The 71,183-nt window shown below is 47.1% G+C and overlaps 5 protein-coding genes across 5 annotated transcripts; 2 read left to right on the top strand and 3 right to left on the bottom strand.

The window, feature by feature from the left end:
- Positions 1 to 12,614: 12,614 nt before the first annotated feature.
- On the top strand, positions 12,615 to 23,508 carry hpca (hippocalcin; the record flags this gene model as incomplete). Its single annotated transcript, XM_084455362.1, has 4 exons — positions 12,615 to 12,710; positions 17,622 to 17,903; positions 22,850 to 22,955; positions 23,411 to 23,508. The coding sequence occupies 4 exons, from the start codon at positions 12,615 to 12,617 to the stop codon at positions 23,506 to 23,508; spliced, it is 582 nt and encodes a 193-aa protein (XP_084311488.1).
- Positions 23,509 to 26,053: 2,545 nt separating this feature from the next.
- On the bottom strand, positions 26,054 to 30,656 carry tmem54b (transmembrane protein 54b). The gene is made up of 6 exons (XM_084454878.1): positions 30,513 to 30,656; positions 28,945 to 29,141; positions 28,686 to 28,745; positions 27,987 to 28,178; positions 26,825 to 26,968; positions 26,054 to 26,721 (listed from the first exon to the last, which is right to left on the bottom strand). Exons 1-6 carry the CDS (start codon positions 30,523 to 30,525, stop codon positions 26,494 to 26,496), a joined length of 834 nt encoding a protein of 277 aa, XP_084311004.1. The 5' UTR covers positions 30,526 to 30,656; the 3' UTR covers positions 26,054 to 26,493.
- Positions 30,657 to 32,621: 1,965 nt separating this feature from the next.
- Positions 32,622 to 33,323, bottom strand: LOC311322830 (gap junction beta-3 protein-like; the record flags this gene model as incomplete). Its single annotated transcript, XM_084454948.1, has 1 exon — positions 32,622 to 33,323. One exon carries the CDS (start codon positions 33,321 to 33,323, stop codon positions 32,622 to 32,624), a length of 702 nt encoding a protein of 233 aa, XP_084311074.1.
- Positions 33,324 to 39,849: 6,526 nt separating this feature from the next.
- LOC311322829 (gap junction beta-4 protein-like) lies at positions 39,850 to 40,798 on the bottom strand (the record flags this gene model as incomplete). Its single annotated transcript, XM_084454947.1, has 2 exons — positions 39,850 to 40,114; positions 40,263 to 40,798. 2 exons carry the CDS (start codon positions 40,796 to 40,798, stop codon positions 39,850 to 39,852), a joined length of 801 nt encoding a protein of 266 aa, XP_084311073.1.
- Positions 40,799 to 42,784: 1,986 nt separating this feature from the next.
- Positions 42,785 to 53,626, top strand: LOC311322746 (homeobox-containing protein 1). The gene is made up of 11 exons (XM_084454844.1): positions 42,785 to 42,953; positions 43,261 to 43,367; positions 44,319 to 44,778; positions 45,551 to 45,636; positions 46,018 to 46,128; positions 47,489 to 47,752; positions 48,230 to 48,386; positions 50,864 to 50,946; positions 51,091 to 51,186; positions 51,327 to 51,445; positions 51,602 to 53,626. Exons 2-11 carry the CDS (start codon positions 43,283 to 43,285, stop codon positions 51,746 to 51,748), a joined length of 1,608 nt encoding a protein of 535 aa, XP_084310970.1. The 5' UTR covers positions 42,785 to 42,953; positions 43,261 to 43,282; the 3' UTR covers positions 51,749 to 53,626.
- Positions 53,627 to 71,183: the final 17,557 nt, after the last annotated feature.

Raw genomic sequence — 71,183 nt, 5'->3', positions numbered from 1 at the left:
GATGTAGGCCAGGGATAGCCAGGCCTGATTGGGACACAGGGGCTGAAGGGGGGCGTGGCTCGGGTCCTCTTTAACTGGGCCAGTGAACCTGTGTGGCATCAGTGTCTGGGGGCAGCCATCTTTTGGGACAAAGATAGACGTGGCTACCAGCGGCCAACGAGACGGAACGCGCTCTTTTGGGAAGTAACCTAAATTTGAACAAAACTGCTCCGACGCCGGGCTGGGCTGGCCGAGAGATCCACCACGCCGCGTCAAGGACGGGCGGAGAGCGAGCTGCTCGACGGCGACCACACCCCACTGCAAGGCCCCCAGGTGAGCCCTCTCCTTCCATGCCCCTAGGTCAGGGAGAGGGACACTCACCGAGGGACACGTTAGGCCTACGGCCACGCCGAACGCACACACTGAGGTAGGGTCTGAGGCTACCTGTGGGTATACGGTCATCACGCTCCGCCAGGCAAGACGAGCCAGGCAAGCTTGGGTAGCGGGTGGTCGTAACCAAAGCGTCTTACAATAATTGGATTTAACATAGGTAGTCGGTGTACTACTACTCGCTAGAACTCACAAGTGCATCTCATTTCATCAGAGACTAAGAGCATCATCTAGTGCTAAAGGCAAAGTGCATGAGTGTTGGCAACACTATTTAAAACTTGCACAGATCTCGACTTCAAATTCATTCATCACATTTTAGAATTTCCTCAGCGAGACTAAGGCATCCAATTTAAAAGGCTTCTCATTCCATCTTCCAGGAGCACAATAGCTAAAGTTTTTTCTCAACTTGGTGATGACTCAACTCCCCTCAAGAACCAACCAATCCAGTCTGCTAATGACTAGAACGCCAGTTGATAAAGGATGTCAGGCACAGTAAATGGGTAGCTTTTGTAGGATAAGTTTATAAACATACAGGAGCAAGTGTTGCGTTCGCTTAGCGGCCAGGGATGGCCGGCCCTGACTGATGCAGATTACAGTGATGCATTCTAAAATGATCACCAGTAATAAAACGAAGTGCTGGAGTATAAACAGTGTCAAGGTGGTAGAGGTGCTTATAAATATTGTCACTTTAATAAAGTACTGACAGGAACGTAGATGGCCCTAAAAGCTTCCTGTCATCAAGCGGAAAAGGTTTCACTCTTAACGTTGTTAGCCCGTCAATGTGCACTTTAGACCACAACTTAACGTGTACATGTAGGAGGACCCTCTCAATTTGAGAGCCATCCAAGGTGTGACGCGTGTGTATGTGTGTGTGTGACGCGTGTGTGTGTGTTTGTGTGACGTGTGTGTGTGTGTTTGCATGTTTGCACATGTATGCCTAAGATACGTGCACGTGTGACAAGGGGGAATTCGGGGGGGGGGGTGAGAACTTTTTGGATTGAGAGATTTTTTTGGGGGGGGGGGACATTAGAATTAGAGGGATGACACAACGGAGGAAGAGAGAGTCACGGGCGAGGTTCTGAGGTCGGAGGAGAGATGAGGGGAGGGCCAGGGAGGGGGGTAACCTTGTAATTGTTTCCTGTGCCAGAGAGCACATGCGGGGGGAGGGTGGGGGGAGGCAGGAACAGCCTGCTCTGCCCTTCACCCCCCCCATCGCCTCTGTCCTCCACCAGCACAGTAGCAGCCTGACAGCCCTCTGCAGCTATCGCCCTCCGTCTCTCTCTCTTTTCCTCTCTACTACCCTCTCTCTCTCTTCCTCTCTACTACCCTCTCTCTCTCTTCCTCTCTACTACCCTCTCTCTCTCTTCCTCTCTACTACCCTCTCTCTCTCTTCCTCTCTACTACCCTCTCTCTCTCTTCCTCTCTACTACCCTCTCTCTCTCTTCCTCTCTACTACTCTCTCTCTCTTCCTCTCTACTACCCTCTCTCTCTCTTCCTCTCTACTACCCTCTCTCTCTCTTCCTCTCTACTATCCTCTCTCTCTCTTCCTCTCTACTATCCTCTCTCTTTGGCCTCTACCAATTTGGCCTCTACCAAATTTTTCAGTTCCTGCCTAAACCTTTCTTTCTTTCTTTCTTTCTTTCTTTCTTTCTTTCTTTCTTTCTTTCTTTCTTTCTTTCTTTCTTTCTTTCTTTTTCTTATCTCTCTTCACACTGTCAGGAGGCAGTAGCTACTGTACATTCTCCTTGACCTGAATAACTCCCATTGCCCCCAGCAACGAAGGATGGAAGTTGATGCTGGGAGAATAATTACCATCTTCATCTGGGGACGTGTGCGACTGTGAGTGTGAATGTGTGTGTGTGTGTGTGTGTTACCACTGCGTCGCTGTGGTCTGACGCCATGGGGCAGGATCCAAAATACACCAGTGTGCTTCGAAAGCCAGCTTGCCCCACAGACCTCTCACAGTACGGGATGTTCTCTTTTTAGACTCCGCCCAGTTCCACGCTCAGCCCCCGAAACAGACCGCGTGGCGCGTTGATTGATAAACAGTTAGAAGCTCGAACCCTTTCTTTCCATTCCCTCTGTGCTCAATATGTCCACCATACTAACGGCGTCTTTACAAACCTCCGTGTGACCAAACGGCAGACGTGCGGCACGCCGCGACCGCGGGAGGGTTGGGCTGAGGGTTGGGATGAGGGTTGGGATGAGGGTTGGGCTGAGGGTTGGGTGGAGGGTTGGGTGGAGGGTTGGGCTGAGGGTTGGGATGAGGGTTGGGTTGAGGGTTGGGTTGAGGGTTGGGATGAGGGTTGGGTTGAGGGTTGGGCTGAGCGTTGGGCTAAGGGTTGGTTGACACGTGCGCTAGCGAGCGATGAGCTACAGAGTGACGGAGCTTGATGGGACGTCCGCTCCCTCCCACGCTGGCGGCCCACAGGGGCAGGACCACGCCGCACGGGACGTCATGATGACCGTCTGTTCCCACTCTCTCTTTCTCTCTCTCTCTCTATCTCTCTCTCTCTCTATCTCTCTCCCTCTTTCCCTCTCTCTCTCTCTCCCTCTCTCTCTCTCCCTCTCTCTCTCCCTTTCTCTCTCCCTCTCTCCCTCTCTCCCTCTCTCTCCCCCTCTCTCTCTCTCCCTTTCTCTCTCTCTCTCCCTCTCCCTCTCTCTCTCTCTCCCTCCCTCTCTCTCCCCTCTCAGCAGGTCAGAGTAGATGTTGAGGCTGGAGGTAGAGAGAGAGGGATAGAGGGAGTGAGAGAGAGAGAGGGATGGAGGGAGGGAGAGGGATGGAGTGAGGGAGGGAGGTAGAGGGATGGAGGGAGAGAGAGATAGGGATAGAGGGAGGTAGAGAGAGAGAAAGGGGAGGGAGGTAGAGGGATAGGGGTGGATGGAGGGAGAGGGAGGGAGAGTATGAGGGATGGAGGGAGAGAGAGAGAGAGGGAGGGAGGGAGGGAGAGAGAGAGAGAGGGAGGGAGGGAGAGAGGGAGGGAGGGAGAGAGGGAGGGAGAGAGAGAGGGATGGAGCGAGGGAGAGAGAGAGAGGGATGGAGGGAGGGTTGTTATTTGGTTCCGTCCGAGGCCGAGCCAGGACGCGTGGATACCGGTCGAAAAAATCCCAAATCCCACGCTGTGGGTGGGCGGAGCGGAGCTCAGGAGAGAGCAGGAGGTGACTGCAGTAGGAGGAGCAGTGCCATGGTGTGGAGGGGGGGGGGGGGCAGCCAGCCTTGCCAGCGAGTTCTGGGGGACTAAAGAGGCGTGTAGAGAGGGGGGCAGAGCAGGGTACTGTGTACTAGCCAAGGAGGACCAGAGCACAGAGATCCAGCAGCGGTTGAAACGACAAGCAGACACTTGAGACAGGAGGACAGGAGGAGAGGGAGGAGGGAGGGAGGGAGGGAGGGAGGGAGGGAGGGAGGGAGGAAGAGGGGAGTCTACAGGACATGACGAGGAAGAGTGGTTTTGTATTACTGCAGATGGATTACAGCTAAAGATGGAACCACTGTACTCCCTCATAGCAGAGCCATTATGTGCAATTATCTGGATGTTTACCACGAAGCCGATAATAGTCAGATGGTAATGAAAATGGGATCGTTGCAATTTTTTTTCCTCCCCAGCCTTGTGTTCACTATGTGCAAGGCTGTCATGTTTTTAGTGAGAAGTGGTCTAATAATCTGTGTTTAATCCTTGCTCATTCCAGGGATTAGGATGCAACGCGGTACGAACTCATTAAATGACCCCTGGCGTTAAGGTCAGCCTTACCGGGTCGGAGAGCAACCCTGCTCCAAACCCGCTTCACGTTAGCCAGACACAAACGCCCAACCGCCTCCCCACGTCACCGCGGCACGACCCTTGACCTCGGCGGTGCAGAAAATGCTTTTCAGGGCGTTCTTTATTCGTTCCATTCTTCGCTTTGTCAGAGCCATTCGCTGAACATTTCACTAAATGTCAGCTTATGGTGTTTAAGGTTGAGCTGTCAGAGGAGCGAACGCGGCGGTTTCGTCCCTGAAGACAGGCGCCTGTAAAGATGAAAGCGAGCGCAGCGGTTGGTCTACGTCCGCCAGGACAAAAAAGATCTCCGGGGGGCCTCTGGCATCCTGTGCGAAAGGGTCGACGATTTGGAAGAAACGCCGCACGGAGGAGGAGGACAACTGCACTCCGACCGGGGCGTGCCCCTCCGTCCGGGCGGCGTGGGCGAAGCGGAGGCGCTGGGGGGGCCGGCGGATATGAGCGGTCGGTCCCGTGCGCCCGTACGGCAGCCAGACGTTATGGATTTTTAATCTATATTATTACTGTACGCCCAGGCCTGGGCTAGAATTACACCGGCCTGTAAAGGTCAGCGTTCTGCAGAGAGCAGACACAGAGGGGGAGGGAGGGAGGGAGGGAGGGAGGGAGGGAGGAGGAGAGGGAAGAGTAGAGGGGCATTATTTTCTTTCTTCCTCTCTTTCTCTGGTCTCCTTTTTCTTTCTCTCTCTCTCTCTCTCTATCCTCTCTTTCTCCATCTCGCCTTCTCTCTCCCGATCTCCAGTGGTGCCTTTTTCTCTGTCGTTCTCTCCGCGTTCTCAAACTTGAGATGGACCAGTGAATACACACACACACACAGTAAAGAACGGTATGGACAGAATGCAGTGCTGACCCGGGCGGTATGGACAGAATGCAGTGCTGACCCGGGCGGTATGGACAGAATGCAGTGCTGACCCGGGCGGTATGGACCGGACCAGACGGCCGGCAGCTCCCACGCACTGAGGGAACGTTGAGACAGGCGCCCCAAATACCCGGCGTGTTCCCAGATCAGTTCCCACCATCTCAAACCCTGCTTGTTTTTGAAGTGTCAGCCAAATGACAGAGAGAGAGAGACAGAGAGAGAAAGAGAGAGAGAGAGAGACAGAAAGAGAGACAGAGAGAGAGACAGAGAGAGAGAGAGCGAGAGAGAGAGACACACACACAAAGAGAGGCAGAGACAGAGGCTGTATCCCAAACGGTAGGCAGCTGTCTGCTGCCTTGCTGTCTAGCGAGGTCGGTCAATCATCACTAAAATATCATTCTGGAAAAAGGGTTTCCTGTGTAACAGAACGTATCAATTGTCAAAACGAAAAGCCAACAAACTGGTCCTTATGCTGGCCAACTAACGTGCTCCCAAATAAATGCTTGTCTAATACGTTAGCCTAGTATTTGACTACCTGTAGCCATCCAGTCACGAATGGTCTTAGCTTCAGATGAAGGAACAAGCCCGTTGTTTGTATCCTGTTCTTCTAACAACTGCTAAGACAACAATATAATAAGCTAGTTACTTTAGCTACGTAACTTAGCTAGCTAAAAACTGTTTGTTCCCCAAATCATTTTACAACTTGTTTAGCCGTGTTTCAACGTTTCTGTCAAACCCTGCAGGTATCTAGCTAACGTTATGTAACTAACGTAGCCTAGCTAACTAACGTAGCCTAGCTAACAGAACAGGAAAATAAATGTCAGATCAGACATATAAACGAGATATTTTGATAAACTGGCCACATTTTGGGAATCTACACGGTTACTTTCTCGACTGAAAACATACTCAAACTTCAGAAAGTGCCATATTAACAGTCATGGAGACAAAATTGCTCTTTTGGTCGGAGCAGTGGAGCAGGCGCATGGGATTGTGGGATATCTTAACCAACGAAGGATACATCTGTGCTGCCTTCAAAATCTGCCCAGTCGGAGACAGGCAGCATATTTGTAAATATTCAATTGAGACATGACTTGATGCCTCCCTGTCTCCGAATGCTGCCTAAATAGGCAGCATTTCTGTGGTTTGATACACAGCCAGAGAGAGAGAAACAGACAGAGAAACAGAGAGAGATGGAGAGACAGAAACAGAGAGAGAGAGAGAGAGGAGAGAGAGAAAGAGAGAGAAAGGGGGATGATATTGTTGCAGCTGTCCTTCTCCTTTATGTCTGCCTCAACCACTGATGAATTAGCAGCGTGCAGTCATGGAAATGGAGTGTGCCTGTGTGTTCTGTGTTCACTCCGTGCACACTGTGTGTCCATTCTCAATTAACACAGCCATGCTAGTCATTCTATGAAAATATGTGTGCATAAAACGCAGCACAGGCACGACGAAGAACCGAATGGCAGCTGGTGAGTTCTGTTCTCTGGCTGCCAGGTTGATTGAGAGGATGAATATTTCATGGCGCTCTTTTGAAGAGACCTTTTTCCCAGTGTCTCTCATCTCGCACTTTTCTGAACGTCTGGTTTCTGTGGAGAAAAGGTGAGACTCTCATCGACACCCCTTGAGTCAGCCTCATACTGTATGAAAGGAAGAGAGAGAGTGTGTGTGTGTGTGTGTGTGAGTGTGCGCATGCACGCTTGCGTACAGCATGCTTCTGTAGGGTGAATCCAGGCATTTTTCGGTCTGACATCCAGTCAGTAGAGAAGATTTCCTGTGGAGAAGATTTCTTTTCAGTTGCCATTGTGTGAGGTTCAGGGAACAGTCACTTCTGTCTGGAGACGACATCGTATTCCCCGTCTCTGTGACCCAGATTGAAATAGCATGGACTCTTTACAATGGCTTTGTTCCTCGAATGAAGTCTTTGCTCTACAGTAGGACGCCCCCAAACACCTGGCTTCGTGACTATCGTGTGTGTGTGTGTGTGCGTGTGTGTGTGTGTGTGTTTGCGTTGTACGAGTGTTGGTGCAAATAATGATGTTGTTTTCCTGTCAAGAACCAAGGCCACGCAGGTACCAGCACACGAATGCACCGTATGAATAATCTCACTCTGAATAATCTCACTCTGAATAATCTCATTCTTGATAATCTGTTGAACATTGCTGCTGTGTTCATTCATATTATCACCCCCTCTCTCTCTCTCTCTCTCTCTCTCTCTCTCTCTCTCTCATTACCACTCAGATTAAACCTCTGAGTCCACAGACCTGGTCAAGCCTGTCTGAGAGGGCGAGCCAGAGAGAGACGGGGTCAGACCAGACCTGGGCCTTGCTCTAGTGCAAGATCATTTGTGTGTGTGTGGTCCCGCGTGTGTGTGCGTGGGCGTGTGTGTGTGTGTGTGCGCGTGTGTGTGCGCGTGTGTGCGTGTGTGTGCTGCTTTCTATTCTGAAGACAGCCGGAGACAGGAGTCACACCAGGACCAGACCCCATTCTGATTTTAAACAGCTCTATTAACTCCTCCTCGCTTCTCCTCTCCTCTTTTTTCTCTCCCGTTCCTTCGCTACGCTCATCCTTCGCTCTCTCTCCCGCCTCTCCTCCCTCTCTCCGTTTCGGGTCACCGGAGAAAGAGATGGAGGGATGAGAGACGGAGAAAAGAGAGGTAGAAGGAAATAACAAGGAAGAGAGGGAGGAGATAAAGAGAGAGAAGGAAAGAGAGAGGAGAGAAAAAGAGAGAACGAGAGAGAGGGAGAGAGATATAGAGAGAAAGATAGAGGGACAGAAAGTTAGAGAATTGGTGCTAAATAAGTACAAAAATGTCTCAACTTGAGAACAACTAATAATATACCAACCGGAATAATTAGTTTATTGTTTTTATTGCTTTAATTTATACACATATATTTTGTTAAATGATATTGTAATGGATTGTATGTTCCTTTAGAATGCACAATTTCTGAATATTAAATGTATAGGAAGTATAAACATGTGCTTGAGAGAGAAAGAGAGACAGAGAGAGAGAGAAAGAGAGAGAGACAGAGAGATAGAGAGACAGATAGAGTGAGAGAGACAGAATACTACTAGGAAAAAAGTAAGAAGAAAGTGAAACGGTAGAAGAAAGAGAGAAATACAACGTCTGGCGGCTTCTCAGATGTCTGGTGCTCCATGATGGAGGGAGGAGATGGAGGGATGAACAGACTTGATGGAGGGATGAACAGACTTGAAGGAGGGAGGAGATGGAGGGATGAAGGAGGGAGGAGATGGAGGGATGATGACGGAGTCGTCTTTCTCATCTGTACCTCCATGCGCATTGACGCAGCTCTCACCTCGTCTTCTGTTCCAACTCCATCCCACTCCCTTCCCTATTCTCTCTCTCTCCCTCTCTCTCCATCTCTCTCTCTCTCTCCATCTCTCTCTCTCTCCCCATCTCTCAGTCTCTGTCTCTCTGTCTCTTATAATGACGAGTACTAGATGAGAGGGTTCTCTCCCTAATTGGAATGTCTTAAGGGTTCCACTCTCTCTCTCCTCTCTCTCGCTCCCCCTCTCTCTCAATCACTCTCTCTTAAACTCTCTCTCTCTCTCTCCCTCCCTCCCTCCCCCCTCCAGTGTGAGGATCATAAGGCCAGATGTTGGTGACCCAGTTAGGGGGTCTGGAACAGCTGTTCAGAGGGCAGAGTGTGTTTGTATGTATACTTCAACTTTATACAGTGTGTGTGTGTGTGTGTGTGTGTGTGTGTTTATGTGTGTGTGTGTGTGTGTGTGTGTTTATGTGTGTGTGTGCGCTGGTGTGTGTTCTTATATTGCCCTCTGACAAGGCTGGGAGGAATAAACCAATCAGGGCGGAGAGATTACTGCTCAGCAGCCCCACGATGGACGGATGAGTGGCTGGGAGAGACGGAGGGGTGGAGGGATGGACGGATGAGGGGCTGGGAGAGACGGAGGGGTGGAGGGATGGACGGATGAGGGTCTGGGAGAGACGGAGGGGTGGAGGAATGGACAGATGAGGGGCTGGGAGAGACGGAGGGGTGGAGGGATGGACGGATGAAGGGCTTGTAGGGGTGGAGGGATTGGAGCTGGAGTCTGGGGGAATTAAAGCCAGTGGGTGTCTGTAGGGGACAGCGGGTGTCTGTAGGGGACAGCGGGTGTCTGTAGGGGACAGCGGGTGTCTGTAGGGGACAGCGGGTGTCTGTAGGGGACAGCGGGTGTCTGTAGGGGACAGCGGGTGTCTGTAGGGGACAGTGGGTGTCTGTAGGGGACAGCGGGTGTCTGTAGGGGACAGCGGGTGTCTGTAGGGGACAGCGGGTGGCTGTAGGGGACAGCTGAGTGGCGTTTCCAATTCTGCCGGGGCGGTGTGGTGAGCAGCTCTCTCTGTCAGGGCGGTGTGGTGAGCAGCTCTCTCTGTCCAGGCGTTGTGGGGAGCAGCTCTCTGTCCAGGGGGGTGTGGTGAGCAGCTCTCTGTCCAGGGGGGTGTGGTGAGCAGCTCTCTGTCCTGTGGGGAGCAGCTCTCTGTCCTGTGGGGAGCAGCTCTCTGTCCTGTGGGGAGCAGCTCTCTGTCCTGTGGGGAGCAGCTCTCTGTCCTGTGGGGAGCAGCTCTCTGTCCTGTGGGGAGCAGCTCTCCGTCCTGTGGGGAGCAGCTCTCTGCCCTGTGGGGAGCAGCTCTCTGTCCTGTGGGGAGCAGCTCTCTGTCCTGTGGGGAGCAGCTCTCTGTCCTGTGGGGAGCAGCTCTCTGTCCTGTAGGGAGCAGCTCTCTGTCCTGTAGGGAGCAGCTCTCCGTCCTGTGGGGAGCAGCTCTCTCTCCGGGGCTCTGGGCGCAGACGCAGGGAACAGGGGACCGGACTGGAAAGGTCAGTTCCCATGATGTTGACAAATTGGAGGTTTCAGGAGATTTGCTTCAGTGATCGCTCTGCGCGTGTGTGTGTGTGTGTGTGTGTGTGTGTGTGTGTGTATGTGTGTGTGTGTGTGTGTGTGTGTGTGTATGTGTGTGTGTGTGTGTGTGTGTGTGAGAGAGAGAGAGAGAATTATGCTTCTTAGTCCAGGAGGGGTGTGTTTACTTACAGCACACACACACACACACACACACACACACACACACACACACAGTGTTTGTTTTGTGGCTGAGCTTGCTTGCCAACAGTCAGACAGCGTGGGCGGGAGTTATTAATTAGTGCAGGTACTGTACTGAGCCTGTGTGTGTGTGTGTGTGTGTGTGTTTGTGCGCGTGTGTGTGCGTGTGTGTGTGTGTGTGTGTGTGTGCTCCCCAAGCAGTCTATGGTGGCTTTGCTTAGAAATAACTCTTTCACCTGAAACAAATAAATTAGAGGTTTGTACAGAGAGCTTTTGATGCTCGTTGCTTCTTGTTAGCATTTCTGAAATCTGTGCAAAGCTCAGATGAGGCAACTCAGCACAGCTATGGTACGTTTCCTTTGTGCCGAGACCCAGAGCGATTTGTGTGATTATTCACCCAGACGGTTCCCAGACCCATGCCAGCTTAGAGGGATTTACAAGTTGAAAATCACTTTTCCTGCTAACAGAAAAAGGCGTGAATATGAATACCTTTGGATGTGAATGTGGTGCATTGTCATGAAGAACAATCATTGTTGGAGCTAGTTTTTAAAGAGCAGCGTTGGGTTCTGCGTACGGTTCTCCTTTCTCCCGCGCCTGTAAGCCTCCCACCGTTGTCCTCTAAGCGCTTATTCTCCGGGTCGTCTCTGCCCAGGGGACTGAATAGAGAGATAACATGGTTATCAGAGCTTAGTCACTTACTGTCAGGCTTTTTGAGTGCATCAGTCCCCTGTTCTACAGTTATGATGACCGATGAGTCACTCAGCTGGGAATGTTTTGAGCAACTGGACTCGACAGGGACACACACGCACACACACGCACACACAAACCCATGCGTAGGTACATTTAAAACATTGGATGAGTAGATGCATAGTACGATGTGGCAAACACACGGCCTACACGCTCTTAAATGACCCTCCCCCCTCGTTGAACTTGATCTTGGCGACTGGTCTTTTGTTCTCGGCCATCACGACCTCCAGACCGGAGACTGTGTCACTGCCACACCTATGACGTGTTTTGAGATCAGGTCAGTTGGGATGATGAGGAGATTAGTGGTCGTCTCCAGCCCTGACACACACAAACACAGCTGGGAGATAAGCCATCTAAATGTGATCAGCTGATGGCCGCCTGACGTCATACGTCTGCATTCAGGATGATTGACTGATTTGGAATGGCCTTGGTAATGGTCAAGTTTATTTTTATATAGCACATTTCATACTACAGGCGTAGACTCAATGTTCTTCACGAGTACGCAAAGACCGTAAAAAAGTCAAAGATCATACCGCTCGGAGTGCTGTAATGCTCTCAACACAGCAGAGAAGCAGATATTTGATGATCGTAATAATAGGGACACTAGCCAAGCCTAGCCGACTGTAGGCTGTGAAGCTGGACTCTGGAAAATTGAATTTTTGAAAGGTATTGTGTGTGTGTGGGGGGGGGGGGGTACCTTGTATCAGCTCCCCTTGGTGAGACTACAGTAAGAGTAGATGGTCTGGTATTGGTTACTGGCCTGCTGATAACTGCGACTGATACCCAAGACTTTGAAAAAGGCCGCTAGGCTGAAATGTGTGAATAAATCCCCTAGCACCGAGAGCTTCAGAGTGCGCTTTCTTTTCTTTTTCTAGTATATTTCACCCGTTACCGGCGCCTCTCCAGGACTACGGTGTGCGTTTTCTCCTTTTCCTCAACTCTTCCTGATGTAACCGTTACTGTTACTGATGCTCATACACACACTGGTCTGTCATTGGTCACGCCTTCTCTGATCTATGATTGGTCACTGACCCTTCTCTGATCTATCATTGGTTTAATGACTTGACTGAACTGTTGCTATTTTCCTGTTTAAGCCACCACGCTGGTTCTCGCCTTCAAATAGGCACAAGTAGTGCCACAAATAGTACAAGATTCAGCTGCCAGCTAGTAGCTCTTTGCACTGGCTTCCAATTACTTTTAGAATGGACTTCAAGATGCTGCCATTTACATTTAAGGCAATGCAGGGTCTTGCTCCCAAGTATATTAGTGATCTTATAACTCCTGATATTAGATCCAGCAATAAAGACACTGGAATCCAAAGGAGACCGAGCCTTTTCAGTAAAGGCCCCAAGACTCTGGAAGAAGCTTCCTTTAGAAATTAGAACAGATAAAACAGTCTCTTCTTTCAAATCTCTGCTGAATACCTATTTCCTAAAACTCACCTAAAACCTAAAATGTTTGTTTGATTTTCTTTTATGTTGTGTAGTGTTGTTACTATTATTAATTCTATATTCCTTATTATATTTTATTTGTATATACTACATGTTATATCTTGTTGTTATATCTTGTTATCCTTGTTGTAACATGGATTTTGTTCATGGTTAAGATTATTGTTATGAGGCGCCTTGTGTAATTCATGCTTGAAATTTTGCTATGCAAATAAAGCTTCATCTTTCTCACCTCTCTCATCTGCGATTGGTCACTGACACTCTGTCTCTTGCCTGGTTGCCAGGTTTGAGAAGCGGCCTGGCTGTCGTAGCTCCTGCTGTAGTCACTGCCGTTGTCGAGGAGACTGGGAGTCTTGTCGCGTTGCCATGGGGAAACAGAACAGCAAGCTGCGTCCGGAGATGCTGCAGGACCTGAGAGAGAATACAGAGTTCTCTGACCACGAACTGCAGGAGTGGTACAAGGTACACACACACACACACACACACTATGCATGTGTGTGTGTGTGTATATACATATATATATATATATATCACACACACATACAGTATACTGTATACACGCACGCGTACACACATACAGTACACACACACACACACTTACACATACAGTATACTGTATACACACACACACACACACACACACACACTCGCCTCAGTTTCATTCCAGAGTAAGGGCTGAATCCAACTAGTCTTGCTGGGCAACACATCAGTAGGAATAATCAATAAATAAAAACTTTTCATGATCAATACTATAAACTATTATAGATGAAGTCTCCGACGTATTTCAGGCGAGGCACGGATGTCAACGCCGGGCTAATCGGCAGAGGCCAATCAGTCACACCCCGTATGACGCAACCCACCAGCTGACTGTCAGCTGTCATAGCATTGGTTCAGCTCGCTAGAGCGCATGTATTTAAGCTGTCAAAACGCGTCATTGCTCGCTCCTGCCATTACTGCTGATCGCTCGTATCTGCGCGTTCGCTGCTTCCGCGTTCTCTGCTCTGTGTCCGCTCTGCCATTACTGCTGATCGCTCGTATCTGCGCGCTCGCCCCACCTCCTCCCCTGCTCCGCCTGTGTTCTGTCGATGTCGTCTCTGTTGTCGTCGTGCTCTCTGTTCCGGGGGTATTGCTGCTTCTTTTGGTATTCCACTATGCGTCGTCTAGTGGAAGTCGGGGAATTACACTAGCTTAGTCTCTGTGGCGCTCCGTGGTGATCGTGGACCGAAACATCTCCGAAGGGCCATCCAGCGGTCCCTCCGGTCACCATGGAGGCAGAGACACTAGGCTGTATCTCCTTCGGACTCCACGAAGCGTCGGCCCGTGGAGGCCAGGGACTATAATGTACAGCAGTCCTCCTGTGGCGCTCTTTGACGGTGTTAGTGGGCTGAGTTACCTCTGAGCGTCTTCCCGATCGCGGCCCACTCGTCATAGAGGCAGGGGGCTAGATGCCGTTCCCTCTTCCGGCCCGGCACTCTGGGCCAAGCGGCCCAGAGGGGAGGAACATCTAGATTGCCGCTTTCCACATGCGTGGAAGGCAGGGGGCCCCCCGAACAGATCACACCGCCAAAATTCATATGCGTAAAAAATTAATATGCTGTATATATTATTGCATGCTAATAAATGGGTCAATTTTGACTAAAGTGATCTCGACTGAATTATTATATGTTATAATCAATACTTAAAACTGGGAATAATAATAGAAAGTAGTTAGAATGGGAATAATAATAGAATGAGCTAGAAAACCAGTTGAAGTAACAGAGGATTGGTGAGCTGTCAGAACAGAACTGTGCTGTTGAGTCATTTCTTGTTTATACTGTATCTCTGTCTGTACTCTCACTGACCTCAACAGACTCCCACGCACGCACGCACGCACGCACACACACACACACACACACACACACACACACACACACACACATGCACACAGGTACACTCACACTTATACAAATACATGTGCACACACACACACACAAGCATACATACAAACACTCTGGGGCGAATTCACTAAAGCAAATTGCGCCCGCTAATTGCACCATTACATTGCGCGTCAGTTGCGCCAGCTATGTGCTCCGTTTTAAAAACCTATTCACTAAAGACATTGCGCTAATAATATCCCAGCGCAAACACGCCCATTCGGTGTTTGCGGCTGAGTGCAATTTGCTGCTGATATAGGAAATGACTATAAATACAGCGCATACAGCGCATACAACTCGTATGCATATCATTGGACGATGGCAGACAGAAAAAGAAAGATACGATTTTCAGACAGCGAACTTGAAGGCCTCACGGACGAGGTTCAAAAACATGCCTCACAGCTTTCCGCAAAAAATATCACGACTACAGCAAAAAATCATATTTGGGGTTTAATTTCCCAATCAGTCAGTGCCATTTGTGTGTGTAAACGCGGAAGACTGCAAACGGAGGTGGAATGATTTGAAAAGACGAACAAAGGAAAAATTGTCATTTTCTGTTATGCAAGTTGCAGCACGATGATCTGGCATACTTTTGGGGGAGTGTATAACATTGCCCCACCGGTACGATCTAGGCATCTAAACGGCTTTTCAGGATTCTAAATGTGCACTCAATCACACCGCGCGTCCTGATGTGAGCCCAGTTGTACGCCGCCTCTCCAACGTTGGAAGGATTACGCACGGGAGTCATCATCCATGGCTGAAGATGATACCTGCCGGCACCTATGATACAAAAGCAAAATATTTTCAAGACCATTCAAATAAAAAAAATATTGTGTAGGCTATGTTTTTATTTATTTATACCTATATCGGCCCCCAGCCGTTCAATGAACAGCTATAGGGAATGCGCAGTTTCGCGTATAGACTATTATACGCACAGTTTCGTGCTATGTAGGCTATTATAAGTATTATTCATTGGGGGAGCTTGGACTCGCTGGGGACGGGTGGAGAGACGCATAGTCAACTGAGCCTCCCCAGACGCGACTTCATCCTCCAGTTGGCTGAAGAGCTGCGCGCTCTGGTGTCCAAACAGCTACCACGGTGGTTCTAGTGTTAAATCAAAAAGTGACCTTCTTCTAAATATTCTCTCACGAACAACATGCCTGGCATTGCGATGCCGAATTCGCCTCGCAACAATCACTGCTGCCATGATCAGCGGAAAGGCTGGCCATGACACCCCTTGCGCTTAAATACCACCACGTCTCTGAAAACGGAATTAATTTCACTTTAACTGCGTGAGGCAATTTGCGCCGATCTTTGTGAATTGGGCGGGTTTTGCAATAATGTTCATTTGCATAGAAAGGGGAACATTCTCCTCCCATATTACCTAATTTAAATATCAGCTAATAACACCGGCGCAGAGAAACGCAATGACGAACGCAACGCAGTTAACACCGTATTTCACCCTTTGCGAGGGCTTTGTGAATAGCAAACATAATTTTTGACTTATTTGCACAGGCTTTGCGTCAGGAAAAGCTGCGCAATCCTTTAGTGAATTCGCCCCTAAGTTTATAGGAGGAGTTTACTGTACGTTAACACTAATATCTGGCAGAGTTATCAGAGAGCTGATTTCTGTGTGAGGTCGTCAGAGCTGTCAAAAGTGCCGTGAAATTGAATTTCAATATATTTGAACTAATTTGTTAGGGTTCACATTTATTTCACATTTTCAATGTTTGTTATGACTGAGTAAGTTAGCGCACTTGAATTGAACTTTGCATGCATGAATATGATCCCCATGAAATTAAGGCTTGTAACGGTATATTTATGTTAATGACAAAAACACTCAATCAAAAACAGGGAACCCTAATCTAATATTTGAATGCTCAGATGTAGGTTATTTTTCTATAAAAAAGATATTAGAATATTTTTCAAACTTCACACTTTTTTGGGACTGCCCTAGAGGTAGCAGGAGCGTTACCACTCCCAGTCTGTAGTGCGGAGAAGGCTGGATGGCTCGATGCTGGCCTGCCGCTGGCTCGATGCTGGCCCGCCGCTGGATCGATGCCAGCCCGCTGCTGGCTCGATGCTGGCCCGCCGCTGGCTCGATGCCGGCCCACTGCTGGCTCGATGCTGGCCCGCCACTGGCTCGATGTCGGCCCACTGCTGGCTCGATGCCGGCCCGCCACTGGCTCGATGTCGGCCCACTGCTGGCTCGATGCCGGCCTGCCGCTGCCACACCGCTGTGTGCCATCTGTTACCCAGCAGCTGGGAGGTGTTTCTTCTTCATAAGAGGATTTCTAGAGCAGATCTCACTGCGATGCAGGGCCATTGTGTCAACCCGTGAGCTCAGCTGTGCAATGAATTATTGTGTGTGTGTGTGTGTGAACCTCTCCCTGACTTGGATTTTAACCCCTGACCCCTGCGTTTTGGAGTCAAGGCTTTACACAGTGAGAGTGGTGGTGATGGCACCCACTCTGCCAGGCTTACACTGGGAGGAGGTGAAGGTTGATGTCATAGACATGATGTCACTGAATGAATAGTAAACAGACAGATGTGTATAATCAGACTGACCTATTTCTCTGGTCAGATGTCTCTGAAAAGGCACTTAACCACACCACACATCTCCTAGCATCAACACTGTCAGGTGAAAATTTTTAATATAGATAATTTTTTATGTATTTATTTTTTTCACATGAAGTGAAAGTTGGACTACGATTTACAGCCTCCCAATGCCTCAGGTCCTGGGACCAATGAAATGTATTCAAGATAGCTTATCATTTATGATTTTATGCTCCAAAATGTATCAATTGGAATGTTCTTTTTAATATCCCGAAAACGACATTTCTTCAGGGTTGAATAGTTTCAATTATGTCTGAAATATCAATCGTTTTCTCATCAGATACCAGACAGAAACAGAGCTCTAATGGCCGTTTATTCTCTATCAAAGTGCCTCCCTACACAGAGGAGGTGAGGGAAGTCAAGCTTCAAATCATGACACAGTCACGCTGACCTTCTCACCTCTCCTCCGCTATCAAAGGCTTTTAGGAAAGAAACTATTGAAATTTGGAGACGCTCCATGTAACTTGACTTTCTCCTCTCACTCCACTTCTGTATCTCAAGAGAAAAATAAATCCCAAACCTTTTCAATCTGGACATATTGGACTTGGTCCCCAGTCTGGGGGAGACCAGTAAAGCCAGGCTGGAAACGCTCCCCCTCTCCTGGCCTCTCTGGCAGGGCTTCCTGGAGGACTGTCCCAGCCAGTGGCAGCCGGACCGTGGGTAAAAACCCTGGGTTAAGCCCCGGGGATCTGATCTGGCTTACGGAAGTAACGTTGAGTTATTAACATGGCCAGAGGGAGGCTGCTAAAATAGAGAGGAGAAAAGAAGACATTCAGATGAGTTCAAGAAGATCCATGCCAACACTACACTACCCATAACCCCCCACTCTTTTCCTCTCTGGCAGGGCTTCCTGAAGGACTGTCCCAGCGGCAACCTCAACGTGGAGGAGTTCAAGAAGATCTACGCCAACTTCTTCCCCTACGGCGACGCCTCCAAGTTTGCTGAGCACGTCTTCCGCACCTTCGACACCAACAACGACGGCACCATCGACTTCCGGGAGTTCATCATCGCGCTGAGCGTGACGTCGCGGGGCAAGCTGGAGCAGAAGCTCAAATGGGCCTTCAGCATGTACGACCTGGATGGCAACGGCTACATCAGCCGAGATGAGATGCTGGAGATCGTACAGGTGAGAGGGGGGTTATGGGTAGTGTAGTCTATGGTGTAGTAGAGGTGGAGGTTGCTGTAGGCAGTGGACTCATCTGAATGTACAGTATACAAATATGCATTACATATTTAATTGAAAGAAACATATGGAAGCAGATTTGTATTGGGAAACCGTATTGTCCATCTAATTCACAAGAGACAGGAACCTGATTTTGCTCATTGCTCACTTCGGCGTTGCTGGGTGCGTTCCGAATCGCATACTTCTACTTTTTACTATTCCAAGTTTTTTTTCGTCTTTCATTCGAGAAAGTAACCATGTAGATTTCCAGTTGCATAAGAAGAAAACCGGACTTGTGTGCTCATCTGAAGCTACTGTATAAACTGGGACTGTCATTTACGTGTCTGAATGGTGACAGGCAGGCAAATAACATTTAACAAGTTGAACTGTTAGACCCAGGCACACAGCGATGGAGGAGGCGGATGAACAGGTTCAAGCACAGAGGGGCATTTTAATAGAACGACAAAGGGGAGCCACAAAAAGGTTTGCCACAAAATAATAAGGGATGAAAAAATTGGTGCCACAAAAAAGCCACTAAATATGTGCTGGTGGGAGGTGGAGAGGGTTGGAGGGGGAGCAGGATGAGGGCTCTGCAGGCCAGCACCACTCAGCAGAGGAGGTCCAGACTGCTGGAGAGACCAGGAGGAGGGATAATGATCACAGGCGAAAAGGTAACGAGCAAAAAGTCTGGCGCTGCAACTGTGTAAAGTTTGCAGGCGATAGAAAAGCACTACAAATTACGAATGGCAGAAGTTAGGCTAGGGCTTTACTTTACCATACGTATAGGCTGGTAAGATCTGGCGAGGAACGAAGTGCAGACCAGGACCTTGTAGGGGCGGCAGGCGATTGCAGACGGGGATCAGGTGTGGTGATGAGGGACTAGGAACAGCTGAGTGGAGCCGTGCCACGGAGGCGCCGCTCCTGCCGTTGGGCTCGCGCTGACGTGCTGGGAACATCGGGGTCCGACTCCAGGCCAGAGAGGGAGGGGCTTCGCCAAGAGGGCGGAGACGGCAGGAGATGGAGAACGGGAGCGGCCCGTAGCCGGGGGGGAACTCCGGGGAACGGGAACGCCGTAGGCGGCGAGCAGATGAGCGCGTAGCGGGAGAGGAGAGAAACGGACGTGGAGGCGAAGAGGGCGAGCCGTAATACTGAACCATTGTGTTCCTGACCATAGAGCACCTTCATTACACCTGTCTGAACCTCTGAGCACTCCTACTCTTTTCTTTTTGAAGCTCAACATTTATTTTGGAAACACATTACAGTACAGTAGCTGGCTGGCATAACCAGCATGTTGGCCTTTCGTTTTGACAACTGATAAATTGACAATGATGGCAATGGATACAGATAGAAACACTCATGTTATGTTATGCTAGTACATCATCATTCCTCTGTCAGTGCGCTGTCATGTCTCTGTGCCATCTCATCTGGCAGCTGTGACAAATCTTCCGTTGCGCAGAGGATTGTGGGTCAGAATAGCCAGAAAAGCATGCTGGCATGCATACTGCCATACATCACATCCGTCACACGTTCCTGCAGATTCATGCTCTACAACATCAGGAGGATTCGCCCTTTCCTCACTAATGAAACGGCGCAGGTACTCATCCAGGCCCTGGTCATCTCCCGCCTGGACTACTGCAACTCCCTCCTCGCGGGGGCACCGGCGTCAGCCATTAAACCTCTGGAACTTGTCCAGAAAGCTGCTGCTCGCCTGGTGTTCAACCACCCCAAATTCTCCCACACAACTTCCCTCCTCCGTTCCCTACACTGGCTCCCTGTAGCGGCTCGCATCCAGTTTAAAACTCTGGCGCTAACCTACAGGGCAATGAAAGGAACAGCCCCCTCCTACCTCCAGGCCATGGTCAAACCCTACATCCCCTCCCGACCACTACGCTCTGCTACCTCAGGGCGACTGGTTGCCCCGTCACTCCGAGGCTCCTGCGGTCGATCGACACGGTCACGGCTCTTCTCTGTCCTGGCCCCGCAGTGGTGGAATGAGCTGCCCACTGATGTCAGGACAGCAGAGTCGCTGCCCATCTTTCGTCGCAGGCTCAAAACTCATCTCTTCAAGAAGTACTACAACAATCCTCCCACCTAAGCACTTATTATATTATATTGCACTGTACTTTAGATTGTGATTCTTGCACTTTGCCTTCAGCACTAGATTATGCTCTTAGTCACTTGTTTGTTTTAGAAAGAAAATGCACTTGTGAGTTCTGGCAAGTAGTAGTACATTGGCTCTTCCTACGTTAAATGCAATTATTGTTAGTCGCTTTGGATAAAAGCGTCTGCTAAATGACTGTAATGTAATGTAATGTAATGTACTGCAAAAAGCAACCGGATGTAGTAGGTTATTCTGGTATTTTTGGCATATTGCATTTGACATACTGTTTTGCGACACACAAAATATTTTTTGGCATACTATATACAGTAGTATGGAAGTATGTGATTCGGAATGGAATCAACTGAATGGAATGAACTATTTTAATCACGGATATTTTAATTCGCTACTTGCTGTAGAATAAATGAACGCGTTCAACAACTGTACATGCTGACGACATGCATCATGGGTGGGGGACGACAGGTGAGTCTCCATGGTAATGGGTTGAGTTCTGGTGTTGCTGAAGATGGTGAGAAGGTGTTTGCCGTGAGGTGAGAGGAATCGCCGGCTGTCGCAGGATCGGAGGAGTGTGGTAGTAGCACTTCACTTCTTGGGAGGGTGTGGTATAGTATGGTGGCAATGAGCAAAATGCGCTGATTAGATAATAGAGTAGCAGGGCTGTCTCCCACAGGGACAGATGGTCCATCTTAAGTGCCATCTCCCACAGTTGATATCACATTCTTATCTGTGAGTATTATACAGGCCTGCTGTACCCAACACTTCAGTGTTTTTTTCTGAAAGATCGACAGATTGCATTTTTAAAACGGCATCCAAAAAGAACTCACAGTTTAAAGGCCCTATTTTCAGAATGTCAGAAATGTTTCATTTGTTATTACAGATACAGCTAGTGGTAGATGGAAGAATATATTTATTTTTAGCATTTTCCAAAGCTCCACTTCCGTTTGACCTTTTTTTCCTGCTATTACAAAACCAAATGTACACATTCCTTGGTTGGAGAGGTTTCATTTTAGAAATCAAAATATCCTGTGACCGCAAGGTTAATGATGCAAATAGCTTGTTGTCATGTGGGTGAATGGCTAAAATGAAAGGGCCAATTTAATTCCGCCAAAGCCCACATGAATCATAGCTGGACACGACAAGGTCAGCCAATTACACGGGCGGTGTCTTGCAATCAGGAAGCAAAAACTCACTAGTTCTCACTGGTTCAACAAGCGGTCAACCAATTCTCTGTGAGGACAGAGGAAGAATGTACACATTATTGACTATTTATGAGGCTTGTGTACTGTGGGTGGAGGTGACGATGGTGCAAAGTCACCACTAGGAGATTGGTTAGTGCTATGATGCTAAACCACTTCTACCACTCACCGCCATGTCTGTTCCTATTGGCAGCAGTGTCGGTGTGGGGGGAGCCTGGGGGGGGGGGGTTGGTCTGGACTGGGGGGGGGGTTGGTCTGGACTGGGGGGTGCAGCCAATCCTCAGATTAAATGAGAGATTAGAGAAAACAAAGTGAGAAAGCTGCTCCCAGGTGGGAAAAAGTCAAACTCAGTCTGATGGAGGACGGACGGACGGACGTTGCTTGATTGAATAATGTCTAGTATGCTGCTGGAATATTTTCTAGTTGACTAAAAGCCTTTTTTGGCAAACTGCTAGAATGTTTTCCTTTTAGCAGGCTGGCAGACAACACTTTAGGATAGGATCATAGGTGGTCCATACGGAGAGAGGGGTAAAGATAACTACAAAGATTCAGAGAGACCAACAGAATGTGAACAACGGGGAACCGCTTAAAAAAAGACTAAGGGGAGTATGAAGAACTGAGTATGAAGAACTGAGTATGAAGAACTGAGTATGAAGAACTGAGTATGAAGAACTGAGTATGAAGAACTGAGTATGAAGAACTGAGTATGAAGAACTGAGCAACGTCTGCTGCGGGACAAACTGGAGAGCTACAGACGTGTGAGAGACGCCAGATACGGCCATGGGGAGAGAGGCTGGTGCTGGGGAGAGAGAGAGGCTGGTGCTGGGGAGGGAGAGAGGCTGGTGCTGGGGAGAGAGAGAGGCTGGTGCTGGGGAGAGAGAGAGGCTGGTGCTGGGGAGAGAGAGAGGCTGGTGCTGGGGAGAGAGAGAGGCTGGTGCTGGGGAGAGAGAGAGGCTGGTGCTGGGGAGAGAGAGAGGTTGGTGCTGGGTAGAGAGGCTGGTGCTGGGGAGAGAGGCTGGTGCTGGGGAGAGAGAGAGGCTGGTGCTGGGGAGGGAGGCTGGAGGCTGTGTGTCCGTCCGTCAGTCAGACAGCCTGTCTGCAGTGTGCCGTCGCGGATTAGAGAGTTAAATTTAACCAGAGTTTATCTCTTGAGGGTGCACAATACCTGGATTATCCACAGACTCAACAGGGTTACAAGCCATTGGATGAGATTTCTGATCAGAGCGAGAGTAGAGGGGGAGAGAGAGACAGAGAGAGGGGGGTAGGGGGGTACCACTATTGCTGGAAGGCCCCTGGTCCCCACGTTCCTCCTGTGTCAGATGGCCAGAGGTGAGGCCTCCTCCTGAGACTAGGAGGAAGTGGGGGTGGTCTTATCATGCCCAGATAGAAAGATGAAGCAGATCAATACTGTAAGCCCTGTGCGCACATTGATCGAGCTCCCTGCCTCTCAATGTGTTTTCTTAGCCGTTTCCCAATGACCAATTTGTTCAATCTTGTTTTGGTCAATCTTTTCTTTCTCCTCTTCCCTACCCCTACTCCCTCCCTCCCTCCCTCTCTCCCTCTCTCCATCCGTCTCTCCCTCCCCCCCTACGCAGGCCATCTACAAGATGGTGTCGTCAGTGATGAAGATGCCCGAGGACGAGTCCACACCGGAGAAGAGGACAGATAAGATCTTCAGGCAGATGGACCTCAACAACGACGGTGAGAGGCTGCAGGAAGAGAGGAAATGGAAACAGAGGGAGGAGAGAGGGAAGAGGAGAGAGGGAGGAGAGGAGAGGGGGAGGAGAGGAGAGGGAGGAGAGGAGAGGGGGAGGAGGAGAGAGGGAGGAGAGGGGGAGGAGGAGAGAGGGAGGAGAGGAGAGGGGGAGGAGGAGAGAGGGAGGAGAGGGGGGAGGAGGAGAGAGGGAGGAGATGAGAGGGGGAGGAGAGGAGAGGGGGGAGGAGGAGAGGGAGGAGGGAGGGAGAGGGGGGAGGGAGGGAGAGGAGGGAAAGGCATAAGAAGAGCACTACTGAGATAAAACGTATATCATACCCCTCTTTGTCGTTTACTTACTGTCATCTCTTCTGTCACCCCTCTCTCTCTCTCTCTCTCTCTCTCTCTTTCTCTCTCTCTCCATCCCTCCCTCCATCCCTCTCTCTCTCTCTCCATCCCTCAGGCAAACTGTCTCTGGAGGAATTCATCAAAGGTGCCAAAAGTGACCCCTCCATCGTGCGGCTACTCCAGTGCGACCCAAGCTCCGCCTCCCAGTTCTGAACCCCCAACCCCCCCCCCTCCCCCCCACACACACACATACACACACACCAGTCCCTTGTTGCTATGGAAACAGCCACTCAAATCAATGCATGATGGTTCTGGTCTCTCATATCTTTTTTTTTTTGGTCTACAAGATGAGTCGGAAAAGACGAACGCTTAGGAGAAAAGAAAGCAAAAAACAAACAAACGGAAAAAAAAGCGTTATCATTTTACTGAACATTTTTAAAGAAACAACAACAACAAAAAACAACGAAAGGACATGCCTATTACTAAAGCTGAGAACAACAAACAAACCGCGGGGTGTTCCGCCGTCCACTACCGTTTCCACGCATCGCTCTCGGGAACGAGGGATTCCACCCGACCGCGCCCGCCACGCCCGCCGCCGTCCCCCCCCGTTCTGAGGGAAGTCTGGAGGGTTTTTTCGTGAGGAGAGCAAAGGAACATTCCACCCTGAGAACCATGCATGGCCCCATAGGTGTTCTGTATATTCCTGTCTTCTCCGTTCTCTCTCTGCCCCCTTTTATATCCGTGTCTATGTGTATATACAATGCATATATATATATATATATGTGTATGATACCATAAGATGAATAGGCAAGCGTATTAAGTCTTTATAGACAGTCCCAACCGTTCGCTCCCTCCTGCGTTGGAAGGCAGTATTATGTAGCGTAGCTTAGCTCTTTCCAGTCACTGTGTGGGTGTGTAGCCTGCCGGGGGGGACGCAGACCAGGCCGCATGATCTTTCACCTGACCAAACGATGGCTGGCGGACATCCCAGTGGGTGGATCTACGTCGATTGATATTTTATTGATTGGTTTTTATGTACTTTTTTTTCCCTCATGTTTTGCTTTATTTATTTTTTTGTCATTCATGTGGTTTTGATTTTATGTACTGCATCACTGAAGGAGACCATATCCCAGGTTTTGGAGGGGTGTGTGTATGAAGGAGCCCATATCCCAGGTTATGGAGGGGTGTGTGTATGAAGGAGCCCATATCCCAGGTTATGGAGGGGTGTGTGTATGAAGGAGCCCATATCCCAGGTTTTGGAGGGGTGTGTGTATGAAGGAGACCATATCCCAGGTTATGGAGGGGTGTGTGTATGAAGGAGCCCATATCCCAGGTTTTGGAGGGGTGTGTGTACGCGAGTGAAAGATTTATCCAATCGTCTTAGATGGAAGAATTCCAAGATTCCACATGTGCAGGGAATGAAGTGTTGGAGAGAAATGTTGTTTTCTTAATCCGTAATACAGTAAGACATATCATTTGAGCCGCCATGTCTATGTGTGTGTGGATGAGTGTGTGTACTGTGTGTTTCTGCATGAGTGTGTACCGTGTGTGTGCGTGTGCATGGGTGTGTGTACTGTATGTGTGTGTGTGCGCATGAGTGAGTGCACTGTACTGTAGCTGTGAGTCCAGACTAACTTTTCAGTATTATAATTTCATTGATCCATGCTGTTTTCTTAATATGTATGTTTTAAAGTTCTTCATTTTATTCTGAATACATCCCGGAGCAGCAGAGCCAGTCACAGACCGTCACGTCACACTGCATGGTAAACAACCACAGACAACTAAACAAAACAACAAAAAACACCTCTGTGTAACCCTTTTGCTCCGATCAACACTTAACTATACCAGAAAAGACGCCACCAGAAGTAGTCTGTCTGTGTGTGCGTGCATGTCACACACGCGCACACACTTTGGGACAGAACCCTGTCCCCTCTCTCATCTGACAGAGAACACACTTAAGGGCTTATTCGTCTCTATTCCCTATTTGAATGCTTTTCTAACTCTCATTTGGTGTAGTTTATGACCAGTAGAGTAGAGTCCCTTTGTCAGTAGAAGCTGCCTCCAGACTTATTGTGTTGTTCCTCCACTGATTTAAATCAGGGCTTGGATGGTAAAATAAAGGCTAACTGCAGCTTACTACTCCCTTCCACAAGGTAGAAGTTGCTCCTGAAACCACAGACCTGAGGTCAGATTAGCCGAGCCTCAATCTGCACTCCCACCATTAGGGGACGAAACATGATCTGAGATCTGTGGACCTCACAGGGTAACTTCTACCAGGAGCTTTCTGCAGCTGTACTGCACATGTGCTTTCACTGCCCTCTGGTGGTTGTATAAGGAACTGTCACTGACCCACGGCTTCTATTCGTACTGCCTCTGATACTGGTTGACCTTAGTTGGATAAATAAATACTCCTTTTCTTCCTTTTTCTGTTGCATGAAAACCTCAAGCAAGGATGTCATGTTTGTTCTGTTGGACCTGAATTCGATGACAAAATATACCTTCTGTGTTTCAAACTGTCTGTGGTGGTCTTTACATCTTTACATACATTTTTGCAGAATTGTGCTGACTGAAATGCATGGGGTGCATGAAATGCATGCACAGTTCTCTGTTACTGTGTGTAAAGCCTCGCTGAAGAGGCCACTAGGAAGAGGTGTGCGGTGTGTGGTAACCAGTCAGTCCTGTCCGGCCTCAGAACTGTGCCCCTCCTCCGCACAGACAAGACTAGCATAGAAGACTTGACATAATATCAATGTTTATTTAAGAAAAATATAAATGTTTATTTAGGAAAAATAAATACAAAGTACTACCACCCCTGTGCCAAAGTTATAGCAGTTTCACAGGCTTTGCTAGATCTTTAGACATGCAAACACACACACACACACAACTTGTTTACCCATGGATCTATTCAGTCGTGTTAAAATCACAAAGACCTATGGGCTGGCCTAGCTCATTCTCACAGGCAGGCATGAGGACATAGTTCACCGGCGAGGGGGGAGGGGTTACTGTTTGAAAAGTTATTTCTTACCTGAAAAAAAGGTTTGATATAGAACCCTTTGCAAAGAGTTTAATGTGGATTTATGTTTTTTCCTTTTCTATTCTTACAAACGGTTCTGTATGGCCCCCCTTTGTGCAGTAGAGTGTTGTAGAGGCAGCCAGGGATGTAGCTCGTGACCAGCTAGCAGCCCTTCTGGGTCATGGTCATATCCAGAAGCTGGATCTGTTGAGGTTCCCTCTGGACAGGAGCTCGTGCTGCTCCCGGGGCCCCGCCTCCCCCGGGGCCCCCCGCTGGTCTGGGGGCCGCTGCTGCTGGGGCCGAAGAGGTTGCCGCCCGGACCGAGGATGAGGAGGATGATGATGACGATGATGCTGTTGCTGGGGTATGGTGTGAGGGAGAGTGGCTACCTCCGTAGGCAGCACTTTGTTGATCTGTAACACACACACACACACACACAAAGAGTGAGATCCATTCCACGCTACTGATGTGCGTCTGACAAGGCGGCGTGCAGCCGACAAGGGGTCCGAAGCCCACCGTCGGTCCTTGGGAGCTCCTCTGGCACGGGCAGCAGCAGGGCAGCCCCAGGAAGGACACGCACGCGGTCAGGACCTGCGCCGAGAACACCAGCTGGACCAGGCAGGTGGCGATGAGAGGGACCCACAGGATCAGAGTGGTACTCTGGGGAGGGAGACACAGACAGGGGGGAGGGACGGGGTGGAGGAGGTGAGTGGGTTTGGGTTTGTTTGTTTGTTTTTGTTTGTGTAGCTTGTAAAGGAACGATGCAGAGGAATGGGGAATACTGCTTTGAAGAGCGCGGCGTTACACTATTTATTCACACGGGAGAACAGCGGTAGCTCAGAGGAACTAGTCACAAAGACACAAAGTTTCTCGAGAAACTTCAAATAAACAGTTGGGGAGGGGAGGTGGGGGATTAATGCCATCTGGAAGGGGAAAAAGTTTGGGCTTTTAGCTCTGGAACATTCACTGGCTCCCATGATTAAATCCATGAGTGAAATCTTGCACACACTGCCAACGCTCCACTTCAACACCAGCGTCTGCCTCTGCATTCAATTCTCAGTCTGCATTCATTTAAGACTTGTCGATTTTGTACCACAATGGTCAGACTACGCAACTCTTGCACAGCACTACAGTGTCAACTAACAGCATCAATGTTGATACAAGCGACAGTGCTGCTCAACTCCCATCTTTAGTCAGACTGTCAGAGCAGACAGCTTGAAGCCCAGGGGTTCAGTCGGTGATTGCTACTGCGTCCGAGCACAGCTGACTGCCTGTCCTGTCGTCCACGGTTACAGAGCGTGAGGATGCCAGGTCACTGACTGTCTCTGGCAGGGCAGGGCAGGGCAGGGCAGGGCAGGGCAGGGCAGGGCAGGGCAGGACCGGACCGGACCGGACCGGACCGGACCGGACCAGGACAGACCAGACCAGACCAGACCAGACCAGACCAGACCAGACCAGACCAGGACAGAACAGAACAGAACAGAACAGAGGAAACACAGCTTAAGACTGCTGCAGAAGAAGGAGGGAGGGAGGGGGTGGGGGAGAGAGAGAGAGCTTCACAGTGTGTGTAACAGGTGGCGCTGACAACCGAGTGGGTGTCAAGTCGTGTTGATGGTTGTGACGAATACACAGTTGCAGATGACAGGCTGTTACACACACACACACACACGTGACTTACATAGATGCGTGTGGGGTCGAAGGGGCACTCGTTGGTGATGCTGGAGTAGCCAATGGCGTCAGGAAACCGGCAGAGAGTCAGCAGACTTCGCCCACCGTGAACTATGGCCCTCACCACGGAAACAGTCAGGCCAATGGCAGAAGCCGCAGCCAGGAGTCCAGCCAACAGGCTGACCATAAACAATGAGCATGTCTATGACGAGAGAGGCACAAACACAAACACACACACACTTAAATAAACAGACTTCATCCATGCCTAAAGATAGAAAGAGGTTCTGCCCTGTCTAGTCCTGCACCCGGTCTATTGTTGTCTATCCATCAGTGTTATGCACCAACTGACCAGAACTAATTCCTAGTATGTGTAAAAACCTACAATAAAATCTGATTCAGATTCTACATTGCAGCACACACACAAACCTAATTATCAAAATTTCTTGTAAAACAGGCTAAATATGAATTTCCATTTCAACTTGACCTTACTTCACCGTCATGGAAGTGGTTTCATTCTATTCAGCTAACTCACAAACCTGTGCTCAGAGATCTGGTCTGGTCCGGTCTGGACAGCCTGACAGCTGCTTGAATAAACACAGGAAGAGAGGAGAGCAAGGTGACAGATAGGTAATGAGAGAGAGAGAGAGAGAGAGAGAGAGAAGAGAGAGAGAGAGGCGGGAGAGAGAGAGAGAGAGAGAGATGCACTAACCAGTCCTCTGCTTTTCGTGTTTTTAGACAAGATAATCGCCAGGATCCCGACGACCACGCCCTGTAGAAACAGCAGCAGGTAGGATCACAAATGACTGTTCATGCAATACAAGACACCGTGCTCCTCGTGAATCCACCGACCCCAACACGCTTCAATCTGACCTCCCAAACGTTCAACTGTCAAAACTTTTACAGACGCGGCGGCGCCCCATAACGGCATGGCGTTCGCGTCGTCTGAACGAGCCCCCCCACGGCCTCACCGCCAGGCCCGCCGTGAGGGCCACCACGTTGGAGATGGCGTACTCCCGGGCGCGGGCCTGCTGGTGCAGGTTGATGTGGCGCAGCACCACCCCGTGCACCAGCGCCCCCAGCAGGAAGTTGACGTGCCCCACCAGCACCAGGCTCAGCCCCATCTTCATCAGCGCCTTGGGCTCCTCCACGCTGGCACAGCATACGCCTGAGGGGGGAGGGGGGGTGGCGGAGTGAGAGATTTTAAAAGTGACAGAGGGATGGACAGAGATAGAGAGAGATGGACATTACGTTACAATACAGCACCCCTATATTAAAGTAATTTAGCAGATGCCTTTATCCGAAGCGACTTACAATACTTGCATTTAACGTAGGTGGTCAGTGTACTACTACTCGCCAGAACTCACAAGTGCATCTTCTTTCTAAACAAGTGACTAAGAGTTAGTGCTAAAGCCAAAGTGTAAGAGTAGCAAAATATAAATACAATAGGTGGATAAGAGAAGGATCCTGGTGGTACTGTGCTCTGACAAGAGGCAGAGACTCAGACAGTCAAAGTACCGTAGACAGAGAAACTACTTTTCACAAGAGTTATTTGGCTACAATAAAAAGTAGCTCTGACCGCAAATTGTCCTTTCTCCGGGTTCAGAGTCCCCCAGCTGTCACTGTCTGTCATATTGACCGGTTACACACACAGACCCGGGGTTGAAACCACAGCGGAGATGTGAAAGCCATTAATCATTACTTGCTAAATACATGTTACAGCTGGCCACATCCAGAGAGAGAGAGAGAGAGAGAGAGAGAGAGAGAGAGAGAGACAGAATGGAGTGTGACAATGGAGAGCCTGTTTAATATGCACGATACGGGCCACATAGAGGATGACTATCAATGTTCATGGCATTAGCCTAAAAAGTGAAGTGAAGATATTGCATTTTTGATAGCTATATTGCTTCAGAGAGAGAGGAAAAATAAGACACTGGACACTGAGAACATAGGGTGTGGTGTGATGTGACACCAAACTGGTTTTGGGTCGAGATTACACTTTAAAACCCAATGTATAGGTAACGCACGTGTGTGTGTGTGTGTGTGTGTGTGTGTGTGTGTGTGTGTGTGTGTGTGTGTGTGTGTGTGTGTGTGTGTGTTAATCACCTCCTTATGCCTTAAGTGTCCCCTTCTCAGTAGGTTAGGAGGTTTCACAACACATGTCCACATTCTCCTCATTCATCCTCATTGCTGGTAGCCTACAGCCTACCAATCAGGTTAAGGTTTAACACAGACTACCACAGCCACCCCCTTGCAATGATACACAACCTTTCGGGAAACACTACTGTACTCAATTCTTCTCTAATGACGGTTGTGTAGGCTACGTCTAGCTATATTACACTGATGTGTAATTTCTAAAGTCTATTGCCTTTCTAAATATGGATCTGAAGTCGATGAGACGCACGGCTAAGGCAACTCAACCACACCCAGAAATCTACATATTTGTGCACAATACTACACATAGCCTACCTGTATAACATGCCCGCTGTTTGACAAACGCCGCATCATATCATTGTGAAAGTGTAGCTTTGCTGTTTACCTCTTTTGGCCATGGTGGTTTGGTCCCCAGGTTAAGTCACTGTACAGCCAGGTAATCGTGATGGTCCGCTGGGCGGTGCGGCTCGCAGATGGCCTGTTCTGTTCCTGGATGACTGTCAAGTTGTCCAATCACCCTGCCGTCGGCAGTCAGGCCGCCCCCGGGGGCGCACACAGGTGCACCCATTTACAAATCTGAGTAGGCCACTGGTATTTAGCGCACAATCGAGGTTCCCTTATCTCCCTCAAAAACATGTAGCCTAACAGGTGTTATCATACCATAACGATACACAAGTAGCCTACTTGAACTTGTAATAAGATGATCAACTTTTCAAAAGCGCTCTTATCAAGTTAATATACTCATATCAAATGCATGGTAGCCTATAGTAGAGTAGAGTAGTATGGCATGAGAGCACTTTCGTTTTGGAGCTTTGGTGCCATCCGGTGGGGAAATAGAGCACTGCAGGAGTCGCCAAGGTCTCTGGACGGCAATGATTTAATCGTCATGTAACCAAATCCAGCCTGGTTTATGTGCGTGGCTGGCTTGTTTCTGTTCAGGGCTGGTAGGACGGAAGCTAGTCATGCCACTGAAATAGCTGTGAATTAAAATTGCATGAAATAATGTCCGATAAATGAAGATAGGTCTTGTCGCCTGGACACAGCAGTTCCAATGCTTCCAATGCGAATCCAGTACAATAATGGCACGTTCCAGGCAACCCGTAACCCGTGTTTTTCCAACCTTCTACACGTGAAAATGCACTGGAATGGCAGTCAAACCCGTAACTTCCCACCCGTGAACCTGTGTACCAGATCATATAGCGGTCAGTGGCTAAAGCAGTTACACTGATGATTCCTGTAACGTTAGCTATTTTGCTGCAATTGGTTCAACTTCTGTTTCTGGACAAAGGTAAGGGATAAACCCAGGTAACACAAGGCTAGCGGACCTACAGCGGATCCCCAATGGACGAGTTGGCGGACCTCCGGCGGAATATAACACAAGGCTAGCTGACCTCCAGCGGGTCCACGATGGACGAGCTGGCGGACCTCCGGCCAAATCCGCTGGCGGGTTCCTAGCCATTTGCACATCGAATGGCAAGTGGACCTCTGGCAGATTATTAGCGTCAGGGACAGCGGTCCGCTAGTAATCTGAAATGCTCCCGCTATTGCTCCACCACCATTCCACCGGTAGTTTATTGTCTATATCCTAGGCCCATTGGCCCTAGGCTTATGGATTTCTATTGCTAAATTAACTTAGCCTACTCTGAAATTTGTTTGGGTAACCCTTCCTTTCATAGTCCCCCAATTACTAAAAATGTACCTGGTAAATACAAAAGTATAGCCTAATATATAATGGGTAATTACTGAGACACCTAGGCTATACTGTAGGTATAATTTCAAAACAGGAGTATTTCAAATGTTCAATTACTGCACATGAAATCAATAACTGACAGCACCACCAGGTAACCACATTTATACATAGCTTCTATGACATCCAGAGAGTCTGCACAGGAGTCAGACGTGTTATCCACTATATCCACTATACTACCGAGCAACTTGATACTGTGCGACGTCAGTATGTATTTTGGTGTTCTGGGACCACTGCCTCTTGTGGTGGCAACATAGAAATGCAGGTCAATAACGGGACAGAGGGAAAGAGGGAATGAGGGAGGGAGGGAGGGAGGGACTGACAACCCCGCTGGCTTACAGCCACGCACCATAAAGAACAAAACTCTTGTGAGTCACTGTCTTATTTGAACATTTAATACAAATTGGCATAATCATTTTAAGGTACATTTATGTTGAGTTTGGATAAAGGAGTGATATATAAAAATACAGTCTTCCACTATGTGCTTATTGGATGTGAATAAGGAAGGTGTAACATGGGCATATACATCAGCAGTTATAATCTACTTTAGGCTACAAATCAAATAGTCCAAACTTCTTCAATCTGTTCTACAGTAGGCTATAATTTAGATTCAATGGTCACAATGGCATTACAATAGAGATTTCAAATGGCTTGACTGCAGTTTTTTCACACGCACAGCTCAATCTCAGTCTTTCTCCTGTATGGACCCCCATATTCGTATGTTAAAGAGGGGGAGATTGTGGTCAATCACAGTCCCGGCTCAGCACACTTCCTGGGGATGGTGTGTAGGCTGCCTCTGTGTGAGATCCTCAGGACCCGCATGGCCACCAGGTAGAAGATCTCAACCACATTGAGCACAATGCAGACAGCCGAGGCCACCACCATGAAGTAGACGAAGATGGTCTTTTCGGTGGGCCGGGCGACGTAGCAGTCCACCTGGTTTGGACAGGGCAGCTGTTCACACTTGAGCCTGCGCGGCAGCCCGAAGCTGCTGTAGAGGTGATGGAGGAGGTAGAGGAAGCCCACCTCGATGGCCGTCTTGAAGAAGAGACTGAGCAGGTACGTCCACCACAGCCCGCCGTGCTTCTGCCCCGTGTTGCCGTAGAGACGGGCGCCCTCGCCGTGCTCGACGCGGTACTTGCGCTCGCGCTCCTCCCGGTACGCCACGTGGAGGACGACCAGGAATGAGGGGCAGGTGACGAAGATGAGCTGCAGCGCCCAGAGGCGCGCGTGGGAGATGGGGAAGTAGTGGTCATAGCAGACGTTGGTGCAGCCGGGCTGCCGAGTGTTGCAGTCGAAGCCGGCCTGGTCGCCACTCCAAACTTTCTCCGCCGCCACCACGAAGACCATGACGCGGAAGACGAACACCACGGTGAGCCAGATGCGGCCGAAGGCGGTGGAGTACTTGTTGACCCCGCTCAGAAGACCCTCGAACTTTGGCCAGTCCATGAGGTCAGCTGCTTCGGATCCTCTCTCTCTGGTCTGTTTCAACAGTGAGACTGTAGTCTTTGTTTTTGCAGGACACTATAGGAAGAAGAGAAGAGTCCAGAGTAAGGTCCAGATTGAGTCTGTGCCATGACGGTTCAGGTTTATGGCCAGATGCTGTGTAGTTTATTTACAGATTATTAAATTCTATTGCTTTAAGGCTGAAGGCAACGGTTTATAAATGGATAAAAGAATGCAGCAAAAAAGCTAAATTTACAGAGGATTATTTGTTGTCAAAGGAAATCAGGGTTCTACTGAAGTTTTTTTTTTATAAAATCTTTTTCAAGGTTTCATTAGTAGAGTTATATTTTGTTTTCTTTTGATGTTTTCTACTTTGATAAATGCATTCCCCCCTAACCCTCTGTACTTCTCCTCAGTCTTGACTCATTCATTAACTTCTGAAGTTCAAAGGAGTGGGTGCTTTGAAGAAAGTCTATATATATATATATATATATATACACCTTTGCTCTCAGAGCCCTCATGGTGTGATGTCTAGACATTGTAGCACATTTTCTTCAATTACCTTCAAGATCAAACAATTTTCCAATGGAGGTTGAAATAGATCTACAGTGAAACATAAAGGCTTAACTCTAATGTAATACAATGTAACAGCGATTGGTTCTCTAATGAGTTTAATATAATAAATAATATAAATCCAACTTGATTGAATACTTACAGTTAGTCTCAGATAACTGTGCTGATGGTCAGTCCATATTCACCTGTCTGTCTACCAGACGGAACACAAATCTGCTTTGTGAATCCAACAACGAGGCAATGCGTCCTAACCTCTCCTCCACCCTCTGAGTTATAAGTGGGCTAACACTGGACAACTGGCTCATATCTGGAGGTGCGGTCTATGTTGGCATCCATTCAGATCTGCTCATGGGTAATGTGGGTATAGGCTACCATTAGGGTCTTATCAGCTTGCTAATGCATTGCACTTGTTCATGGAATGCACTGATATGATTGTAGCAGGTGAAGTAGCTGTTGATGTTCAGTCCACAGTTGCACAAACGCTAACACATCTCGCATTGTTCTATATGACCACCTTCTCTTCCGCTACCCACACCATCATCAGCCTATTCCCTTCATTCTTAGCTCTTCCCCATCATCATCTTCATCGCCTCTCATCATCATCACTCATCATCATCACTCATCACTGTCTCAGACATGACCTTGCCGGATGCACCTACCCCTAGCTGAGTCACTGATAGAGTTGCTCTGGTAACCAGGCAGGATGGGCAGAACTCTTGGTTACGTTACGCAACCCCGGTTCTATGAGACATGAGTGAAAATGTTTCACTATGGAATGGCGCTCACGTGACATCATGCTGGAAGCAGGGGCCACGCCCCCTGTACTTACACTCTGACCGGCAGTGAGACCATCATTCTCGAACCTGAACACAGTGCAAGCAGGGTGATGAGGTGAAACATTTTCACTCATGTCTCATAGAACCGGGGTTAGGCAAGACCACTCCCGAATTGCAGATAAGTTTAAGAACCGGACTCAGGACAGATGGCTGGAAGCCAAAACAGCTCCACCCTAACCCGAAACGACGCTAAGGACTGCATGAACCAGTGAAGGCGCAGTCACGTCTAGGCCTTCTTGCACTGACACGCCCCTGAACAGTGCCCAAGAGGTGGCCATATGCCCCTGGTAGAATGAGCCCTGAGACCCACAGGGCGTGGCAGACCCTTACACCCATACGCCACGGTGATGGCATCCACAATCCAGTGTGATAGCCGTTGGCTAGAAATGGGTTTCCCCTCACGGAGAGGAGCCCATGAGACAAAGAGCTGGTCGCTGTCTGATGGCACCAGTCCTGTCTACATAAGTGTGTAAAGTGTGCGCAGGACACAAAATATGAAGCCTCTTTTCCTCGTCAGAGGAGAATGGAGGAGGGTGGAAAGCTAAGAGCTCCACAACTGTACTGTTGGGAGCGGAAATTACTGTACCTTGGGTACAAATGTCAATTTCGGTTGATAGATATCAATTTTGAGAAGTGGTCTTTCCTTGCATTTCTTATTGCTTTATTAAAGGCAGAGAGATGTTCTTTGAGAAGTACACTGAGAGCAGTTCAAGGTTATTGATGTGTGCGTGGTGGAGCTGTGGAGACCACACTCCATTCACGGCTCTTCCCTGGAGAACAGCCCCCCAGCCCCAGAGGGAGGCGTCTGTTGAGAGCACCATTCTCGATGGGGGCACAAGTGTAAGCTTGCTACCCACCGTTGAAAATCCTTCATTAACAGTAGTCCCAGAGGAACTACTGATATGGTTGATGCCATGAGTCCCAATAGATGAAGGCACAGTCTGAACTTGACCCAGTGTCCTGAGCGGAACATGGCCTAAAAGTCATGCATTCTATTGACTGAACTGGGATCAAAGCACTCTTGGCTAAATTCACCCTGAAGCCCAGAGCGGCTAGGTGAGTTAGAAGAGTGCCCGTGTCCCGTACTGCCTGCTCCTGTGACAGGGCGCAGAGCAGGTAATCGACTATGTAAGCTAGGATTCTCATGCCCTGGAGTTGCAATGGATTTAGAGCTGCCTCCACACATTTGGTAAACACTTGTGGGAGACGTCGCACCCGGGTCTCCGAGGCAGCATGTCTGTCGAACGAGCCCAGAACCCTGGGCCAGGAACCTGAAGAACTAAGGCTTCTTCCCTCTGTTTCTTGGGGGGTGAATGCACTTGGTCCGGGGGATCACCGGAACAGCAAACGAGTGTCCCCCTCACAAGACTGGGGGATTGCTATGATGCCTGATTCTTGTTGGACACGCCGGGCTGTCCTTCCTTCTTAACGGGGGGGCGCTTGGGATTCTGCTCAGCCCACGCTTTCCCTTTTGCAGACGGGGTCTGTGAGCGGAACCGTACCTGTGCCTCAGGTGGAGCAGCCCTGGGGTTCCCTGAAGGAGGTGGGGGTCAGTTGTAGGAGTCTGTCTTAAACCGCGCCCTTGGGAGGGGCGGGTTTGGCCTGGGTCTTCTGCGAGACAGAACGGAAGTGTACATCTCACCTTCCTTCTGTCTCTGCTCACAGTAGCTCTTAAGCCCCTCGATGCAGTCGGGGTGCAGGGGAAGGAGCTGACGGGGAGGAGGAGCGTCCGACGACAGCACTTAACCGTCGTATATGGACTTAAGCCCCACCTGGGGACCCATGGGAGTGGGCCAGGTAAGGCCCAGGTGAATTGCTGCTCTCTTACATAGTTCCACAAAGGAAAGGTCAGAGTCAGCGGACGCTACAGATGCTAGGAGGGCCAAGAGCTGTTGAAGTTGAGGACCACCGTCCTCCTCTTCCTCCTCGTCTGCTGGGACGATCCTCTCCCGCCTCACGAGGGCCCCGTCCGACAGAACACTGCACACCGGACACAAGGATTTATCCGCCAGTGCAGCCGCAGCGTTGAAGGGTCCCAAACACATAATGCAGAGGTTGTGGGGGTCCTTCCTGGGTATCATACGACCGCAATCTTCGTCACATTCTCTGGAGTTGGAGCTAAATGGGAAGAGTTAGGTAGTACTGCTGTCTTAAAAGGAGTGCAGGACAGTGACGACCTGACATTAGCTAATAAGCAGCGACCCGTAGTAATGTTTACATTACATTACATTTCATTACATTCATTTAGCAGACGATTTTATCCAAAGCAACTAACAATAATTGCATTTAACGTAGGAAAAGCCAATGTACTACTACTTGCCAGAACTCACAAGTGCATCTTCTTTCTAAAACAAGTGACTAAGAGCATAATCTAGTGCTAAAGGCAAAGTGCAAGAATAGCAATCTAAAGTACAGTGCAATACAATACAATACAATACAATACAATAAGTGCTTAGGAGGGAGGATTGTTGTAGTACTTCTTGAAGAGATGAGTTTTGAGCCTGCGACGAAAGATGGGCAGCGACTCTGCTGTCCTGACATCAGTGGACAGTTCATTCCACCACTGCGGGGCCAGGACAGAGAAGAGCCATGACCGTGTCGATCGACCGCAGGGGCCTCGGAGTGACGGGGCAACCAGTCGCCCCGAGGTAGCAGAGTGTAGCAGTCGGGAGGGGGTGTAGGGTTTGACCATGGCCTGGAGGTAGGAGGGGGCTGTTCCTTTCATTGCCCTGTAGGTTAGCGCCAGAGTTTTAAACTGGATGCGAGCCGCTACAGGGAGCCAGTGTAGGGAACGGAGGAGGGAAGTTGTGTGGGAGAACTTGGGGGGGTTGAACACCAGGCGAGCAGCAGCTTTCTGGACAAGTTCCAGAGGTTTAATGGCTGACGCTGGGGCCCCAGTGAGGAGGGAGTTGCAGTAGTCCAGGCGGGTGTTTCTAACTAGCTTATAATGGCTGGTTAACACATCTAGTTTATAGTAACTAGGACAGTGACAAACTAGATAAATAAACGGTAAGCACTGACACACAAGTCCCGGGGACCGTGGTCAGAAGCCTGTGGTCAGGCTAGGCTAATTAGCTTGTGACAGCTAATTAGCTGTGGCAACTGTAGCTAACCGGGGACAGTGACGTACACATTAGCTAGCAGGGGCTTTGCTAGGGCTATCAGCAAACGAAGTTTGGTGTATCCAGTGACAGGGAAGCAAACTACGTTCGCCATTATGCGATGCCAGGACCTCGGTTGTGATGCCGAGGACATTAGCAGCTTAAGGTGACAGACTAGACTAGGTGGATGGTTATAACGCCGTAGAGCTAGATAGCTGAGAACCAGTCTGCAGTATCGTGGGACCCCCGTACTGTGACGAAGGAGGACACACAATAGCTACACTGCCACTAGCAGACACTGCTAGGTGGGTGAAGGGAGTGACCAACCTTGTAACAGGAGGGAGACTCCAGGCATTCCTCCAGTGGGAGGAGAGCTTAGTTATGCTTATGACTTTGCTTGCTAGCCTGTGAGGGCTAGCCGGCTTCACAAATAGTGGGCTCTGGAAAACTGTCTTTTGCTCGTGGCCCCCTGTCACACGTGACCAGTCCTTGTCAATGGCTTCCAGCAGGATGTCACATCAGCGTCATCCCATAGTGAAACATTTGAACAAATGTTGAAATAGAACCCCGCAGGTCCACCCATGGTGAGCCCAGTCTCGGTACCACCCCAGACTCTGACATCAGACAGAACTCCAGACGGGGAGTGCCGCCAACTCAACCTTTGTTTGCCCTTGGAACGCCAGCGCCATTGTGCCGAGATATGGGACCGCAATCCCACAGACAGCAGATATGGTGATTAGCAGTATGCGTAGCGGTGTACTTGCCAGCTCACCCACCTGGCTAGTACACTTAGCCTGTCACGGGGGTGTCCTCATTCCGTAAAGTACACACACTGATAATGTTGGAGCTCACCGTAACAGGCCTATACTCTCACCTGGGTTTGTCGAGATGCAGGGTGTGGTTGTGAGTGATTAGTCAGATCATTCGGAGTGGTCACTTTGTAACAATCTGTACGATCAGTAATGAATCTTAATTACCGCTCCCATTCCTGTACGCACCACCTGTACAATAGATTAAGACACTATTGTTCTCGTATCCGTGGTTTCCAGTGATTTCTAATTATGAAACACATTACTCTACACTTGCATGCCAGGTGTGTCAGCTGAATGAACTTTCTTCTACTAAGGTCCATTTAAATGGCAGAAGCTTGTCTCTGTGTTTTATACATGGTCATTGCTGACTGTCAATGTTTCATTGAGTGTCTGTGAAAAGGCTGTGCACACCAAAAAACTTTTTCAGGTGCGTAGGTTAGTATAGACAATCTGGGAGTGGAGAAAATCCAGCAACACTGACCTTACTGGCAAACTCTATTAGAAGACAGAAAAATAAAACGTTTCGGTGCTTAGACCTTCATCAGGTTAAAAAAAAAAAAAAACTTTTTTTTTAAAAACCTGATGAAGGTCTAAGCACTGAAACTTTGTTTTTTCCCCTGACCTGTTTTTTCCCCAGCAACAGGTCAGTGTTGCTGATTTCTCCACACCCAGAATGTTTCATTGAGCAAAAGCATTGGATTCTTTTTAGAATACAGCCCATAATAAATAGCATGTAAACATGTAGACTTTGTGAGTCCTTCACATCACCTTCTTATTCAGAGGCATATTGCACTGCCCATAACGTACAGGATGTAGCCTAGTAGGTGACATGGACTGTAAAAAATGAATAACGATGAGAGATAATTCACTGAGCATACAAGTATAGAGAAATAAATTGTTTTATTTAAAATTACACAAAAAAAGCACCAACTTGCTTTTGATGTTTACAATGATGTTTTAGTGTGGCTCTAAATATGTATTTCAACAGATTATAAAATAAACATATCATACATACAACAAACAGGTTTGTGTATAGTAATTAACTGATAGGCTAGTTGCACAAAAACATTGGCAGTGACTTTCGAGAAAACATTTTTCATTGTAAGTCGCTTTGGATAAAAGTGTCAGCTACTGTAAATGGCTGTAATGTAATGTAGCCTAATGTAATTAAAGCGCCCATGCAGTCGTCCTCATCTCAGAGGCTAGTTCATCGGCTATAGGCTGGGGCTGGGTTGTCTGTCATGGCCATAGCACCATTATTCTTCTCCGGCTCATTGTACACCGAGTTCTCCTTCCCTGTCAGGGGAATGGTGGCCACGATGGACGATCTCTCCCGGTTGGCTGGTGACCTCCGTCCGACACACTCCCCACACCTCTTCCCTAGCAGGTACAGCATCTCTACCAAGGTGAGGATGATGCACACAAAGCTGGTCACCACCAGGAACACAGTGAACACACGCTTCTCCGTGGGCCTGTGGGGTTGGGGGGGAGAGAAGACAAGAGAGAAGACATCCTTAATTGTAACCAGATGCAATAATCAAGCTGCCAATTACTTTGTCTTTAGTACGTTGTACTAAAGTCACTAGGCTGGGTCAGTTACAGTATGTGCTTGTATAATACCTTGCAATCCAGCAGTCCACCACGTTGGGGCACGGGTCGTCCGAGCACTTGACCATCATGGGAAAGAAAGGAGCCTCGTAGATGTAGAACACCAGGAAAATGAACACCGCCTCCACCGCCATCTTGAACGCCAGACTCATGAAGTAGGTCCACCACAGGCCGCCGCGCTTCTTCCCCTTGTCTCTGTAGAGTGGGGCGCAGTCCTCGCCATGCTTCAGCCGGTGTTTGCGCTCCCGCTCCGTGCGGTAGGCCACGTGCAGGACCACCAGGAGGGACGGGCAGGTGACAAAGATCAGCTGGAGGGCCCAGAGGCGCGTGTGGGAGATAGGGAAGAAGTTATCGTAGCAGACGTTGTGGCACCCGGGCTGGCGGGTGTTGCAGTCAAAGTCTTTTTGGTCGTCGCCCCACACTTTCTCTGCGGCCACCACGAAGACCATGAGCCTGAAGATGAAGACCACGGAGAGCCATATGCGGCCGAAGGCGGTGGAGTATTTGTTGACCCCACTCAGGAGGCCATGCAGGAAAGCCCAGTTCATATTGTAGTAGCTGTGGTGGTGTCTTCAAGTTCCTCCACAGTGACTTAGACTCAAACTCTGCTCTGTCCACAACACAACCTAACCAACACCTAAACACCTAAGTCAATTGACCAACTAGAATCCAGAAACTCAGCAAGTCTACTTACTATTTATACAGTGCGTCAAGTCTGTGGTATATTCTCTGATATCAGACAGGTCTCTCGTTCCTTGTAGCCTGCTTGCTACTACTCAACTCTACACACTTGCCTGAGTCAGGGAAGGCGTCTCTTAAATACTTATCAGTGCCACCTTGGCATAGAGGGGAGGGATAGGCAGAGTGGCACAATGGTCTGTAGGTGGGACCAATGTGACAGACTTCATTTCACTCTGCGTTGCTACTACTCTATTTTAACCTCCTCTTTACACAAGCGACTCCCTCAGTTGAGCACAGGTAATGGAGTGGTATACTAAAGATATAGGCCTATTAATGGCCCAGTCTCAGTGTCCACCCTAAACCCTCAAGCCCTGAGCCACAGACTTACTGACGTCACCTGGTAAAGTGGTTGAGTGCGAGAGGCTGCAAGGGCTCGAAATGGTAGAAAAAGGATGGACAGCACGACATCACGTTACGTTGACGTCAAAACATATTTCTTACTATTGTGGGTGTGGGACTCTTTATTTTATTTTTTCATTTTTTTGTCATGTTTTTCTTGTAGGCCTACGTGTAAATTAATTTTGGGATGAGTCAAATCCCCTTTACATCATCAATCCTCTGTGTTCCTCAAAACATTCTGTTCAACTTCTTGAAATAATTTCATTTTGCCGTCGTAAGCGAACTCTTACTGCCGGTGATTCTTGTTTGTGATGAATCCAAAAGTAGACCTATTTAGGCCTACTCAAAAATGACAACACACATTTCTGCACAACTCTTTCCATATTCATGTAGGAAATCTAAATTCAAAGACATTGTATCGAGATGGATGATTAATGTCATGCAGCTTTTAACTGGGAAATCATAAGATTTAGGGCAACAGAAATCGATGTAATTTATAAACAGCCTATTTTCAAACAAATCAAATTATACAAACCCATGGTGTTGATAACATAAAATGTTGAAAACAAAATAATGATATGGCTATAAGCAAGTCCAGCTGAAAACATAAAGATTTTTGTTTTGTAACGTGAACGTTAGGGTTGGTTGAACTGTCCGTGCTTGTTGGTAAACCCGTATTTCACGTTACAACGATATGAACTGTGAGTAATTCCCTTAGGCAAAATCTGCAGAAGTGCAGACATACGGTAAGGGGGCATAAAGGGCTCAACATGTATTTGGGCTCTCTGGCAGACGTTTTGACAATGGGACAGCCCTAAGCCCTCACGCACTTAGCGTGAACGCGCCCCAAAGTCTGTGAGTCCGGGTGGACATTGGGACTGGGCCTATAGAGGGATTCTTCAATACAGAAGAGTGGTGTGTGTGTGTGGGCGTGCGTGCGTGTGTAGTGTAGGCCTAGTGTAGTTTTATTGCACACTGTCGTTCACACTTATGAAAAACATATACAAATAGTACTGTTGAATATAGTGATCATTATTTTGACTGAGGCATGATTTATAAAGTCTATCAGCTACCAAATGTGATGTTTTTTTTGGTTTTTTTTTTATCAGAAGAAGACTCAGCATTAGGCAAGGAGTGCATCATTTGGCTGTTTAGAGATGTAGACTATAGCCTAATTCGGGGATGGTGCACAGTGCACACACACTGAACTTGACACACCCCTGATTTTGCAATTCTCCAAACATGTTATTTAAAACGTTTTCATTGTTGCCAATGCCAATCCTTTATTGTGTAATGTTACAACTACTTTATTAACTAGCGACCAGTAGCCTAGTTGTTCTAGAAGCGCTTCCCTAAAATGTTTGATTCTCCCTCCCATATTCAACTACTTCCTGAATCATCACCGGTACAGTGGCGGGTGAGAGGCCATACCGAATCGGTTTCTCCCTCTGCTGCATCCATGGACGGTGTGACCCTGCACGGATCACCTTCATTAGCTAATTGACAACCATTAGCTCCAGTTGCTAGGCGCCGAGGGGTGTTGCACGGCCGGACAGATCAGTATTTCACCGACAGTGCACTGACTGCTTTGCCCGCTGCAGCCCGTCACCACAGCAGCGGGAGGTAAGAGGCACTCCGGGATAGCATCCCGGTTCTTTAGCTAGCTAACGTTAGCATAAGTAGCTCACTAGCTAGCAACTAGCTGAGTGTATCCTCATCCAGCTAACTTAGCTACAATTGTTAGTTTTTTTGTGCTTCATTCCTTGCCTTTGTTTACTGTCCAGCTAACGTTGGCTAATAATGATGTAATGTGCAGTGACTTAGCTAACCAACTTAGCTAGCCAGAGCTACTTTTAATAGCTAGCACTAGCTAGTTGAAGCTAGCCAGATCAACCGCACCGTACTGCAGCACGTTCCGTGTCTCCCCCAGCTACTCCCCGCTCCACCAAGCCATGCGACAGTGGTGCCAAGCGGCAGCGACCCCACGCACTGAACCGCTCCCCTCGGGTCGCCTGTCCCCCTCTTTATCATTTTCAGGTACTGAAACAACGGGGCATATTCTATCATTCACCGTATCTTTGTTATTTTTGTATCTACCAGTTGACTCGATATGTTTCGAAACAGTGTCAGATATAGGCTTCATATTTAGGCCGAATATATTTGGCACTAGCCGCTGGAGTAGGGTGACGTGAACGCCAAAGAATTGTGCCAGCCGTTGAATGACCCAAAAGTTCTTTGCAAAGGACACTGCAGTCCATTGCCTGTTGCATTCAGTCGAACTGGTAACAAAGTATATCGTTGGTATAGACTACAGCCACATTTTCCTGCTGGACAATTACTGCTCGATCTTGTTATTACTGAATTACTATATGTGCTCCATTGCAAGCTGAATTAATTAATTACCAGTCTAGCTAATTTAAATTTGATACCCACACTTCTGCCTAGCTCAAATAGTAGATATATATAGATCGAAACCTTTATTTAGACAGGGAAGAACATACACCAGGTCTGCAGTTGTGTTTACAAACAACATACAGGTAGAGTAATACAGTAGCAGAGTACAGAAAAATACCATAAAAGTGGCATGTGCAGACAAAAGGACAATCAAGACTTACAATCAACCAATACAGTAGCAGAGTACGAAAAATACAAAAGTAGTGTCAATGTAAAGTACAGTAAGAAAATGACTGGCGTCAATGGCCTTTATTAACTACAGTCCCGAAGGTATCAGCTACTAACTCTTTAAGTGTTTGCAGGGGAATAAGGGATGATGAAGCTTGTTTTGTTTCTGAACGGAGTTCCAGTAACATTTGGCCTCATTCTGGCTCTTTTAGATACTAGGCCATAGAAACGTATTGTACATGTGCATTTCAAAAGCAGAATCTTCAGCGCCTGGCAGCCGGGTCGGTCAAACCTGGCGAACCCCTGCATTACGACACCGACTCTCCGTTTCCAGTGACCTCCGTCTCCGTGTGGAAACCCTTTTAGATGCCAGGATGGAGTGCTGTGAGGTGGAGCCACGCTACACCATAGAGCAGATCGACCTGCTGCAGAGGCTGCGTCTGTCGGGCATGACCAAGCCCCAGATCATCCACGCCCTGGAGTCCCTGGAGAGGCTAGAGCCGGACCACCGCCCCACCTACTGCGACCCCACGCCGCGCGCCACTGCCCCCCCGTCCGACACCGCCACCCCCACCCCCACCGCCGCCTTGGCCCCGGCCCCCTCCTCTGCCTCTTCCTCCTCCTCCTCCTCTTCCTCCCTCTCCCTGGCCTCCGCCACCACGCAGACCCCGGGCCTGGACGGTGCCTCGCTGTCGCCTAGCAACAGCTACGAGGCCTCGCCCCCGCCCCTGTACCCGCCGGGGGTTGGGGTTCAGAGGTCGTTCAGCTATGACATCATGGGGGAGGAGGACTGGGACCTGGAGGAGAAGGTGGAGGAGTACATGAGGTGAGGAGAGAGAGAGAGAAAAGGAAAGAGAGATGAAGATGAGTAGAACTGGCAGCTTTGAGGGAGAGGACCAGAAGTGTAGGCCCATTACATGTACATTGTAAAGAGAAAGTGGGAGGGAATCTCTTCAAGAAGTACTACAACGATCCTCCCTCTTAAGCACATATTGTATTTTAGATTGCTATTCTTGCACTTTGCCTTGCACTAGATTATGCTCTTAGTCACTTGTTTTAGAAAGGAGATGTACTTGTGAGTTCTAGCAAGTAGTAGTACTGTACATTGGCTTTTACTACGTTAAATGCAATTATTATTATTAGTGGCATTGGATAAAAGCATCAGCTAAATGACTGGAATGGAATAAGGAGATATCGTGAGGACGACTGGATAGAGGGGTATTCAGGTTAAGAAGAGGAACAGGACAGGAGAGAGTACAGAGAAAGGGAGACCATTATAAACTCAGATAATGACAGTGTCCCCAGTGATGTTGGCTTATTCTCAGCGAGTATGAATGTGGGCCAGGTGTGTTGGGATGGAGGGATAGTGCTGCTGAGCTAGAAGAGAACAGTCTTAGACCAGGGTGGACATGGTTTCATCCACATCAGACACCTACATTCTAAAAGTTGTTCTAAATAAGAACGGTTTGTAAACATTAGAAGCCTCTGAAAAAAAGGTTCCATACAGAACCCTTCTCAGGGTTGGCTCTATACGCAGGGGAACCCTTTTCGGGTCAGAAAGAGAGACATCTCTGGGTACCTGCTGTTGTTTTTTGCAGGAGGGACAGTAACCTGGTGAAGGAAGAGATCAAGACGTTCCTCAACAACCGCAGGATCTCCCAGGCCATCGTGGGACAAGTCACAGGTACCACCGCCCGAGTGGACAGACGAACCAAACGGACCCTGCAGTACTTTCATTTCATTTCATATACTTTATTGTCCCCGTGTGGAAATTTGTTGTGGACTCCGCTGGTCCTGCAGGTCACAAGACAGACATCACAATCATCCTCAACACATGAATTTAAGTAGACAATAAATAAATAAATAGCAATGGCAACATATTGCAGAACCCTCAGTTGATATATTGTGGTTGTGCAATATGTGGTTCTAGTATGGTTTATTATTCATATCATTTTATTAAATCACAGAATCTCAGAAATATCTCTCTTCTTGCTCTTTCCATCGTTATATGCCTGTCTGGTGACCCCCCCCCACACACACACACTCTCTCCCCCTCCCTCTGCAGGGATCAGTCAGAGCTACATCTCCCAGTGGCTGCTCCAGCAGGGTCTGGAGATGAGCGACTCCAAACGCAGGGCTTTCTACCGCTGGTACCTGCTGGAGAGGAACAGCCCAGGTGAGAGCCGGGGCGCCGGGGAGGTAGCTAAGAGCCAGGGCGAGGGAGAAGAGGAGGGTGTAGGGAGGGGTGTAGCCCTGGTAAGAACCAGGGTGAGGAGGAGGACAGGAGAGGGAGTAGGGAGGGCGTACAGGGTTGCGTGTGTGTGTGTGTGGGGGGGGGGGGGGGGGGGGCGGGGCGGGGGGGGTTGTCTAGGTAGGGATAGAGAGTAGGAGAAATTAAGGAGGTAGTAGGAGGCTATGGACTAAGGGCATTAGCGATGGGGGTTATCGAATGCTAGCTGGTGCTTTCTGTGACGAAAGGCTTTTCTGTGCTGCTTGCCGCCTCCCCTTTTCCCTGCCCACCTCACTCACCCATCCCCTCTGTCCCTGTCTGGCACCATGTTCCCACCACCCTAGTACCCTCCCACCTCTCTCTGCCTGGTCCTAGGAGGCGGGTCTGATCACTTTCAGAGGAACGCCTAAGGATAAAAACAGGAGAAGCGTCACTAGATACTAATCGATAATGTTAAGTCATCTGGTCCGAGATGAAATTCCAGCGGATGGCTGTGGTGGTGCGGGCTGGGCCAGCAGGCCTGGCTGACCTCGCGGTGTCCTCAGGAAAGATTGTGCTGTAGAAGTGCTGCACGGAGAGGCACCGAGCTGAACCCTAGGTCAACCGCGTCTTACTGTACGTATGATCTAGATCAACCACGTCTTACTGTATGTATGATATAGATCAGAGATCAACAGCTAAGTGTCTGGAACTGGCTGTGGCAGAGAAATAGCTATAAAAAATAAAATAAAAACTCACATTCGAGTGTAACAGACCCGCCGCCACCCCCCCCCCCCATCATCTCCTCCTCCTCCCCCAGCCCTGCTATGGCTACAAGTGTAGTTCTCAGTCCTGATCCCGGAGCTACTCTGGTGCTGGTTTTCATTCCAAGGCTAACAGGCTAACAATAACGCCAATACTAACAATATTGCAAATTGTTTGGCTTATAGCTGTATAGTTTCTCTGCAAGTGTGTAATACAATACAAGGTCACTTGGTTTTGCAAACCATATTAGCTCTTTTGGACCTCTCTCTCCGGTACACCTGTCAAGAAAGACAACAATTTATACACGTATTCGGCACAACCATTTGATCGTATTGATCTGAGCAAGAAATGTACAAAGCTATACTCACGTTTGATTGCATTTGGATCTGGACGGACACACAGGTTTACAGGAGTGCTGTCTGTTCTCGAGACCTTTTTATTTTTTTATTTTTTTTGGTTAACCCAACTTGGCACCCGTTGAGACTTTTGAAACGTCCGACCTCTTGTGTCATATCTCCCCGTGGCTGAGGCCTGCCTGCCTGACCCCTGGTTCTGTCCTAAGGGCTGAGGTGGAGTGAAAGCCAGCACGGCCCAGGGGCGGTGGCCAGGGCCAGGGGAGGGGACAGAGACGGGACGGGCGCGGGCAGTGGCGCGGGGGCCATCGCCGCGGGCGTCGCCGGCACACCCTGGGGCAGACAGAGAGAGCTGCTGATGCACCTGCTCCCGTGGTACACTGCTGCGGCCGCAGCCGCCCAGGTCCAAGCCCAGGCGCAGGCCCAGGCGCAGACCCAGGCCCAGACCCAGAACCAGACCCAGGCCCAGCCAGGTAAAGCCCAGAACCAGACACTTTAGTTCTGGGACCAGCGTAGCAGCCTTGCCCCTGATACCTGATCATCACATAGCCTTGCATGTCTGTCTGTGTCCACTGTCCACCCTGTCGGCTGTCTAGGGATGCCTCTCAATGGTCCAGACTGGCTTCTCGTCCTCTTTCCATTTTTCTGTTGAAATTGAAATTGGACAATAGCCCTATTGATTTCACTTGTAGGTGGAGCCATGTAATGGAAAGATGGATGAGAGGGAGGGAGAGGAGGTGGAACCACTATAGACTACTGAGACACGTCCTGAACACGCTGTTTGTTAGTCATTTCATGTATCACAACATTGTTGTTGTGGCAGCGCTAAAATTGAACATTTTACTTATTGTCACTATTAGGTGAATGGATTCTACAACTACCCCCCCCTTTTTTTCTTTTATTTATTTATTTATTTATTTATTTATCTCTCTTTCTCTCCCCTCCCATAGGTGCCACCCTGTCGATGCGCTCTCTGGTGAAGGAGGAGCCTGATTGGCGGACAGCCATCCTTCCTGGGGAGAGAGGTGGGGTTGTGGGCGGCCCTTTGAGACTGCGCAGAGGCAGCAGGTTCACGTGGAGGAAAGAGTGCCAGTCAATCATGGAGAGGTCAGACTATCATGGAACTTAGTCGGAGAAGTTCTCCATCCTCTAAGTTGCAGTTTGTAAAGATCTGTAGACTGATCTGAGATCTGTAGACTGATCTGAGATCTGCAGACTGATCTGAGATCTGCAGACTGTTCTGAGATCTGTAGAATATTCTGAGATCTGTAGAATATTCTGAGATCTGTAGACTGTTTTGAGATCTGTAGACTGTTTTGAGATCTGTAGACTGTTTTGAGATCTGTAGACTGTTTTGAGATCTGTAGACTGTTTTGAGATCTGTAGACTGTTCTGAGATCTGTAGACTGTTCTGAGATCTGTAAAATATTCAGAGATCTGTTGAATCCAGGGACTACGGGTGAAAATTGGCCTTCTTGGTTAATCCCGACCCATTTACAATGTTATTATTGTTCATTAAAGGAGTAGTAAAGGGAAAATGCATGTTTAGTCCTGTTTAAGGTTACTTATGATCATATACAATGGTTCAGATCAAAACATTGACAAAACTAGCACTTTTGAGAAAGTCTGATAATTGCTCTACCACCGTTTTGGTCAGACAATGGATGTGGGTGGGCACCTTGAAAAATCATTCAAACAACATGTTAAACTGTCAATTTCAAAGACAAGAAACTCACCGAGGTGTTAGTTGGCGTTCTGACATATAATTTGCCATAAAGTAAGATTCTAGTTGATCTGGAAAGGCTTTTTAAAATATTTAGCATAGAACTATTTAGTCGCAGCACATACGTGTGTAAACTTCCGCAAACTAGGTAGCCTAGCAACATAAACAATAACAATAGCTACCGTAAGTAGTTCCGCTTCCTGAATCCCCTCTGCGGATTGATCTACACATCTACAACGGTCGCTTCAATACAAGTCAATGGATTTCATAAAATGATCAATAAAACCCTACAGGATTCATACTTTGCGGCGAATTTGATGTCAGAACACCAATTGACACCAATTACCCCCTCAGTGAGCTTCTTGTCTTTGAAATCGAGAAATATAACATGTTTTTGAATGATTTTTTAAGGTGCCCACCCACTGTATGACCTAAACGGTGGTAGAGCAATTATCAGACTAAACATGCCTTTTCCCTTTACTACTCCTTTATTGTGCACTGTCCCTGTTAAAACTAAACCAATAAAGAAAGAAAGAATGTTCAGAGATCTGTAGACTATTCCGAGATCTGTTGAATGTTCTGAGATCTACAGAATGTTCTGAGATCTGTCTGATGTTCCAGACGAGGCTACTGCAATGTCTCCGTCCTACAGCGGACCATCGGACTCGTGTGTGTGTGTGTGTGTGTGTGTGTGTGTGTGTGTGTGTGTGTGTGTGTGTGTGTGTGTGTGTGTGTGTGTGTGTGTGTGTGTGTGTGTGTGTGTGTGTGTGTGTGTGTGTGTGTGTGTGTGTGTGTGTGTGTGTGTGTGTGTGTGTGTGTGTGTGGTGTAAGAGGAGAGTAGAGCACTCACTCAGACCACACAGCCTCTCACACAGGCCGGCCTTCCATGTTACGCAATACTGCTGCAGTGCTAATCTTTATGGGCCGGTTCAGAGTCACACTCCCGCTGAAGGACAGAGCAGCAGAGGTTAGGGTGGTGGAGAGGGAAAGAGAGAAAGATGCTTCCCTCTCCGACAGAGAGACAGAGGGATATGAAGGGAGGAGTAGAGAGAGCAGGAGGGAGGGAGAGGGAGGGATCCTTAAGTTGTTATTCTTGTCCAGACATACAGTGGGAAGAGACGGAGAGATGAACGGAGTGGATGGGGGAGAGGAAGTTAACGAGAGAGAGGAGTGAACAGAAGGAGGGGGGTGGAGGGGTAATTGGTGCTTTGATAACCACTGTTCTTGCGGGTTCACATACAGTACAACAGCCGCAGCGGCGCGCTAGTTTCAGAACGCCGTCTTTCCGTGAGATCTGACACGTTTGAATCTTGAAAACGTCAGCCTTAGAACTTTCACCTTCCCAAATTGTCCAGTCACGAAACGATTGGATGTTGTTCTTAAACTGTGTTAAAACAATCTGGACACCTTGTTGTATGTGAATCAGGCTTTACTCAGCAGGGTGCAGGGAGGTGAAGGGATAGACAGACAGACAGAGAGAGAGAGAGACAGAGAGAGAGAGAGAGAGAGTGCAGTCTTTTCCCCTGGATCTGTCTGACTGGAGAGGTTTTTATTTACGGTCCCAGAAGACGAGAAGGGAACGCGGAGTGATAAAATAACTGAATGCAATTCACCTAATGTATCCATGAATCTAGCCGTTTACTGCCAGGGGAGAGCTTGGGTTATGGTCAAGGAGGGCTTGTGTAGCTGTGTTTTCATTGGCTAGATGTTGTGTCCTGACTCTTAACAAGGGTCAATTAATTGATTTCTGTCGAAACAGGGGCCACGTAGGGCAGATGTTTTGACCCACCAATAGTGCAGCCTCTTATTGGTTTATGATCAGGTAGCAGCGTTGTGATTGGCTGGATGTTGCATGTTGCAGCTTCTTTATAGAGAACCAGTATCCCGACGAGGCCAAGAGAGAGGAGATCGCCAACGCCTGCAACTCAGTCATCCAAAAACCAGGTAGTTGGCTGTGCATTATATTATACCTCAAACAGGGTACCTGCTTGCCTGTCAAACATCCTCAAGTATCAACTGAGTTACTGAAAGCCCCTGACATGTTGATGAATAGGGCAATGTCCATCGCCCTTGTTTTGTCACACACAGGATGCAAGCTGTCCGAGTTTGAGCGGGTGACAGCGTTGAAGGTGTACAACTGGTTTGCCAACCGGCGGAAGGAGATGAAGAGGAGGGCCAACATAGGTGAGACCCCCACCCGTGAGCGACAGTAGTTCCGCTATCGAAGGGCTGTCATCACTAGAGAAAAGACTGATCAACTTTTGTTCATCCCCCTCTATCTGTCTCTCTGCTTCCCCTCTTCTCTCTGCACCTGTCACTGTCAGAGGCGGCCATCTTGGAAAGCCATGGCATTGAGGTGCCCAGCCCCAGTTGTCACTCAAATGGGGAGGAGGTGGAGTCTCAGGAGTTTGGAGAACAGGTGAACCAACGATTTGCAGAACAAGTGAGTCCTCACATTTTTTTTGTAGATCCTATTACACAGGGTTCAGTCTGTTGAGACCCAAGTGTCTTTTACAAAGTTTCCCTGTGAACATAAGCAACATAATGCAAAAAATAGAATGTTATATTCAGTTTATTTTTTTACATTCTTCTTTTACAGGAAGAGATGTCCTCCAGGAAGGATATTGATCAACAAGACTCCTCCTCATTGGTTGCTGTCGAGGCCGTGCCCCTTCCAAGCCCCGTCCCTCAGGTCCAGGAGCAGAAAGCTGATGAGTCCAAAAGGGAGACTGTGGATGAGGAGTGACCAAAGCTGGGGGAGCTCGAGGAGAAACTAAGATATGAATTTAAAACGGTAAAAAAAAAGAAAATAAAGAAAACGGCTTTTGTGAGCGTCTTCCACCCCCTAGTGGCCTTCGGAGGTAGTGACACTGAGAGAGCCATGGAGAAGCTATAGGTAGAAGGGTGCTAAAGCTCGCTCTTGTGCCTCTGGTGGTGAGGAGGCCACTATGTATTAACAGTAATCATGCTTATAGTAAAGGCAATATTTATCCCCATCTCTCTATATATATATATATAGTGCATTCCAAGACAGTCTTAACACAATCTCCCCAGAGGGACTGTATACAGATAGCTCTCCCTCTCTAAGCTAAAGTCTATCTTCTCTCTTTTTTTTTTCTCTGTGCAAATTCCTTTAAGTTGTTTGGAGGAGTGGTTGCGTGGTGGACTGGGGTGGAGTGCAAGTGTTAGATCCTGCAGGTCAGGTGTGTCCTGGGTGAGACCAGAGCTTGGTTGATGCTTGGTTGGGTGGTAGCGATGCTATTGTCATCCAACCGGATAATGGACCGAGCTTGTGATATGGGGATGCCTTCAGCCCGCTTGAATGTCTTTGACCCCAGCTCGTAATGTAAGACTGTAAGCTCAATCAATCAATCAATCGATCGATAAAATCAATCGATCAATCAATCAGTCTGTAAGCCTGTGTTGTGAGAGTGCAGCCCTGAGGGACGTCTGGAATCTCAGGTAAACCCAAAGACAGTGGATTAAGATAGTGAAGAAAAATCCTACCATTTTTCTCTTCATGTCGATCAAAGGAACGTTTTCCTATCATGTTGAGTATGTTCTGCCAAAACCTTGTGTACTACAGTATGTATCATGTACTGTATGTTTTCCTTTTATAGCAAAGCTCGCCCAGGGTTGAATAAGCTTATATATGTTTCATTTTAATGTTTCTTTTGTTTGATCGAGTGTACTTTATTTTATCTGTCTTGCTCTGTTGTTGACACACCTCTCAAGTGTTATATAATCTGAACCCAGCAAGTGAAGCTAGACTGTATGAGTCTACAGTCAAGACTTGGGTTCTAAAAACGTTACTTCAACGATATCATGACTATTGTAATGTCCTCATTGTGGAATAAGCTAAAGCTTATGGTATGTATGTATGTTTGTATGACTGCAAAGATGCACTCCCAAGTTTCAATGAACTATAATTCAAAGAAGGGAACCAAAATGACAGAACCATATAAGACAAAATGCTCACAAGTGACGTGACGCACGTCCAGGTGAATGTATACACAGTTCAATGTGAGCGCTTCCTCTTCTTTGTTATATTTGCAGTATTTAGGAAACTTTTCAATTTGGAAAAATCAGCAGTAAAATGTTACTGTATTCTGCCCTTCCCTCCCAATATCGACCCACTGGCCCAAGGCCTTCTGGGTTGAAATACGGCTCTAAACGGTCATGAAATGAACCAAGCCACTTTCTCGCAACATACCCCAGGGTGCTGCCACCATCTTACCTCTTTATGCCAAAGCTATGCCATGGTAGAGACGAACACGGAGGTAAAGTAGCTCCTAGTTATCAGTATAGGGTAGGTTACGTCCGCTTACGTCACCTGACTCTACTCCGTCATGACACAAGTGTGGCTGTTCAGATCTGTTAATGGTCTAGCTGGTAACACCGGCGGACTGGCTTACCTCACCTCACAACAGCGCTTGTGTCATGACTGTGTCAGTCAGTTGTCTTAAACTGACCACAGCTGTTTATGACAGCGTCATGTAGCCCTTCTGGAAGGTCTTACCCTGTGTTGTGATAACTACAGACAAGTCCTTCTGTCTCAGCACAGATGGGACTCCAAAAGCTGCTTGTGTCACAGATTAAGCTCCTCTTCTCTGTCTGCTTTTACCTGACGATGGACAAAAAATATATAAAACATGTAAACAAGAGATTGTGTGATGCGTCTAATTAATTTTGTTTGATCTTAATCACTGATGGGTTCACGGTTGCTTATTTGTCATATGTAGGCTGCATGATACTGATACCGTGTACAATGACATGTTTGCGAGCTCATAGACAGGAAAATAAAATTATATTGCACATGTTAAGTGATTCTAAAAACCAACTGGCATTACTTTAATGTTACTGTGAAGAATAACCAAGGAGGCAATGAATAGGGTGCCAAAAGTAAGGGTTGATTATAATCAAATGGGTGATAACAAACATCAATTAAAGTATCAGATAAACAAAAGTGAAAATATTATTTTACATTAGTAATTTAGCTTAAACTTTTATCCAAACTAACTTACAATAATTGCATTTAACGTAGGAAAAGTCAGTGTACTTCTACTTGCCGGAACTCACAAGTGCATCTCCTTTGTAAAACAAGTGACTGTGAGCATAATCTAGTGGTGAAGGCACAGTGAAGAATAGTAGACCAAAAATACAATAGTGAATAGTGAACACAGATCAATTAATTGGTTATGGTCCATCAGCAGATTCAACAGAAATGCATTTCCCCATGACTGGAAAACACTAACAAATATCAGGATACATTAAAGGAATCTGGAAATAATAGAATAAAAACATACATGTGTATAAATTGAGTTATAATATTGATAATATGAGTGTCTCTTCACTCCTCTGTATGAAACATTACAATTGTAAACATGACCAATGAGAGGGTTTACAACTTTTTCCAGGTAAATTCAAAGAATAGAACCCACACACTCATGCTCCATTTTAGGCCTATTTTTTGCTCCAATTGTACTAGACAACGTTTCGAGCCTCTGCTCTTCGTCAGGTCATTTGAGCAGGTATACTACAGTAGTAGCACAAGTAATACCCTTGATGTAAGTACCCCCCGCCCCCCTCCACAGGGAGGGGGTGTATAAATGTGTTTCCATTGGTGATGTGGTCTAGGAATTAATGTTTTTTGGGGGGAGGTTAGGAGGGCATTTTATGGAGGACCAAACCTGTCAAAATTAAAAAATAAATACATAGATAAATAAATGACTCAACAAATAACCAATAAATAAATGAATGAATAAATATGCACAAAAATAAATAAATGAATGAATGCATGCAGTAATGTGTAAATAAATACATTAAATTTGATATAAATGTATACAATTATATATTTATTTATTGTTTGATTCATTTTTTCTTGCATTTATTTACTTTTATTTATTTATTCATTTATTTATTTATGTATTTATTTCCATTCTTTTCCACATTTATTTCCACATTTATTTATTCTTTGTTTGCTCGCTCCTTATATGCTAATTAGGGGGGCGTGGTTTTCATATCCAGGCATTAGTAGCCGAGCCCAGGCATGGTAGATTAAGTCATTCCTACCCGACCAGAGTTAAGATCCTTGCCTAACCTGGGCCCTGTACTACGAAACAGGATTACGGGGTTAACATGATAACTTCAGGTTCAAGCCTGGTTTATCCGTACTACGAAGGTGGTTCACTTTTTTTGCTATATGCTATTTGCTATATCACCATGGTAATTTATGCTGCCGAGCTAACCTGCTCCGTGGCAGGTTAAATTCCAGATTATGGATCAAAACGTATGAAGCACTGTCCGCTGACCAATTCACCACTCTGCTTCGCGTCGTGCCTAACAACGCCCCCTAGCTGTTATAAAATCTCTATAACACACGGCCTCGAGTGGTTTATTGCTTAATTGCGGCCCCTCGCACTTGAGGCCTGAGCACTTAATTTACGTCAGTTGGAAGGGCAAGAGGGTGCAGGGCATGGATATATTAATAGAACTGGATACAGCCACTCCATTCACTGACCGCTATCAACAATGAAGCCCTATTGAACCGCGCCATCTTGGCAAATTTGTAGTCATTTGACCATTTCCGGTGACTTTTGTACTTGCGCAGTTGTGCTTTTCTGGCCTTCCGGTGACTTTTGTACTTGCGCAGTTGTGCTTTTCTGTCCTACGCGCGTCCACGGTCAACGTTGGCGTTGACCGCTTCTAGCTATCGAATGGCCGACTGGTGTAAGATGGATAGCCTAACGTTAGAGAGATAAATGTAGTCTATGGTTATGTTAATAAAGCTAACAATGATGTTGTAACATGCATGCAGCACTGCCGATCTGAACGATTGATTCATTATTACCATGGATCGGTATTGGGATTGATCAAGGGCGAATGTGAAATAGCAGCCACGAACTCAGCGGGTTATCCGAGATGCGGTAGCAGCGGCCAAAGCTCCTGCTGGCGGGGAGTGAAGCTTTTCAACTCGCCTATCACTGGCTCCCTGGAGGAATTTAGCCTGGCTGCAATAACGTTATCGCGAACGGAATGAATACCATCTACTAGCAAACAAAACATCTTCAGCTATAATTAACCTGTTAAAACTAAGATGCCTGGATGAAAAAATAATTTCTCCAATGGATATATTTTACAAAAACAGGTTAATATGCAAGCCGGTTTTCATTGCTAAATCAAAGCGGGGAGAGCCGGGAACGTGCGTGGACGCGCGTAGGACAGAAAAGCACAACTGTGCAAGTACAAAAGTCACCGGAAACAGCAAAATTACTACAAATCTAGCCAAGATGGCGCGGTTCAATAGGCCTTCACTTTAGATTTCGAATCCTGGGGGCTTGGTGCAGGGCCGTGAATTAAATGGGACAGCACTTCCAGCGGCGTGCCAACGATTCCCAAGCCAGTTTAGCTCAATGCCCCTCCCACTTCGTGCAAATTGACCGACTGACGTCTGTTTTAATTTAATCATAATTTAAAATGTATGTTGGGTGGGATATGTTTGCAGCATGTGGATTTCAAATAAATGTTGTGTTATCTGCAAATGTCAATTTATGTGTGATGCACTCGGATCATGACTCGGATGCACTGGACTGTGTCACATGAGACGCGGTGGACTGTGGGTATTTTCTGCTCCTAAGTCCGCGAAATTGCGGACTTTCGGTAAGTGCGGTTAAAGTGCGCAAAATGGCGGCAGTGGCGCACTTGTGGACCTAGCAATTCCGTTTTGGGACTACCCTGAGCCCTTGTGGACTTAGCGGGAACGTGCATGTAAGGCCACAAGGCCGCGAGTGCTCTGCACTTTCGCCTAAGTGCGCGATTTGGGATTCAGCCGATCTATGCACTCTGATACTGATTAACCAATGGGAGTAATGGATCACCATGATGGACAGCCCCCTAATTAGCATATAAGGAGCGAGCAAACAAAGAATAAATAAATGTGGAAATAAATGTGGAAAAAGAATGTGAAAAAGAATGTGTGAAAAATAAATATGTAATGAACAAATAAATGAATATGGAAATAAATGCAAGAAATAATGAATCAAACAATAAATACATATATAAGTTTATACATTTATATCAAATTTAATGTAGGCCTATTTATTTACACATTACTGCATGCATTTATTCATTTTTGTGCATATTTATTCATTCATTTATTTATTGGTCATTTGTTGTCATTTATTTATTTATTTTTTAATTTTGACAGGTTTGGTCCTCCATAGCATTTGTATCCAACTCTGGGCGTGTCTTTGAACCACAAGTAGGGGATTCGGAAGGCAGCCAGTATTATCACTGGATACCCAAGCCTATGCCTGGGTTATGCCACAATGTGGCACTAAATCACTATTTGAGTTGAAACAACTGGCCTCAGCTGAAATAATTTAAAGATGAAGATCTGTACAAGTGTTTGAACTAAATCATAGAGATCTTGGCTGTTCTGAATCACATACTTCCATACTGTATGCCAAAAAAGGATGTACAGGTGTGTAGTGTATGCTGTAGTATGTCCTAATACATAGTATTCCACATGCAGTATAACAAAAATACCAGGATGTCCTACTACTTCCAGTCGTATTTCGCAGTATGCAAGCCAGCACACTTCTGGGTATTCTGACCCACAATCCTGTGCTCAGCGGAAATTAGGTCACGTGCGAGTACACCGGAGGTGTTATCAAATCCCAGCTGTGGACAAATGTCGCTTTATGGACTGCGATGGATGTGCTCAAATTTCAAGGTGCAATGTTATGACAGGGTAGTATGTCCCAACTGGATGCGTACTGCGTGCAAAGTATATACAGTCTAGAGGCAGCTGCAGTACGTACTGGTTGTAAAAAGTAGAATTATGTGATTTGGAAAGTAGCCCTTAGTAGGATTTTTCTCAGGGGCGGGAGGAAGATAACCTCAGAAATGTTATTAAAGTAAAGGCGAAGACTTTGAGGTTTTCAGGTAGTCTCTAATCAGATTAATCTAGTTCACTCACTGTGCAACTATGCCCTCCCTGTAGCTGACGGTGTGTTCCCACTTAGACAGGATTAGACATACCCACCAGACATGACTCAGAAATAGTCACAGAAATGACAGATTACACATGTGGGTAGATAGTTGTTTGGCTAGAAGTGTGTGATTATAGCTTTTTAGTTAACATACCCAGGAACGCTACTACTGTACCATATTAGTGTGTGAAGAAGATAGTGTCACGGTCGGATCCGTCTAGTCTCTGTGTCTGTCATTGTGTGGGATGGTGATTGGTCTGAAGAGGCTTAGGGGCGGGCCTGACTCGGGGGGGGTTTGAACTTAACCCGGGAGGAGACAGAAGAGAAGGCCCCGTGGATCCAGCGTCTTGCCGGGAAGCCAAACTTTTCACTGAGGACATTGATTAAGACCGTGACTGAACCCTGTAGAGATCCTGTGTCCATTGTCTCGTTAGCCGCTTCGGTGGCTCTTCGCGCTACACTGAGAGTAGCAACCCAAGGATTGGGCTGGCCGCTCATGGAAGCCAGGCTGCCCTCCCAAGAAGGTTTGGATCAACTACTGGAGCGACCGTCAGTAGCCTACTGCGTCCAGGTAGGACCCGCCTAAGCCAACCTGTTCAGGTACAACATATTCCACGCCGATGACAGACCGGAGCTTAGAGTGCACGGCTCAGTTTCTAGCCCGAGGTAACCCCTAGACTACAGAGTTCGCATTAATGATTCTCGGGTGGTATCTGGCCGTGACAATAGGGCTAAATGTATCTGTAAAATGTATGTTTTTGCTGCATAGATTTGGCCTATGTGCCTCAGACACTGTTACGATAAAACTACGAGTTGCTCATGCAAGGGTCCCTGTGGGTCATAGAGATTTCCAAACAGATAATACCATAGGGTTATTATGAACTAGCCTGGATTTTTTGCGAGGAACGCTGACTTCCAGGCACCAAGATAAAGTGATGCACGTGGCCACACCCCAAAGAGTTGATGATTGCCAATACCTGTATATAAGGGGGCCGGTCCCTAATCTATCTTTGCGTGTTGATCCTCCAGTTCTCTGGAGAATAGACTACCTTACTGGGTAACACTTTATAATAACACCCAGCTATAACGCCTTTATAAGCTATTAGTAGATAATGAACTAATCATGAATAAACCATTTATATACATTTGTAAATGATTAATAAATTATTTATAACTATTTATATAACATTTACAAATGATTTATACATTATTATTCATAATTCATTAGTAGATAATGAACTAATCATGAACAAACCATTTGTATACATTCGTAAATGATTAAATTATTTATAACAAGATTTGTATAACATGTATGAATGATTTATACATTATTCATAATGCATTAGTAGATAATGAACTAATCATTAACAAACCATTTGTATACATTCGTAAATGATTATTAAATCATTTATAACAAGATTTGTATAACATTTACAAATGATTTATATATTATTCATAACGCATTAACAACATTGTGGTCAGTATTTTACTTCATACTTCAGTCTTTCCAGTAGTCAAAAACCTCATAAGAGTTACATTAGTATAAAAAATAAACACCATAAATAATGCTAACTATCCGTTGGAAGGTTGTGCCAGCCCCTCAGTCAGTCCTCACACTTTCATGCTAACATCGCTTCATTGACCTTAAGTAGGCTACCTGGTCTCCCTCTCAAAATATTTCAGGCCAACACTAAAATGAAGCGTACACTTAGTCACATGATCAGGAGCACTAAAGCGAGGGTGGGCAGCAGCAGAGTGAATTGGTGTCGGGTCTGGTCCACTCCACTCCCGCTGGAGACTGGAAGACAATAACAAAAAAGACTATTGAGGAACTTGAGGAAGTGACGCGATGTGTGAACAGCTTGTGGTGAGATAGCCCTGGTCCAGGTCGGTATACTATTCCGGGCTATACCCCAGTATACCACCCTGCCCGGAGCTAGGTGTGGGAATCTCTAGGTGCCTCACGATTCAGTTCCGATTCAGAGGGCAGCGATGTGATTATACAATGATTAGCGATTATACAACAAAAAGCCAAAGTGCTTCCATACATTCGCTTTGCCGGTCGGATGTCTTTCTCATGCTCAGCAATCTTCACCAAAACTCACAACGTAACGTAACACAAAGCACATTTGTTTTACGTCTGTTATGTAACTTAAGATTCACCAACTTTAAAAAAATGTTTCACTATCAAGCCCCAAGGAATTTGCTCTTAAGCGGGCCTTAAAAAAAATCTGATCATGAGTTTTCCACATCGATCGATATCGTTCAAGAGTGAATCGCGATGCATCTAAGAATACATTTTTCCCCCATCCCTACCTGGAACCATTAATTTGGACTATATACTTTTTTCACTCGGCCTACATTATCACATCTACAGAAAATATTATTTCATTACTCACCGAAGAGAAGATTTTTCAAAAGATGAAAGCCTTTTCTCCAAGGTGGCTACAGTTGTAGCCACCCACTGATATGCACTCATGGAGCTATTATGGTATCCACTAGCATAAAATGCGTTTTTTTTTTTTTAAATGACAATTTCTCTGCCATCTTGGATTGGATCTCAGCTGAACACCTTATTCTCTTTAATCACACAGCCGCCATATCGGTAAAGTCGGTTGAGAGAATGCGGAAATCCCTGTTGACTCCAATGTTAAAAGATCGCTCTGAAAATACCACTTGCCGAAATATTCAAAATAACAGGCAGAATCGGAATTACAAAGACTCCGATTGTCTTTCACTGCCATTGTTTTCGTGTTTGGAAATACATGGTAGTGAATGAGCCATAGTGAGTCATCAGCAGCATTCACTTCCAGGAAAAGCTTTGTTTGGACAGACTGACCAAGAGAGCGGGCTATAGAGCTGCTGGTCACGCAGCTAAAACTACCAAGAAATACCATATACCATAACATATTGTATTGATTCCAACTAGACAGTTCATCTTGAAACATCAGCTCACCATAGATGAAGGTCACAGGCCTGTGGATGACCTGGTCCAACAGGGGGTTCTTCAGGGAGAAGGTGTAGTTGGCTCCCTTACCAAGCTGCACCACAATCTGGGAGCGTATGGAGAGGAGGCCCTGGTGGCTGGAGCAGTTAGACACTGTGGTCACGCAGGTCAGGTTACGACCTGAGTCGTCCGTCCACTCGACCTCAGGCGCTGGGTAGCCCTCACTCTTGTACAGAAAAGTGACACTGGAGGCATTGGTCTGGATGGACAGATGAGGCTCTGTATAGAAAGCTGTAGGGAGAGGAGTGCACGTTTTGCCATGGCATCTCTTGGGCCTTGCCCCAAACACAAGGAAGACTGAAGTCAAGTCAACCAACCACAGTGGTCCCAGTTCACAGCTCACCCACAGACTGGACCTGCCTAGATCGGCTTCTATACCATCTGAAGACCCAGAAAGAGACAACACTGGGCCCGACGACGGTGTGTGTGTGTGTGTGTGTGTGTTTGAGAGACATAGAGAGAGATAAAATGTGGAAGGAATGCGAAAGATAGGAGAAAATGGAGAGAGGGCAAAAAAAGACAAGTACCACCACACTACCCAAATGTTTGACTGGACAGGAACAAACATTCTAGATGTTTTCTTATTCTATTCAGCTAAGGGTGCAGCTGAATAAACAGTGCCCTGCTGAGTTTACCATCTCGGGAGTTAAACGTCACATTAAACTTGAGTCAGTGTCAATACTATATAATTATATATGTATAATTTTTATTTATATAGCATATTATTTATAATTTTATATATATAGCATTCATACAAATCAATGTAAAAAAAAAAAAAAAAGATTTAAGAACACTAATATATTCACAACTAAAGCTATGCGGTAAAAGCAATATTACAAAGTTTTACAGTCTCAGACATTCTCAGGTCCTCTGGCAGGTTGGCAAGTTGAACCTGCTGTACGAAACAGGTTTTATAAAGGGCTATATATATATATTCCGTTGTGTTCTGTATATTTTCCTTGTGCAAAAAAAAGTAAATAAAATAGTGTTGTATTGTGTTTTCGATATTATTGCACAGCCCTAGTCTGAAAAAAGTCATCTCATCGCACTTTGCTCAGTGACCTCACTACTGTATGTCCACAAGATAAGGGGATTCGATTTCAGAATGGTAAGGTTTTTGTTCCAGTCTGACTACTCGTTATGGTCTCTCAGCATACCACATAATTAGTGCGCAAGTTGGGACCCAATGAAAATTAAATTGGGGCTAGGCCACATGGTATATAACTGGAATACAGATAAAAACTTGGCCCGTCACAAACCCTCACAATTATCAACCATGTCCTTACATTCAAGTTTCAGTTTGTAATTCACTTTAATAAAATGTGAACCAAGAACCAATTTGGCTATTGAATAAGATGTATGAAAGAGGATATTGTTATAGTTAATTCCCTGCTGAAAAAAAGGCTAACAGGTCATGAGAAAACTGAAAGGCAAGAATCCCTTCCAATGGGAGGAGAGTGGAGAAGAGAGAAGAGGAGAAGGGAGGAGAAGAGAGTATTCCTTCCTATATTTACCTGCGTATTTGAGCTGAACCTGGGTCTTGCCTGTCCCTATTGCATTATTGACCGAACATATGTATCTTCCCTCATCTCCCGGACCTATCCTGTCCAGCCTGAGGGAAGCGTCCCCCATAGGCAGCTTGGAATGGAACAGCCCGGTCCGGTGGTGGTACTCCGTACTCTGAAGATCCAGTTGGTCTCTCCCATGGTAGTAGCTGTGAACCACCCTGGAGTCCCCCACTGTCTGCCAGGTGACCAACAGCGACGTGTCTAGTGTGTCAGAACTAGGGGGGAACACACAGCCCAGTACAACTGGACTACCATAGACACCCACCACTCTGGACTGGGGGGCCTGCACCTGAAATGCAGCTGGGGAGAGAGAGAGAGAGAAGGGGGGGGGGGGGGTGATATATAATAATAATCATCATCATCATCATAATTACAATAATAATAATAATAATAATAAATATAGCTGCAAGCAGCAATGTGGGGGCCAAGCAGGACACGCGACCAGCACATCAGACAAGACAAGAAGCGAAACACGCCATAGCCGCATTCGAATCCCTACCGCAGTTTTGAAAATTGGGCATACGGTTCAGAATGAATGCACTTCCAACTTTGACAGGTTGGTGGCGCTAGAGAGTTTGAGGTGTCGACATAGACTAGGTGACAGGGGTAACGGGACTGTCCCCGATGAGTGTGCCTAATGTGGTTATGATGCATCAAAACGTTACTGAGATATGACCACACTTCCTGTTTGGCGGCTTGGACGCCAAATTCGATTGGCTGTAGCGAGCGAACGCCTTCAACAATCAAAAATCCCTGTAATAATTTTGTGGACATTGGTCTAGAGAATGTGTACAGCCAGTTTCATGTAGATTGGTGAAAATCCCTAGGAGGAGATACATTTTAAGTGTTTTACACAAAATACAAAATGGTGGGAAATGCAATTGGTGGAAAATGACATCATAGGGTGCGATGAACTCGGCACGAGCCAGGGATTCCAATGATACCTCATTTTTAAAAATCGGTCACACGGGTCAAAAGTTGTGCCTAAACGCACTTTCAACTTTGACATGGTGGTGGCGCTAGAGGGTTCGAGCTGTCGCGATGACACTTGCTGACAGTGGTATTGAGACTGTCCCCGATGAGTTTGCCAAATGTGGCTTTGATACATTAACAATTTGCTGAGATATGACCCCATATCCTGTTTGGTGGCTTGGATGCCAAATTTGATTGGCTGTAGCGGGCGAACGCTTTCGAGAATCAAAAATCCCTGTACAACTTTTGTGCACATAGGTCTAGATAATGTGTATACCGAGTTTCGTGCAGATTGGTCGAAATTCCTAGGAGGAGATACATTTTAAGTGTTTTTCATAAAATCCAAAATGGCTGGAAATCCAATACGGCGGAAAATGATAGGGTGCGTTGAACTCGGCTTGAGCCAAGGAATCCAACGGTACCTTGTTTTTGAAAATCAGACTTACAGGTCAAAAGTTGCATGCACAAACGCACCTCCAAATTTGACACGTTGGTGGCACTAGAGGGTTCGAGCTGTGGACATGGGTCTTAATCAAAAGACTCAGGGTACTGTCCTGAATGAGTGTGCCAATTTTCACAACTTTTTACCATACGGTTCTATGGGCTGCCATAGACTCCAATGGCAGAAGAATAAATAAGAAGAAGAAGAAGAAAAGGTACAAGAACAATGGAGGCCTTTGCAGCTTCGCTGCTTGGCCCCCAATAAATAATAATAATAAGAAGAAAAGGTACAAACACAATGGTGGCCTTCGCAGCTTCGCTGCTTGGCCCCCAATAATAAGAAAAGGTACAAACACAATGGTGGCCTTCGCAGCTTCGCTGCTTGGCCCCCAATAAACAATTATAACAACAACAATCCATTTTATTTGTATAGCGCTTTACTACTCTTTACATTGGGAAACTTAAAGGCCGTTTCAGACGAGGAGCGATATCCGCGCATTGTAATTCATTTTCAATGAGAGAGGCGGGCGGACAATTTGGGAGCCACGGACAATCTGGGGCGGAGCGGCAAGCGGGCGCGACCCCGTGAAATTGTTGCGCGCATGCTCGTTTCGTGCACACGCCCGCCCACGACAAGAGCTGAATTGTAGTCAGCTTTCCCCGCTCGGCGCAGGACGCGTGCGTCCCCCGCTGATCCAAGCGAGAACGCAGGCGGAATATCGCTCCCCGTCTGAAACGGCCTTAAAGGCGTAGTGTGCTATTTTGGACAAGCCCCATTTCTAACACCTGTGTCTAACATCAATCTGAAACATAAAGACCATAATGCCACTGAACGCTCAAGTATTGAGCTAGATCGAGATTTCCCTCCGATTCTAATTTATTTACAATGGAAGTGGCCAGGGCAAGTTAAATGTATCACAATCCGGTTGTGTTTACGTGCTTGGCAAGGCTTGGATATGAGCAGCCTCGCCTTCACCGCTCCCGCGGAGGGGTTCGGCAGAGGGGTAAGTAGTCCCGGAGATTTAGGAATCTACCAGTGGCGATTGCTCCTATAAGCCAGGGTAAGCCTGGCTTACCCCTACAAATCCAAATAAAACTAGATTTTTACGCCTTTTTCAGTGAAAGAAGACTTTGACTGTTTTTGACTTAAATACGTCTTGTATTCTGCCATATCCAGTGTTTCCCACAGGATTTTGGGCAGCTATGGGGGGTGGACCTCTGACCCTCTAGGAGGGTCCGGGGGCATGCCCCCCCGGGAGAATTTTTGACATTGTTAATTTAAATGCATCAATTTAAATTAACAACATTGGCTGCAACATTAAAGTTATCAAAGGTGTTTACTTCTCTAAATAAATAAAACTCAAACACTGTTGTGTTTTACGCTGTGCTCATGGTACTCTGCTGGTCTTCTCCCCCTCCCCATCCCCCGCAAATCGTGTGGATTGAAATAGGTCGCGTGCCGATCACACTTGTTAGAAGTGTGAATTGCACACAGCTGCATTGATTCACGCTGGAATTCCACAGAGTTGAGATACGGTTGTGTGAGTTAATTTAACGTTAGCTACTTACAATATATACAATACAATACATATTGAATATCCACTGTAGTTGTCTACTTGTCCAAACATAATTTGGGCTATGCTGCAACGTTCATTTTCCAGTCTATGTAATGCGAATTTTCCAGCTAGCAAGCTAGACTGTTAATTAGCTACGTTACCTAGCTAAAGTTAGGCTAGCACTAGCTAAAGTTAGCTATATAGGTTTGCATGTAATGTTAGTCAGGCCAATGTCATTGAAAACCGGGACTGTCTTAAGCTTAGCTAATATGTTTGTACTCTTGACTTTCAGGTCATGAGTACAAGACCAATATATACATTCTTCAAGAAGAAAGTGAGAGTAGAAGCAGATGAAGAAACTGCTGCGGAGCCTGAGGTAACGTTGGCTTGCTAGCTAGGATAACGTAGCAATAGATGCCAAGTCAATAGCCAAACATTGCCTATGAATAATTATTATTCATACGCTTTTGTAAAAAAATAACTAACAGTGAAATGTTTATTTACAACAGGAGAGACGGCTTCTCCAGCCAGCAGCGCCAGTGGCGGAGGGACAGAGAGAGAGAGGGACTGACTGACTCTCAGAGGGACAGAGAGAGACTGACTCTGACTCTCAGGCAGGAGAGCTTCCTCTCCATCTAGCAGCCAGCAGTCTCTCAGAGAGGGACAGAGAGAGGGACTGACTCTGACTCTCAGGTGGCAGGAGGGCAGGTAGAGGCAGCAGGGCAGGTAGCTCCCTCACTCATCATTCTCTCTCTCACACATGCACTCTCTCTCTCACACACACACTCATACTTTGTTAGTGTCAGAGGCTCATTAGATGGTAGGAAGGAGGGAGAGAGGGTGGGAGATATATTAGACCAGTAAGATGTCCAGGCCCTCTGCCCTGGTGTGTGGCAGCTGTTAGTGTTAGAGGGGAAGCCTCGTTCAGACTGCACGATTGCCATCTCTGAGGGATCTCTATTAGATGATGGTCAGCTGGCTCTTTTTAGCAACTGCAGTCATTTCAGCTTCCACTGGCACATTTTCTCCCAGATTTTTCTTTTTCAGAACTGACATTTTTAAGGGCTCATGTCCGCAGTATGTTGCATTAAATAGTCTTTTGTACAGTAGATGGAAATGTGGTCTTTGGCACATTGTGTTGTTTGTCAGGGTGTTACCTGTATTTTCATTAAAAAAAAGACTGGGCACGATATATAACATGTTATTTAATATTGATTATTATGTATTAAAGTCCTGTCTCGTTTACCATGATTTGTGTATGACTACTTCTTTGCCATCCTCTTTCATAACCAAATGTGGTCCGATGATTAAATTGCTATGGCTTCTTGATTTTGCTCTCAAAGTGCGCCAAATTGGTGCATTTAAATTAACAATGTTAAAAATTCTCCCGGGGGTGCATGCCCCCGGACCCCCCTACAGGGTCGGAGGTCCCCCCCCCCATAGCTGCCCAAAATCCTGTGGGAAACACTGTATATGTCGGTATTGAGTCATGCTTAGAGCGCCACCTACTGGTGACAGGAAGTTTCACTCAGTACTGGACACCGAAATAGCACAGCCTTTAACGGCGCCGCACCCTGACACGTGTGGGGTGCGAGGGCCCACTCAATGCTGCTCGCAGCCCTAGTTTTATTTTTATATTTGTTTTGTAATCAGGGCACCATTGAAAATGAGACAATCAATTAATTAATTAATCAATCAAATTACTTGACCCTAGCTTGCACAGAATACTCACGGTCTTCCTCAATGATTGGCCATACAAACAGATAATAGGCCACAGTAAATTCCAAATGTAACTGGCGTAATTTTTACTTCTGCTTTGTATGATGATGATGTTAAAGATGGCGGATCATGAGTCGGTCGGAAAATGCATTCGTTTATTGTGTGATAGCTTCCATAAACCAACAGTAGCTTCGATAGCAACAGGTGTCCAAACTAGCCTGGCACTAGTCTGTTATCCTGATGAACCTGTGGTTTTGTCCAAATGAATGAATCCCTTTACAGTCTAGGAGAAGGGGCCTTTAGCCCTTTCCAGTCCTGTTGTCGCATTCTGCTCGCTTATGCCAGACAGTCCTTTGCTGGTCCATTCACTTTTCCGTCAAAATAAATCGGTGTCGGCCTAGTTAGGAGAGGCGCTCATACTACTTATTTAGACGAGTGGCACCACCACCACCACCACAGAAGAAGACTACCTCGGAAAAATAATTTCACTCGGACAGAATGCGTCTAAATAAGTTATTTAATGGTAGCGCTGAGGCTTCAAAACACAGCATTTGTTAAAATAGACCATTTTGCTTAGGTAAATGAAGTTTTATGTTTATCTGACACTTGTAAATATGAGCGCCTCTCCTAACTAGGCCGACACCGATTTATTTTGACGGCAAAGTGAATGGACCGGCAAAGGACTGTTGTCTGGCATGAGCGAGCGGAATGCGACAACAGGACTGAGAAGGGCTAATAGTGGAGGAACCAACCCTCAAAAAGAGCCTTAGTTTTTGAGATACCCCTCCCCGGACATTGTTTTTTCATATCTTTAATATGTCCCCTTCATGAAATGGATTGTCCCAAGTTTTACTTTTACTGCAAAAGTCATGAAATTCATCCATGATTGACTTACCCCATAGGCCAAAAAAGTGCAAAAAACGCCTAACCTGAAAGACGGAATTCCAAGATAATCCTTTGTCATTTTCTACCAGATGGTTGTTTTTACATCATACTTGCACATATGGTCTACAGGTAGTGTCCCTACATCCCAAAGCAACCAGGATGCCAATATTTGGTTCCATTTTGAATCAGCAGCCTTCTATATAAGGCCTTATTATAGGCAGAAAGAGCAACAAGTTATTTTGTATGTATTGTAATGTAATATTCACTTTTAATCCTGGTCCTACTCTTCTATCAGGGATAGAACAAAACCTGACCTCATTTTTTCATAACTTTGACTTATCCCCTTCATAAAATGAATGATCAGACTTTTTACTTGCTTTGAAAAAGCCAGGAAATTCTTCAATAAATTGATTCACCACATTTGCAAAAAAGAGCCAAATACTCCAGGCCTGCCCTGAAAAAGGAGTTTCAAGGTAATCCTGCATCATTTCCCATCTACTGGTTGGATTTACTTTATATTTCCACCGATTGTCTACAGGTAGAAGCCTAACACCCCAAACCAACCAAAGTGTCACAATATTATTGTATTGTGAATCAGCAGGCCGTGTTACAGATACGTCAAAGTTTTTTTTTTCTGAGTTACTTCTAATCCTGGTGTAATAATACTGTAAAATGCCTTCATACAACACAATGACTGCTTAATAACAGGGATTACAATTTGATACCATGTTTTCACCCACTTCATATTCATATGGAATCTATAGATGATCAGGTTCATACACCTTAATGCAGCAGGAATGACAAATATTGTTATATTGGCAGCCTTGTAGTCAGACTTAAAGTGCAGTATGGGTTAAGTACACACAGTGGAATACACTACTTTTTCTGTGCCATTCTTGAAAAATCATGAATCAAGTGCTTATTCTCAGTTTCATTTTTTTGTTACTTTTTGTGATATTTAGAAATCAACTATTTGAGCAGTGGGGGAGGACCTGAATAATTACTGGTCAAATTGTTTTCCAGGGGAGTGAATCAGTCACTAGCATTATGACAGTCTATGGAAGTGCAGGAGCAATATTCTGTGCAGTGCAATCCCACAGACAGACACTGGCACTTTCTTGTTTTATTGCAATCTGTATCATTGCAATAGAGATGGTTGAGATCTCTCACAGCTTTCGGTGCAGGCTCCTTTTTGAAAAGGACTGGCTGTAGTGATACATCATATTTTAGTATCCAACCTTTTCCAACTGTATTCCAAAGGAGGGGTTTAGCGACACGACTGTGGCACCATATGCCAGTTTGGTACATCGCCCGTAGGACATGCTGTTCAAAAGCATCTTCAGTGGGAGGCAGATGTGAGACTGGCATGTCTGTGGTTGATGCGAGATAGAACTACATAAAAATAGGCAAATCCACAGCTTTCAATAAACTTGACAAGCACATAAATGAGCTTCAGGATCTGAGAACCTTTGGCTTGACTGATTGCCTTCCAGAGGCTCTACCGGTTGCAAGAAAACATGCTATTCATCTCTATGGTCCAAAAAAGAAGGCAAAGTACCACTCTTGATGAGCTCTGATGCATTCTTGCATCAACCACAGACACGCCAGTTGTATGAAGGCATTTTACAGTATGATTGTGTGTGCATTACTGTGCAGGGTTGTGTGATGTGTAGTGCAGTAGATCTGGGGTAGTAGTGCTTGTAGTTAGTGCATGCTGCATGCCGCTTCTGCTTGCTACTCTGCTTTCAGCTACCACCGCCGGCTAGCCCTCCTCACTGAGGGTGAAAAGAGGAGTCAGGTGAAAAGAGGAGTCAGGTGCGTAAGTCTCCTTCTGCCGGTACAAAGCCAATCCACCGCCAAGACTCCTACAGTGCCTCCCCGTGGCCACACATGGTAACTGGGTACCTCACGGTCCCAGGCTACACTGTAGGGGATCTCGGAGCAACAGTGGGCCCCAGAGGCAAGGCGCGCAGGCCCACCTGTGTGTGGACACGCCCTGGCTCCTGCCAACCACTGTCCCAGCTATGGGCAAATAGCATGGGCAGATGGGGCTCATAGCATTGGTAGGCAACCCATCTAGGAGAAGGTAACTCGGAACAAAAACCACAGGTGCTGCTCGCGCCTGGCTCCGCACCGTATACCATCTGGAGGTGTGGAGCAAGGGCGGATGAGAGCTTTAAGCCCAAAACGTCCAGAGTAAGGCTGTGAGGAGTTGCACCCCACAGTCCTTAACTAGCATTAGATGGTTAGAAGGAAATGGAGGACGTCTATCCTCAACGCAGAGTTGTACAGTACATTCAACTCTGTAGGCTCCGACCACCGTGTGGTCTCTGTGAGGCTGCGTCTGAGCCTGAGGGTCCCCAAGAACATCCCAAGGCCTCGGCCCGACTGGGAGGCCTTCGCAAGAAGCCCTGACCTCCAGGCCAGCTACATGGCGGAGGTGAGAAGCCGCTAACAACTGCAGGCCGATGAGGAAAAGCCTCAGACAACATATGGGCAGTTTCTCGCTGCTAACGAGGAGGCAACAAGGAGGTGGGTGCCGACAAAGGGGAGACTCAGAGCCTTCCCCAGATCCAAACACCCAGAGGTCATGAGGGCGTGGGCACGGATGGAAGAGGCGCGTAGAAGCTTCGAGGAAGAGTGGACCAGAGTCGGGAGGTGTTGAACGAGGCCAAACAGCAGCTGTTCAACACCTATGACAGGATCAAAGGGGAGGAGCTGATGGAGGAGGTGATGAAGGTGGAGACGGTGCTTGGTGAACGACAGTACAAGGAGTCATGGAAGGTCATAAATGAGATGAGTGGGCGCAAGAGGTCGAGGGAGGGACAACTAGCAGGCTGCAGCCCAGAGGAGAAAGTGGCCTCCTGGTTCACCCACTTCCGGGATCTCCTAGGCACACACCCGACAGTGAAAGGAGCTGAGGAAGAAATACCTGCAGTCTTCACAAATCTTGTGATTGACGATGGCCTCTTTACAGCTAAGGAGTTTGCCACAGCGAAGTCTGCTCTGAAGCAAGGAAAAGTGCTGGGCCGGATGGCAT

Source organism: Borostomias antarcticus (assembly GCF_949987555.1).
Source record: "Borostomias antarcticus genome assembly, chromosome: 21".
Lineage (NCBI taxonomy): Eukaryota > Metazoa > Chordata > Actinopteri > Stomiiformes > Stomiidae > Borostomias > Borostomias antarcticus.
This window is presented reverse-complemented; position numbering and strand designations above follow the sequence as displayed.

Excerpts from the sequence above, each read along its gene's own strand:
- LOC311322746 (XM_084454844.1), top strand. The coding sequence starts at position 43,283 with ATGCGACAGTGGTGCCAAGCGGCAGCGACCCCACGCACTGAACCGCTC. Across the intron at positions 47,753-48,229 it reads CCAGACCCAGGCCCAGCCAG|GTGCCACCCTGTCGATGCGC; the intron begins GTAAAGCCCAGA and ends CCCCTCCCATAG. Across the intron at positions 51,187-51,326 it reads GAAGAGGAGGGCCAACATAG|AGGCGGCCATCTTGGAAAGC; the intron begins GTGAGACCCCCA and ends TGTCACTGTCAG.
- tmem54b (XM_084454878.1), bottom strand. Across the intron at positions 28,179-28,685 it reads ACACGAAAAGCAGAGGACTG|ACATGCTCATTGTTTATGGT; the intron begins GTTAGTGCATCT and ends CTCTCGTCATAG. Across the intron at positions 26,969-27,986 it reads TCGACCCCACACGCATCTAT|AGTACCACTCTGATCCTGTG; the intron begins GTAAGTCACGTG and ends CTCCCTCCCCAG.